The sequence below is a fragment of the Pyxicephalus adspersus genome, chromosome 1, assembly GCF_032062135.1.
Source record: "Pyxicephalus adspersus chromosome 1, UCB_Pads_2.0, whole genome shotgun sequence".
NCBI lineage: Eukaryota > Metazoa > Chordata > Amphibia > Anura > Pyxicephalidae > Pyxicephalus > Pyxicephalus adspersus.
The window spans coordinates 88,587,597-88,659,685 of NC_092858.1; the positions used below are offsets into that span (position 1 = coordinate 88,587,597).

The 72,089-nt window shown below is 37.3% G+C and overlaps 3 protein-coding genes across 8 annotated transcripts; 1 reads left to right on the forward strand and 2 right to left on the reverse strand.

The window, feature by feature from the left end:
* Nucleotides 1-6,383: 6,383 nt before the first annotated feature.
* Nucleotides 6,384-33,144, forward strand: LOC140335125 (CYFIP-related Rac1 interactor A-like). Of its 5 annotated transcripts, none has more exons than XM_072417553.1 (12): nucleotides 6,384-6,465; nucleotides 14,075-14,138; nucleotides 16,006-16,086; nucleotides 23,990-24,111; nucleotides 25,783-25,888; nucleotides 26,136-26,272; nucleotides 27,048-27,125; nucleotides 27,212-27,328; nucleotides 27,491-27,570; nucleotides 28,171-28,297; nucleotides 31,106-31,176; nucleotides 31,263-33,144. In XM_072417553.1, the coding sequence occupies exons 3-12, from the start codon at nucleotides 16,017-16,019 to the stop codon at nucleotides 31,324-31,326; spliced, it is 972 nt and encodes a 323-aa protein (XP_072273654.1). In that variant the 5' UTR covers nucleotides 6,384-6,465; nucleotides 14,075-14,138; nucleotides 16,006-16,016; the 3' UTR covers nucleotides 31,327-33,144. The 5 variants fall into 5 exon arrangements, with proteins under 5 accessions (XP_072273654.1, XP_072273647.1, XP_072273639.1 ...); XM_072417546.1 differs by having other exon boundaries at nucleotides 6,408-6,465; nucleotides 14,075-14,244; XM_072417538.1 differs by lacking the exons at nucleotides 6,384-6,465; nucleotides 14,075-14,138 and adding exons at nucleotides 14,177-14,244; nucleotides 22,196-22,275.
* A 2,649-nt stretch (nucleotides 33,145-35,793) lies between these two features.
* On the reverse strand, nucleotides 35,794-48,775 carry TRIT1 (tRNA isopentenyltransferase 1). Of its 2 annotated transcripts, none has more exons than XM_072417519.1 (11): nucleotides 48,617-48,775; nucleotides 47,329-47,471; nucleotides 45,903-45,996; nucleotides 45,536-45,708; nucleotides 44,029-44,171; nucleotides 43,823-43,934; nucleotides 43,433-43,545; nucleotides 43,238-43,315; nucleotides 39,693-39,784; nucleotides 38,285-38,402; nucleotides 35,794-38,180 (listed from the first exon to the last, which is right to left on the reverse strand). In XM_072417519.1, exons 1-11 carry the CDS (start codon nucleotides 48,749-48,751, stop codon nucleotides 37,933-37,935), a joined length of 1,449 nt encoding a protein of 482 aa, XP_072273620.1. In that variant the 5' UTR covers nucleotides 48,752-48,775; the 3' UTR covers nucleotides 35,794-37,932. The 2 variants fall into 2 exon arrangements, with proteins under 2 accessions (XP_072273620.1, XP_072273609.1); XM_072417508.1 differs by having other exon boundaries at nucleotides 39,675-39,784.
* A 6,815-nt stretch (nucleotides 48,776-55,590) lies between these two features.
* MYCL (MYCL proto-oncogene, bHLH transcription factor) lies at nucleotides 55,591-61,044 on the reverse strand. Its single transcript, XM_072417596.1, has 3 exons — nucleotides 60,959-61,044; nucleotides 59,866-60,341; nucleotides 55,591-57,663 (listed from the first exon to the last, which is right to left on the reverse strand). The coding sequence occupies exons 2-3, from the start codon at nucleotides 60,335-60,337 to the stop codon at nucleotides 57,101-57,103; spliced, it is 1,035 nt and encodes a 344-aa protein (XP_072273697.1). The 5' UTR covers nucleotides 60,338-60,341; nucleotides 60,959-61,044; the 3' UTR covers nucleotides 55,591-57,100.
* Between the last annotated feature and the right edge of the window lie 11,045 nt (nucleotides 61,045-72,089).

Here is a 72,089-nt window from a genome sequence, read left to right on the forward strand (position 1 = left end):
CTGGTCGAATTACAGTGAGAGCTCTTTTATATACATAGTGGAAAACTGTGCAGTTGGCAGCTGCTGGGTACTTAGCAAACTGCTGCTGTGCCTCTGGGTATGGCAATTCGCACCATAGTTAATCACATTTGCACGCAGCTACAGCTGCAGTACACTTTTTACAAACACAAACAGGTGGCCAAAGCGACTTGTAGCTTTTGGAAACCCTGCCACAAGAATTGGGGACTACAGATACCTTTGGGACAGAATGCTGCAGCTCATTGAGGGTGTGAAATGGCTCTTAGTCTTTAACAGCAATCTTAATTCACAGGTTGTCAGAATACATTAGTAGATATAAGTAAACTAGTCATGGTTTGCTCATTCTTCAGTTTGCCTAGATCAACCCCTAAAATGTCCTTGCCTTCAGATATTTACTCCAGAAATTCACCAGAATTTAAAGTGTATGGATGGGCTCCTACAATATATATTATTCTGTACTGAGATCATGTAAGCTGCCATTTCTGAACTAATTGAAAACAATGACAATTGCCTGGATTTAAAGCTGATCTTTTGGCAGCAGTAGATTTTGTCACAGACCTGAAACAGTCATGTGTATGTGTGACATTTAAGTGAACACTTCAGTTTTATACTTATTCTGGCAGTTTTCATAATCTCTCAGTGCAGGTCCAATTAAAATTTGACTGCATCTATTCTCTTAGTCCTGCAAGGTCCCACAAATACTTGTCCACCTGTCCACCAAAGTTTCCATCTTCATGTCGGTCATGCCTGCTTGTATTACAGTTGGAAAAAGAAATGTTGCAGGGAGCATAGCTATCAGCAATGTTCCTGCTGAATGACAAGCTTTCCAGTAAGCAGTTGACCACTCCTGTTGCTGCCTTCTGTCCCTCTGCCCTTTGTTGCCTAAATCTTCTTACAGTGTGATCTGCATTGTCTTGGAGGGAAAATGGATGAGACACATGTAAAGGAACATTCAGTTTAGTCAGGGATAGTGAAAAGGTGTTTTTTTTTTGTTTGTTTGTTTTTTTACTTTTTGAGGCTTGCACATACTGTAGTAACTGGATTTGGTACATGTTAGGATTGACATACATAAGCCTTTAGTTAAAATCCCATCTAGAAGAAAGAGAGTACTCTAAAAATAATTTTAGAATGCTGCAATGAGCTAAAAAACAGCCAGGTTTGATGACCGCATGTCTTTGCATATAGTTCCTTGACTCCCAGCTTTAGTATTTGACAGGATGTAGATCATATACCACACTTTTTTTCAGCAGATTCAAAATTCTAATATTTCATCTGGTATTTATCTATATTAACTGTACTGGTGCTAAATTTTGACCCCAGAGTACAAAGAGGTGATAAGAATCTATCACTTTACAAGACCCAACCATATTTTGCCTAAAGATGCACTTTAAGTCATACCCAGTCTGTATTAACTTGAATGATTGATGTTATAGTTCAGGCACATAAGCATTAATATCACATGAGTATACTATTTGTTATTCAGTTTTTTTAACGTATCTACAATTGAATAGAGGTGGGTAAGAAAAAATATAGGGCCTATCACAGAAGACAAACCAGAGGAGGTCTTACATCTATTACCTAAAGTGTTCCTTTTCAAATCTAGTGACTAGAGACAACTATTTATACCACACTGGCCCTACTGATCATACTTATAAATTACTACACAGTTGACTTGAATAATTTCTGTTGTGTGATCAGATACATGTCTGGAGATACCCAAGCCTAATAAGTATTGCAGCAATGTTGTTGTATATATTGTATAATGTTTTTTTTTTAAAGTAGTTGATCCCATATATATGGAACCAGGAAATTATTAGCCAAAAAATGGGTCTCCCGAATTTCTCCCCGTTCTTAAAGACTGGCTAAAAGAGTTGCACTGGACCCTAAAGTTTAAAAAGCAAACATTTTTAGACTGTGGGACTTACATTTCCTAAAATTTGGGCCAGCGTTATTATCAAGATTGACCAGGATCCGTGTCATGACTTGTAAATGAGTCACATTGGGGTTTATTCCTCCTGCAGTGTCAGGATTCCTAATTTTTCTGTTCTTGGACCATTTGAATACCAAGTCAGCATTTAGTTGCAAAATAATGCTTTATTAGTATTGTGAATTAGCAAGGGTTTACTATCTTGGACTAAAATCAGCTCAATAAGTTACACCCACTGTGATGTCCTAATTTTTGTGTGAACTGCATAGAGGTTATTCTTATGTTGTTTTGGTGGTGCTGGTAACCATAAGTGTATAGAAGATCCCTTCTTGTTTTCTTAAAAAAAATCCTTTGGTTTGTTATACAGACTATCTTGAACATACTTTATTTGTAAATCCAATGTAAATCTCAAAAGGTTGATTGCATGCCTGAAAGTCTTTTATCATTGTTATGCTCTATTTGGTTTGTAAATTCTAAAATGACCAAATAAATAAAACTTGATTAAAAATCCAAATGCTAAAACGTTTTTAGTTAGTGAATTGAGGAGGCAAGGGTTAAAGTCCCTATCTGGTTACTCTTTTGTTGTCTTTGTACTGTAAAAAGACTTCATTTCCTGTCATACAGATCAAATCTCCAAAACTGGGGGTGAGTCCCCAGAGGGACACAGATAGCAATAAAAACCTAACAATGGTTTTAGTACTTCCTTCTTTAGCATTGCTTTTACATATGAAATACTTATTTATAAGCACCTATTTTAAAGATGAACAGATGAGTGGGAGTGAACTTTTACTTCCTGTTCTAACAATGCTTAATGGAGGGCTAGTGATGGAAAATTTCAGAAAAAAAGTTTGTGCATGAAAACAGGCAACTGCTGAATGTAGATGATTAGACCTACTCCAGGCATCATATGAACCAGTGTGGTTGGTGTGTACTGCTTTATTTTTCAATGTGCTCCTCTTTACCACTTCTCCAGAACATACCAACCAAGTGCCTAATTTACTTGGAAACAAGAATAAGAATGAGGATAGTCTTGCTGTTTTTTGCTAGATTTGTCACAGCAGAATGTGAAAAAAGTGGGTATGCTAGAAGAGTTAAGAGACAAAAACTTGAATACCATGTCTTTTATTATTTTTTATTATTATTAAACAGGATTTATATAGCGCCAACATATTACACAGCACTGTACAATAAATAGGGATTGCAAATGACAGACTAATACAGACAGTGATACAGGAGGAGAGGACCCTGCCCCGAAGAGCTTACAATCTAGTAGGTGGGGGAATTTCACACACAATAGGATGGGAATTATGTAGTGGTGGGAAGTAGTGATGGTTTCAAAAGACAGAAGAAGATGGGTAGGCAAGTTTGAAAAAATGGGTTTTGAGCGCTCTTTTAAATGAGCAGAAAGTAGGAGCAAGCCGAATAGGACGAGGAAGACCATTCCAGAGAGTTGGGGCAGCTCTAGAGAAGTCATGTATCCGTGAGTGTGATGAGGTTATGAGTGAGGAAGTCATTAGTAGATCATTGGAGGAGCGGAGGGAGCGGCAGGGGGAGTATTTTTTAACCATGTCAGAGATGTAAGTGGGACAATAACTGTGTAGGGATTTGAAGGCAAAGCACAGGAGCTTGAATTTGATTCTAAGGTGAAATGGAAGCCAATGGAGAGAACTACAAAGAGATGGAGCGGAAGAGGAGCGGAGGGAAGGATGGATGAGTCTGGCTGCAGCATTCATGATAGATTGTAGAGGAGAGAGTCGGGTTAGTGGAATACCAGAAAGGAGGAGGTTACAGTAGTCCAGACGGGAGATAAGATCATGTACAAGGAGTTTGGTGGTCTCAAGGGACAGGTAGGGGCGGATTTTGGAGATGTTGCGTAGGTGAAAGTGACAGGACCTGGAAATGTTCTGAATATGGGGGGTAAATGAGAGGGCCGAGTCAAAGGTGACACCAAGACAACGTGCCTGAGGGGAGGGCCGAATAAGTGATGATAAGTTCATCATGATAAGTTCCAAATAAGTGATAATGATGATAAGTTCTGTTTTATCCAGGTTGAGTTTCAGGAATCGGTCAGACATTTATGATGAGATGGCTGATAGGCAGCATGAGACCTTATCCAGGACTGAGGGAGACAGGTCAGGGATGGACAGATAGATTTGAGTGTCATCAGCATACAGATGGTACTGTAAGCCAAAGGAGGATAAGAGATTACCGAGAGAGGAGGTGTACAGGGAAAAGAGAACCGGTCCAAGAACTGACCCTTGGGGAACACCAACAGGGAGGAGAGTGGGGTGAGGAGTTACCATTGAAAGAAACTTGAAAGGAGCGGTCAGACAGACAGATGTCTTTGCTTGTTGCTGAAGGTAGCAAAGCTTACTTGCACAAATTTACAGAAAAAGTTCTAGACCAAAAAAACTAAAGTATATCTGAACTTTAAATGTCCTTTTTTTCATTTGTTCTCATTTAAAGCATTGTTAACTACATACCTTTACGTGTCTCTGGAAAGTCCCATTCCTTGCTTCCACTTCCTGCCTGTAGACTGGTATCAAGTCTACAAATCTACAAGCACTGTACAAGCAGGGGTGCCCAATAGGTGGATCGCTATCTACCGGTAGATAGCAAAGGCAATGCGAGTAGATTGCGGAGCCCTGCCTTTCAAAATAAACTCCACCACGCACAGGAGTTATTATGTATATATATGTATATAAATATATGTTTAGAATTTTTATTGTTGGTAGATCATTTTGACTTGGTCACTTTAAAAGTAGCTCGCAAGCCAAAAAAAGTTTGGGCACTCCTGATCTATAGGCTCACAATGACCCCTTATAAATGACGGAGAATGAAGATGTCATATATGATTATGACAGTGCTTGCATTGGCTTCTGAAAAAAAACTGGGTGTCCAATTGCAATGAAATGGGAGGCCCAGATCTGTCTGGCTACCCAATGACTTATGCATTTATGCAGGAAATATATGTAATGTTCAGAAACTAATTCCCTTTATCTCTTGAGAAACTGCATTATATATGGAGATCAGGTGAACAAGGGGTCCTCTAATGTTTTGTTGTGGGGTCAATTACAAAAACAAGCCCCCCCTAATTTGTTTTCTTAGAGAATCCTGTAATTTATAGGTAAGGCTGTGGATCAAACATTAGGTGGGCTGCTGGAGACTTTGTGAATGTCAGCCAAAGTCCATAAAATAATAAAAACTATACATGGAGAAAGCTGAAAGTGTTCATCTGTGTTAGGAGATGTAGTATGTAGTAGTTGCACAGATGTAGATGTAGTATCTGCACAAAAAAACAGGGATAATATAAAAGGCAAGATTTTTGTTAACTTAAGCAAGCCAGCTTTCACTTTTTGTGAAAAAAAACCCTGCATGAAATCTTTTGTCAAAGAAAGTATTTTTCTACCTAAAAACCTATGTGTTAACTCATTTGGCAAAGATTGAAAATAGTCTACAAAATACATTACCTACATTTCTGATATTAGAATACCTTGGATTGTATTATGATATGATTTAGCTAATGTGATTTTGCAACAGCTAAACATAGACACAAATACATTTATTAATAAAAAGCTTTTTAACAGATTTTAAATGCAACAAGCTGCACAAACTAAACAAATGTTGACCAATGCAAGCCAAGCTCTGATTGGCTGTCTAGGAGTACTGTAGTTATTGGCCAAATGCACAGATATTAAACTGCTTTTGGATTTAAATGAAGTTCATTATGCTTTATTTATTTTTTATTTAGGAAGCACTATGTAGTAAAAAGTAGTAAAACACAGTAAAGGAAAACTTAATGAATGTTGTATTTTATAAAATGAATATTATATGGAGGCATTAACCCAGCTTCTTCCAACACCTAATATTCATTGGGTTTTATGGGATTCAGTTACTAGGCGTGTGGAGCATGTATTAAAAGTTCATTGGCTGTCTCCATAGTAACCCTTCTTGGTGCTGAGGAGAGCTCATACTCATGTATGATTGACATTTCTTTCAGCAAATCATCATGCTGTATCCTGACTACAGACCAGTGGTCTCTTCATTCATGATTCTGATGGTGGATCCTGCACTGAAGGGACTGCATTACCTGATATAACTGATAATCCAGGATTACCATGTAGTCATGTGTTTGGATGATCTTCCCCAATCATAGAAAAGGTTACTTTTATTAACCTTGGGATAATGAGTCCAGTTGTGATTTGGTTTAATTTACACTCAGCATAATATTTTTACCATCCATGTTGAAAGGGTTAATATTCTGCAGTGCTTAGCTGGGGGTGATCATCCTAGTGTTGATGCTCCATATGGGGGTAACAGGCGAGGGCTCAGCATATAGGAGGTTAATCTGCCCATGTAGACGTCACAGTTGGTCTGGGGGGAGGGTGTCTGCTTTTGTGATGTATTTTGCACAGTTAGCAGCTGCAGGACTCCTTGGTACAGAGACATACACATACACACACAGCCTCACTGTGCTGCTGACTCTCCTATCCTCACATGCTCCTGCTGCTGGCTGTGGGGTGAGTGTGCTGTATGTGTGCTATTAGGAGGCAGCAGGGGACATTGCCCATACTTTATTATATCTATGTTCACTTATATCTATGTTCATTGGACAGGCATTGTTAGACATAGTCCTATTATTATGTGTGCATGTATTTAGTTAGCATTTATTATCACATGTCTGCAGTATGTCTATGCATGCACAATAAAAGCACTCAATGCATGGTTTACATATTGTCATTTAAATATTGGGCAGATGACGGAAAGAAGCAAATTTGATTTAATTATTTGGCGTGTACAAAAATGTTTCAATAACTATCTGGGTAATATATATATATATATATATATATATATATATATTGCTGATGTACCTTGATGTATAATGTTTCAGGTTCACAATAGTGTAGAAAGTGGCATCAGAGTGTGTAGGACATTTGGAAATGTTTAGTTTGGATGCCGCATAGCAAACCTATCAGCTATGAACTGTGTCATACTAATTTCTCCCAATTGTAACCTTCAGCTTCTTTTCTTTCCATCCCTTCTTCTTCCTTTTCCCTCCATTTTTCTCTCCTTCACTTCTCCTGCCGCACTGTGCCTCTCCCCCTCCTTCCAATCTTTGCTCCCTCTAGTGATGCTGGATAATGGATTTGCACTGTGTTAGACACAGCTGATTCAGAGGGAGAGGCAGTGGAGTGGGAAGGTTGGGAGTTGTCTGCAGTGGTACCATGCCTGCACATAGTAAAGTGACCCTCTACTATGGCCAGCATGGAGGAACTTGGAGCATATGTGTCTTTTGCATCTTTCAAAGCTGATGTATATGAAATGTCAAACATTAATTTTATTGTTTAAGTAACGTGCAAGATGCTACATTTTATTATTAACATGTGCCAGATATTTAGTGCAATGCAGTCACCTTAGAGTGGAACTTTAATCTATTTTTTTTTTAAAAACAAACAAAATCTATAATTGTCAATGTGAAATGTTATTAGTGTATACGTTACAAGTAATGCAGCGAGCCATTCCATATGGATGTTCACTTATTAAAAATATTAGTTAACTTAGGTATAAACTCTCCATTTTTCTTTAGCTGGGGCAATATGCGCTTATTTCTGATTGTATGATATAGGATATCGTACATCACGTCTTTTAGTTTTGACAAAAATCTCTAAATGCTTAAAATGGGCAACCATTGGAAAAATAAAAAGATGTTTGGTCAGTCACTTTGTTTACTGCTCTGTGTAGCCAAATAAATTCTTCTTTGTAGAAATATATAGAGAGAATCCTATTCATTAGAGTACATTGTTAAACATTGTTACAAAATGCTAATGAGTTTACTAAAATGAATGCAGTATGGATCATCTGTAAGTTTGTTTCCATTACAAATGTATCTGGTTAAAAAAATGTGGATATTTTCTAGTTGTTTACTGGGTAATAAACGAGGACAAGTAATTGCAATATGGTATTGCCTACAGGAAACCCTCCAAACCTAGGCATGCTGGGGAGGAAATCTGATCAAAATGGACTATCAAATTCTGTTCTTGTATGACCAGTACCAGTGTATGTGATATCACAAAGCCAGCCTAGGCAGGTTATGGCTATGGCTAAGATTCAGAATTCCTTTATTTATCACAAGAGAACATGCTCCAAAATGGTGGTATCACATTTTGTCAGTATGACATGCAGGTGAATAATAAAATATTAATTTTTTCTTCTAAGCAGTAAATGTTTCAGATGCTGCATGCTGTGCTTGTCACAGCAGTAATAGTGGAATAGGGATTTTTTATTCATGTTCTGTTTACACAGATTGAGCGTATTGCCTTTCTTGAACACCAATGTACCCTACTTAGATGAGTAAAGTTGATGTTACTTCTAGGTTAGCTTTGACAACCAAGCTGTGTGTCACTTGTGATGATTAGTTAACAGATAGGAGGGCCCCAATCTTGTTAAAATTAAATCACATTACAATAAATTTTTAAATGTTGTCACACATACAGTATACAGTCCAACAGAAGAAAAAACAAACTCGGTGCAGCATATGACTCAAGCAGGTTTTTAAAGTTTTTAAATGATTTGTAGTCTCTTGTGTTGTATAACAAAAGGGATCAGCAAACCAAAATGCAAATATTACTAATTTTTGGGAAAGTAAAAGGGTTCAGTTAGAAAAGACACTTTTTCTTAACCACACATAAAACCATACCTCAAAGTAATTGACAATGACCTTCTCTTATTTGCTCCCTTTTGTATATATACATATACTAATGCTCCCTTTTATAATATATACATATACTAATAAACCTGGTTTGTTTTATCTCTATGAATTGATGTTGACAGAAATATTGTAAGCTGATAATTTACTCTTGTTACTATTTTTTGTAGCTCTTCTGGTGAACTACAGATCACCTTCCCCTATGTTTTAAAATTAAGAATAGTTATAAAACACTTCCTGTCCTAGGGTGACAATGCTGCTCCTCCACAGATACCGTAATGTAAGTGAACATTTCCCTAGCACAGAAATACTGGCAGGATCACCAGGTTAAAATAAGGATAATAGCCTTAACTAAGAAAATAAATTCAGACACCACGTCTATGGACCAGTAAGCTGCAATTTATTACATGTTTGTTCTTGAGTTTAGATAAGATTTAAAATAATCCTGTAATGTTCTTTTTGTAATGTATGTCATCACAGCCCACGCCAGCTGGGTTTATACATATATGTTTTGCGCCATTTGGTTGTAGGGAGGGAAAGTAAGAAGCCCTGTGTAAGCTTCAAATCACTAGTTGGAGCATACACAGTCAATAAACATATACCTGTCACATGCTATACCAGTAATCACCTACAATAATGTAAGTACAATACTTCATGCTTACTGGCTAGCATTGTGTGTTGCTCACACCCCACAATTCTAGTAATTCACAGTGCAGTGTTTCTTAGACACACAACACTACTTCACCAAGTTACATGGCAGGAGTTAAAAGTCTTGATGAAGGGCTCCAACATGGCATGGAAATGTTACTTTGCAACATGATGTTTCTTGACATAGTAAAGGGAACTATTTCTACAAAATCTCAGAAGGTAGGTTTGTGAGGTCTGTCACTTCAAAAAAGAACATCAGATTTCACATGATATTTTTTACACCTTTTACACCGCAAGCATAATTTAGTATGAGATTTTCAGATTTTTGCATAAGGCTAGTCTGGTTTAATTATATTTTAGCTGAAAGTGGATGGAAGGTTAGGTCAAGGTCATCTGTTAAGAACACTAGTAGCCACAGTTTAAATACCCTTTAAACCATACAGTATGTCCTTCCAATTCACCCCTTATAAAATGAATCGATACAATATCACCATGACCTCACACAGCCATACTTGTATGATAAATGAGTTGGCATGCTGATTAAAATCATGGAGGCTGCCTCTCAATGCTCCAATGATTTTGTTTGGGGAACTCCAAACATGAAAATTAGCTTTTATTCATTCACTGTATACTGTTTGTATTCAGTTGTCAGTAAAACTCAGTGGGCAACGTTAGAATTCTTACACAATAAAAACTTGTTCACGGGGTTTTGCTTCACACTGCTGTCTAGCTGTATATTGTAGTAGAGGCATTACAGCAGTGGTGCTTGTGAGCTTGTGAGCTACTTTTAAAATGACCAAGTCAAAATGATCTACCAACAATAAAAAGTTGGATTTAATAGAGTTTATTTTGAAAGGCAGGGTTCTACTATCTACTCGCGTTGCCTTTGCGATCTACCGGTAGATCGCGATCCACCTGTTGGGCACCCCTGCATTACAGCATAAAAAAGAATGCCAGATAAATCTCACTTTCAGGATATTAGGGAAGAAGGTATTGTTCTGCTTCAAAAGTAATACGCTTCTCTAAAAAGGAATGTAGAAGTGAAAGCTGGTAAATAAGGCCCTGCTTCTTTAAATAGTATGTCAAAGCATTGGGCAAAATTAACCCCTAACCTCCCCCTCCCCATCTAGAGCATTTAGTAGCATGCTTTTTCATTTTACTTTATTACTGTGTGGAAAAAACTGTTTTTACCTCTCCCTTCATTAGCATCATCAGCAGATTCATGCAGGGGCAGCACGTGGAAGCTCAGTTCCTACTAACACCCCTAGAACTACATTTTTAAAGCACCCTGTCCCTACACACAGTGTATAGTAATTGTTTTGTTTGATGGGAAATGACTTTAAACCAATGCACAGATGGACAGAGCGATACAGAAAGGGAGCTGATGTAGGCAAAACAGAAGAGCTGGTAACATCTTTTTGGGATTTCAGTCAGTGAGTAGACTGATGCTGTGGGATTTCTAAATAACTTAACAAACAAAACTCTTGTGACACCAAGTCAAGAGAAATAACTTCTGTTGTACTAAATTTATAAGTACATTTTAGGTATTGATGGTGCTGATCAGATAGTCCAGTACATAAGGTCTCTCTTGTACCCACGTTAAAACATACATCATCAAGGTATCTGTGCCAGGTTAGCACACAGTCCAGACAACCCAGATATAACTTTAACTAGTTTTGTAATATTACAAACATAACTCCTATAACTATTATTCTATTATTATTTCTTTGTTTTAAGAATTATAGGCATCATTATAAATGCCAGTTGTGAGCAAAGCTGCAAGGGGTAATTTTAAATAAGGTCCTAAGTTTAAAAAAAAGAATGATTTTGTCAAAACAAATAAAGCTGCTAGCAGGAACATCTACTATATCTTTTTCTACACCTGGGTGCCAGGCCTTTCTGAATGAGTAAGTCAAATATCTAGCTTGCCTTTTCTATTCCAGCCAAATACATTCCTATTGGCAATTCAGTATAAAGGTCTTTCTTACTGGCCAAAAGAAATGAGATGAAAAAAAAGTAAAGCTCATCATCAGGAAGGCTCATAGCTATGCCTAACAAAAATGTTCTAACATTCAGGTATTCAGGCATAGAAAGGGTAATAAGGGCTACTAGGTGCTCTGCACACTTTACCTGCTACTTGAAATCAAAGGTTTCACTTTTAGCCTGAAACTTGGCACACATCATTTATTTTCTTGGGGGTGTAAAGCCTTGGATCAAATACGACTGCTTAACCAGACGCAATTCCCCAATCTATCACTATAGACTTTACCTATAGATAAATCCCCGCTCAGCCACCGATAAGTCCCCGCTCAGGCTAGTTGCACTGTTCCAGCACTCGGTTGCCCCCAAGACTTAGGTATGCAAGCAATCACCTCTGGTGTTACGTATATTGGCAAATCTGCAATCCCCCTTTTCACTATGCAGTTCAATATAAGCACCATGGGCAAGAATAGAGTCCATGTGGTACTGCAGGTTAAAGCAGAAGGAATATTAGAAAGCCCTAATCTTATGGGAACCTAAGGCTCTGCGTAATATGTTGGCGCTAAATAAATACTGGCTAACAATAATAGCCAGTAAGTCTGCTTGGCAGACAGGTCCACAGTGATGGAAAAAGCTAGCTCAAGTCCAAATTGTTAGGCATGAACAGGTAAAAAAAACTGGGCCAGGGTCATACTTGGAAAAACAACAAGCCAGGAGAGGTATCCAAAGGGCAGAGAAATCTCACATAATTCAGGCAGAGGTCAGTCAAGGTGGCAAACAGGTGAAGGGTCAGGTGAAGCTAGAATCAGCAACAAGTATGAAACAATAACGTACCCACAGCAGTACAAGAATGAATCCCTAATATGAGCAATTAGCAATCAGCAGCATTGAAAGGACAACTACTTGCTGGAGGACTACAGGTAACAGCAAGGCATGCAAAACCCAGGAGTGCACAGATTTTCTTTGCTGCTGTGAGCCCTGTTTGGACCAGTGACTAACATATCGCCAACAGAGGCTAAAGAGAGTATACACACACTTACTGTGTGAGAAGAACCAGAATGCAGAGTGGCTGCTGTCTATTGCCATGTGCGATTGAACCGTGGGGCAAGTACTGACAAGGGGCTCATGGTGAAACAGCAGAGGTTATCAGAGGGTACATATAATAAGTTTCTACATTCCAGAGCAAATTAAATTGATCTAATTAATGCCCACATAATTGCATCAATCCACATTGTTAAAACTCACAAAATATCTGAGGGTACTATTGTAACATGCTAACATTTCTGATGACAACTATTTCCAGAAAGCAAATTCCAAAATTATTTAAAGCATTTTAGACAAAAAGTACTTTACAATAAAATATAGTATAAAACAGTTTTTTGCACCAGAATTTAGGTATATTACAATGTTACACATTTAAATGTAAATTAGCCAAAACTTTGAATTAGGTCAAGCAGGTATAAATGAGGTGTTTTTATAAGCCTTGTGGATGCCATGGGAGTCATGGGTAGATTCCTGGCACTTTAATTGTGCTTACAGACCATAAATAGCAGCCATAGGTGGCCAGATTGGGCTACAAATATTACCATTTACTAGTGCTTGTGGATCAAAGGTTAATAGAACTAATATAAGGTTCTGGGGAGTTCAGCAGTTTAATCTTAGAACAAAATATCCTTTCAACAGCCACCACCAACATTTAAATACTATGTGTGATATGGGAATAACATGATTGGCTATATGGAAGTTTCACAGCTATGTTCTTCAGGAGCCTCTGCGTGCTAAATACCAGTAATTTCACACAAGATAAAGTTTTCTATTACTTACCTATTTTTAAATTTTTTAGCTATGCTAAGCGTTTTTCCTAATTTAACATTTTATGGTTCTGTTTTGTTTGTAAAAAACGTAAGTTATTAGTAGCATTTCAATCTAAGTACAAAGGGTAGAAGATCATAAAGATCATTGTGTTATTTTGAGCTTCACAAACCTCAATCTTTTTTTTCAAGCTTGTCACCATTTGCTAAACTCCTGTCCAGACAGGAAGCAGTGAAAGAGTGACCCCAGTAAAATTAACAACTAAAGAACAAAAAAGGTGCTCTTAACTGCACAAGAAAGTCGGTGGTATGGATTTTAAACAAATAATCTTGCTTTCCAACATCAATGCTTGAATGACATAATACCAACCTAATCACCAACCACTATCTGAACAAATACATAGATGCGGTACTAATAAAGTTCTGTTCCTCTGATGAAGCCTATTGGTGAAACGCGTTAAGGACTGTAAAAGTTAAAGTGTATCATTACAAATCATGTTATTACTGAAATGTCATTTTTTTGCATTTTGCACCCATTTATTGTTTTGTGATACATTTCTATAATATTGTATAATAAATTGCAACAAATTGTTTTTTAACATATATTGTGTTGTTAGTGTTGATATTTGGCACCTTTAAAACCCATGCAAACTTTCCCTGTTGGGGAACGAAAACCCTTTTGCTAAATTCCTGTCCAGGTTATCATCTAGTTAACACAGAAGTGCAATGTTTTATACAGTAAATACATAGCATCCCCCACTTTTGATCCAATGCCAATAAATCATTATATGTATTATATTTGTGTAGAGGCTCCTCCTCGCCTCTTTCTCAAATGCTATTGAGAAACTCTTTCCATGTTATGTGGATTTAGGACTTAAAAAAGGATGGTGTACTGTCATTCGCCATAGGCCACTAAGTAGTAATGAAGTATTACTGAGTGATTGTGGTTATTCACATGTCTGACTTTGGGTACTTTATTTGCAGTTTTCAGTGCTGATGAAGTGACTCCAGGTGACTGCTCCAGCTGCTGGTCAAAGAGCTGTAATTGGTGAGAGAGGGATGGAATCCATGAGAAAATAAGACACTGGCTCATTGGAAACATGTCATTCCATTAACCCTGGCATACCTTAGAGATTCATCACATGCTGAGATCAGTGGGTATCAGTTCCCTTGCAATAAGTTTTTATGCTGAAATGACCTTGTCATTAAATTATTACACAGAGACTTAATCTGTCAGACCTGTAACAGTAACAGAAAACAGGTGTATTAATGTTTCTGTGTAGTTAGAAAAAAAGACACACAAATATTCTGAAATGTATTCTTGTAGCTTTTCATGTGTGTAGTGCTCCCCTATACCTTGTTTGCACTAATATAAATATAACCTAAATACCCAAAACGAATGGTCACAAAAATACATTTAGTATTGTTTTACATGTCATGGTCTTCCCTTGGAAACCATTTACATATTTCTTCAATGCGTATCTAAAATGATCACAAATGCAAAGATAAACTTTGTGTCTTGCTAATGCTGGATCTTGTGCGATCAGACGATTAGGCCATTTCACTAAAGCAATGTTTTTTTTTTTTTTAAGTTTGTGATCCTTATTCATATATAGTAATCTTTGGATCCAGAAACATGAACAGAATTTGACTGTCCTCTAGTAAGGTTTAGCTGCGTGCAGTATGTAAATTTCTCGATCAATATTCTCTGCTCTTCATGCTTTTTTAATTGAAAAACTCTGATACTTTCCATGAGAATCTGGTGAAGCTATGACCAAAAAGACAGACACAGGTTAAAGTGTTAGTCGTTCTCATTGCCTGTAGGCTACCTGTAGTTGATTTTCCCAGTACGGACTTAACATTACTTGTTTAGTCCTGTGTGGAGGCAACTATCTTGGTGGAGATGCAGTGCTTTGCTTCCTCATGACAAAGCTGCCTCATTGGTGAATAGTGATCTAATGACAGCTGGGGTAATATTCAGGAAGTGGCAAAAGAGCAGAAGTTAAAAATGAAGTTGAGTGATCCATGTAATGCAAGTCCTCTGGTAAAATGTCCTCCCTAGCAAGTTTCTAGGAGAACAACGAGCAGCACAAAAGTGACATTTTTAAATCTTAGTCCAAAGGCAGCTTTAGCTATGAGTCTAAAGAACGGGAGTGCCTAGGCACACACACTTACCAGGAGGTGCAATACTGGAAAGAATTCTAGACAAATTAAATCTTTTTGGGACTGCTTTTGGCTACTGCTTGGGTTCTGCTCAGGCACAGTTACCATTTCTAGGTGTTCACTATAAGACCCTCATAGTTTGAGTCCAGGTCTACTTTAGTATACTAATGTCATATTATATTAGATAGATCCACCAACCATTCTCTACCAAAGACAGCCTTCATTCAAATCCTTTCATAATAAATATGTAAATATTTTCAAAAGGTATTATAAATCAGGTATCCTAGTGTTGTTAAAGCTTAGGGCCAGTTGTGGTTTACAGGTTACTGCATGGAGACTGTGACAGCATGTATGTGCCTTGGAAGAAGCCCAGGGTCTCACACGGTCTCTTTATAAGGTGTTTGTATATCAACACAGATATGCACAATGAGCTGATTGCTGTCTGTTACACAGGAAGTGTGAGGAATACAAACTGACTAGCAGCTTCCTTTTGCTGCTCAGAAATAGACAAAAACAGAAGTGGTAACATAAAAAACTGCATTTCCGTGAACAAAGTATAAAAGAATCTTACAACTTTAGAAACATGTAAGATTGGGCGCTATATGCAGTTAATATACTTTATATCTATGCTTTTATTACAGGACAACCAGCCACCTCTCACTCTCCATAACACTGGGGATGTCAGAAATGTATGCAAAATCTATGTATATATTTTTTCTTCTTTCTATAATATTTTTTCTTCTTTCTTTTAGGTCGACGGGTCATGGGAAATCTTATTAAAGTTTTGGGAAAAGATTTAGAGAACTGTCCACATTTTTTTCTGGATTTTGAAAGTAAGTTGTTTGTAATTTGTATGATTTCTGTAAATATCCCAAGTTGACTGACGAAAAAAAGGATTAAGGGAACCAGATTGACCATTGTGGCTAAATAGGTGGTACGTTGCAGGCTTCAAACAGTAGCAATGTCTTTTTAATGCAATACAAACTTGGGTTTTTTAAATCTACCTGCAAAGCTAAGCCAACCATGTAAAGTGCAGTAGGGTGACGTATGAACTGTTATGTGTACTGACAGAACTAGTAACAAATGGAGTGTAAATGAAAGGAATAGAGTATGTAAAGGAAAGGGAGTGCCTGAGGGAAATCATAGAGTTTAATACTGACTGAGATCATGCATAAAATGTGCAGCAGCACCCCTCAGCACTCTATAACACATACAGTAAGAGAACAACAGGGGACTAATCATTATGCAAGCAAGCTAGGCATGTGTTTCCTTTATTTTTTCAATAAGAAATCTTTATTTGTACTTTTATTATTTAGTCTGTATTTTTCTCTTCATGCTGTTTACTAACCAACCATCATTTTCAAAATGTTATAAATTAAATGTATAAATTAAGTTATTGATTTTTTGAAATAAACATGTAGTGTCCCCATTTAATATTATTAGGAAAACCTGCACTGAACTAGTACAATGATGGAAAATGTCCTCTCTGTCTTTTGATCACTTCTAGAATAATGACATACCTAGTAATTGTGACATTTTTACGACCAGTCCTAATTTAATTGTAGAATATATGAACTATACAGTAAGCAGTCATATCCTAAAATAATACCGTATTAATGGTTACATTTACTGTGAAGAAAATATTCCATTACAGTCTTTAATCCCAGCACAGAAGACATTCTGACTACGAGGCTTAATACACCCGTGGTTTTGCTTGTCACAGTCTCTGCTCACATGATTTGAGCACACTGATGAGATAGTTCTGCTGAGTGAGGGAAATCACAAGGTATTTACTTCTTGGTGAAGGGGGAATTTATAAAAGGAACCTGCCTGTGAGAAGGAATTATTATTCAAAACTGTATGTATGAGCAGCACCTTATGTGTATAGTGGAAACCCAATATAGCACATTAATTAGCACATGTATTTTAAAATAGTAGTTGCTCCAGTTCTGAAACTTCAACCAATCAACTTCTCTACTTTGTATGTTTTATATCTGAAGCAATGCTCACCATGTGAAAGTTTCGCACAGATAAGTGTTCGTATGTATGTATCTGTTCTGGATAAATATGTTCAAATATCTATTAACCCCCTTCTCACCGTTTTTATGTTTTTGATTCATTTCTTCTAAGCTTCCCAATTTGAGCTTTTAGTCTTTTTACCAGTTACTATAAAATATCAATCAACAAAAGTCTTCATATAATATATAATTATAATTTGTATAAATAATGCGCATTAAAAGAATATGCACAGTAATTTAATGTTTTAAGAAGAGAAAGTAGTTAATTTTATTAACACATTGTAAGAACAGCTTATAAAGTAGTAGACATGCTATGTTGACACTGGGTATGAGGTTGCAATTTGCCTACTGCTTTCTCATGCCAGAGAACTGCTGCTCCTGGGGAGAGGCTACATGTAGCTTCTCCCAGCAGCAGCCCCATAGAGAATGAATAGGGTGGCAGTAAGCGGTACTGGTAGCAATTACAGATGCCAGCTGTCAAATTTGCAGACGTTGGCTCTTCATGAACCAGTGCTGTGGTGCCAGTGACTGTGTGGATCGCAAAGTGCCAGCTGCAGAGGGCCGCATGGAATCCATTGATCATGAAGCAGGTCTGATCCTGCCCTTAGTGGTCAACAGCCTTAAGATTATAAGAAGTTGTTCTTTTGCAGCAGTTGTTGGATTGTGCCATTTGTATACCGTCCCACAGCATGAAAATGGAATCTAAACTTTTAGTCCCTTTGTTCTATGTATATACTACTCTCTGGTTTTTACAGAAAGACTCTATTACTCCTTTTTCCTGCTTGTAAAGAATGACTACTAATGTACACTCAAGTGTGTCTTAACTTTGGCTGTCATTACTCTTTTTGGTTGTCCTTCCACTTAGCTGAGCCTCCTGATGAAAAAGAAAGTGTAACTTATATCTGTGCTCGTCACAGTAAATAAAAGAAAAATATGGAAAAACTCTATATGTTCCCTGTATGTCCCAACTAAACCCCCAAAAAAGAACATGGCATATTTCTAAAGCTATCAAACTAATTAGTATAAATTCCAAGTATTATGTATAAAAATGAACTTTACAAATTCAAAAACCCAAGCTTTGCACCCACCCACACAGCTGGGACTTCTTGAGCCTTTTAGTTTCCCATTATCAGGGGGAAGTCCTACAATTCCTCAACACCAAATCCTGTGACTACAAGTTCTGTCTTCTTGTGCAAACACATGATCCACTGTAATGCAGGGTTGCTACAAAATGCAGCGTCTCATCTATTGATCTTGCTTCTTTGCTTATAATGTGGTCACGTCTGACTGACCCTCTTAGTGACTGAATTCAGAAAGGAGGAATTGGGTGTAAGTGAGGAGTGCAAACACATTATCCCACTTTGCTTCTACATACTGTTTGTTTTCACTAATGAATTTGATTGCTGGTGTGTTTATCTTTCATTTTGGGTTTAGTTGGACTTTAACTTTCATGGTCTCTAAAATGTTATGTTTTGTGTCTGCTGGAGCATGAAATTTGATTGTTTTTTCTATGTTACAGTCTGTACATGCCATTTACTCTCTGTTTTGCTTCAGTCTTCATGTAACTGTTTATCTTCATAGCACAGCACCAGTTCTCTTCACCCTGGTTGACTAGAATACTCTTTTCCTCACAAACCATGATTTCCTACTCACAAAGTGTCCAAACCTGACGCTATATAATATTAGAAAGTGTTGGAAACAATCAAGTTTTTGGATTTATTCCGTTGTGGCCTCCTATGCGTTTACAAATCTAGGTAGTGATCATATGTTTTAGTTTTGAATTGATGAGATAAATTATAAGTTTGTGCAGTCTATTGCTAGGTTATGCAGATGTCTGCAACCCCTATACTTATTTAGTTATCACAATTAAACAATTTAGTGGCCTGTATGAGTGAACAGACTGAACCCAGGCTTCATCATTCTGTACTTTTATAATTAGTTTTTAAGGCTGTTCTCACACTTGCTTTGTTAACCATTGACTGTTTTTTAGAAATTCAAGAACATTTGAACATAGATTTCCCTTTTCTTGTGGTGTTCCCAATTAGATCATGTAAAATGAAATGAAAAAAGAAGAAGTAGAAACACAGCAACATTCTGAGTTTCAAAGCCACATTCTTGAAGCGGAAATCTTATAGACTGGCAATCAGTGACTCATCAGTCTGAAACATTTCAAATTTAGAATTAGGAATAGATTAAAAAAAAAGAATTGGACTGGGTCAAATAATTTAAGTTACTACAAGTCTTTATAAAACTAAATCTTGAACTTTTTAAATATGTCTGAATACAAACTTACATAGTAATCTGAATTATTTAACCAAGTAATGAATAATTGGTGAAATATTAGCATTTAAATACTTTATATACAAAATTAGCTTAATCAATAGTTTCACTGTGTGTCAAGCACAAAAATTATGATAAAAAATGTAATAAAATCAGCAGTTTCAGTGAATCACAATATTGGATGCAGCACAGTTCCTGCCTGTGAATATCTCCAGTGTGAGGGAAGTCTCCATTTAGACAGTAATCACCGGAACAATGGTTCGAATCCAAAACTTTTTCCCTTTAATTCTGTGTTGTGAGTTTAACTATCTCTTTTAATCTGAATGACAGTAGTGACCACAAGTCTAAAGAGACGTACACACTTCCAATGGTTCTCGCCCAATAATCGGCACAAGGCCGATATCGGACAAGAATCTAAAGTGTGTACAGCGTGTGTCGTTAATTGTCCGAACGTCCGTCCTGGCGGATCCACGGACGATGAACGACGAATAATCCTAATGCAGGGGAAGGGGGGAAGCGGGCAGCAGGGTGCCGCTCCGTCGTTCTCCCCTCTCCTCTGCATAGAGCTAAATGGTGCTGTATGTACGTCGCTCATTCATGCATCATGCAGTGCATAGTCGTTGGAAAGGATGGTGAAAGATCCTTTCCAACGACTATAATTGGAAGTGTGTATGCAAGTTAACAATCAGACAGCAAGAAAAACATCTCTAAAACTAAAGTAAAATACTGTAAATGTGCTGTAAACATAATATAAAAGGAAATTAGCTTGTTTCAGCTACTTGTAAGTATTTGCAGTTTCATGTGGTAACTGGTAGCTGGTTGATTATGGAACAAAAATAATGTCACCTGTGAAAATAGAAATACGAGCTGAGCTCCAGTCAAACATCCTAAAGCACAGGTAACATGAGAGCTGTTTTACAAGCCAAAGGATCCCTGTGTCCATCCAGTGCTAATATTCAGTAGAGGAGACCATTTAACTGAACAGTATAGGTGAGGTAGCAGGCTGATGAGCACATCTGCTTGTGCTTTTCTCCTATCCACATGCTGTTAGCACTGCAGCAGAGTTAATTGGCTCCTTCTGCGGATACTCCTTGTCCCAGTTTATGCAACTGGACTGCAAGTGGCTGCCACTAGGTCAAATTCAGGCTCGTATACTACCTGCATTAAAAATGTCTAAAAGATAAAAATGTAAAAATGTTTATAAAAATAAAAAATGTCATAATTTAAATACAGCTGCATATATTTGCTTTTAGTTCAATGTTTTCCCTTGTTACATATTATGAACCTAATACAAAAATTAATTTCTTCTTTCATTTGTTGTTGATCAAATACTTAATGTACAAATCAAAATGAACCATAGACTAAATGCTGCAGTATGTACAGTATGTTACAAAAGCATCCCAGTGTGATATATAACCTAAAAAATGTTTTGCATCCCTGAAAAGAGTTTGACGTAACCATGGATAATGCATAATAGTACGACAAATGCAGTTTACCTGCATTTGATGAGAGTTTAGAACGCTCATCAAATGTAGGTCAGCAAAATCCCTTTGACTTTTATCAAACATTACACATGGCAATTCGGAGGCTGTATTTAGGTCTGCTTTGTAATGTGCTGCATTTTTGTAGCAATATGACCTATAAAAGTGCACCTGAACTGCTGGCAAGCAAGTCATACACAGTCTGTTGTCAAACACTTCCATTTAAACACAGCTCTATGTGACTAAATGAAAAATACAGCATTTGACTAGGACATGTTTGTAGCTGATTTTTGTTTCAATATTAGATACAGGTTTTAATAAAAGGCTCCATACATATATGAGATAGATGTCAGTTTTTTTATAGCTGAAAATGATCTTTCATGATCGTTTACAGTGATGGATGAACAAATGAGCGCTGTATACACAGCACTGTTCTGTTCCATGAATAGAGGTGGGGGAGGATAAGACACTGGAACCCCGCTGTGCTCCTCTCCATAGAAAACATGGTGGTATCTGATTGGAGCTTCATTAATCTGGCAGGGCAGAGTGATGAATGACTTCTGGGGAATGCTGTTAACGCACCAGATTTTCACACGTGTGACCGTTCATGGGCGACAATCTTCTGATATGTTTATGAAGGTTTAAACAAAGGATAAAAAAAAGGCCCAGCTAAATACAATTATCGGGTCCCATTATCTTATCTCATTAAAATTCATATCAATTGTCTTTCATGGCAGTTTCTCAGTAAGACTTATGGCATGGCACTATGAATGTATTCTGTACAAACTTCAATCATGACTTGATCAGTGTCAGATTCTGCTAACAGCACTGCTATATTTGTTGAGGTTTGCTGATGACCTGAACAAAAACGAATAGGTTGATGCTGTTTTATATATCTCCCTTTGTGCTTCTGAGTTCCATGCCCAATGCAAATCCTGCAAACATGCAAACCTATAGAAATAATTCCTACATATGGACTTTCCATATATGTCTCCTTGATGGCTGCAGCCAGGAATTAAAGTGCTTTCAATGGTCTTGATACTGAACTATCCAAGTGAAATTAAGATAAAGCATTTTGTATTACTCTTTGAAGGCAACATTTTCCCAGGTGATAGTACTTTCCCCCACCCATCATTCCCTCATTTTTGTCTTTCTTTTTCCAGGTATCAGATGGGGAACCTTCTAAAAGTCTTGTCTTATAGCGACCTAGAACAGTGTCCCACTTTTTTCCTTGACTTTGAACGTGAGATCACTTTAATTTTTCCATGTTTCTCTTTTGATTTCATTATACTTTTAAGTTTGTTTTGTTTTATCATATATTAAATTATGTTCTTTTGTATAGATTCATCTCATTGAGTTTAGCTCCATAGAAATTACATTCTACATTTTAGAATACTATTATTTACAGAGAGAATGGGATGTGCCATGATTAGAGCTATTGCATGTTTTATGTGTCTAACATTTCATAAATTTGGTTTTAAAGGTATAATAATTTGAATAATTTGTGTAAAAAAACCTCTTGGCCACTAACAGTGTGTAAAGTTGCTCATACATGGAGAATGATATGAAATTGTTTTCTATAATCTTACTGTGTACGTAGTAAAATGATTGTAGTCAGGAACATTCTTCACCAGTTTACCACTGCTTCTACTAATACAACAAACAATTTACTACTGATTTCCCTGGGTATGTCTATTGATGTATTTACAAAGCTCAGTGCTTGTGCTGGGAACATTGTAAATACATACAGATAATTCTGCTTCCATGTGGCTTCATGTAAGATTTTTTTTTAATTCTACTAATGTTAAATTTCAAAATCAGAAATGGGCACCGTATGGTCAGCTTTAGTCACATTGGCCACTGGTATTTTAAAGATTGCTTTTTAACATTGCAAATGATAAAGAAACCGATGGGCCTTGTCTGGTAAATTTAAAAAATAAGTGCACCTTTGTAAAAAAAAAAAAAAAAAACACAAGCCACCAACCCGAAAATCAGAATTTTTCTATATCACTTGCTAATGCAAATGTCTTTTGAAATGAATAGAAAGTGTCAAAAGGTAAAGAAGAATACATGTTGCAATGTCTTTCAAAGATATGAAAAAGAAGGCATTCCCTGTGAACCTTCATGTTATTTGTTTATGTCTGTCAGTCCAAGCTAGTTTAGGGAGTATGCATATGCAAAATGAGTCTGGGAATGCTTTCTTATATGTATCTTCATATGATGTGAACTATGTGTCTGCAGATATTTGGGAAGATTTTCCCTGGGCTTGCTTGCATAAATGTATCATTTTATAATGATTAAAAAGTGTGCCTATTCTTTAATTTATTTTCATGGCTATAACTGTATGCTGGGGATATCCCTCAGAATGACAGGCATAGTGGACTAATCATTTTATCTCTTCATTAATATATGTGTGTTGTGGTGTGGTAGTGTACTTCTCGTATACCCTGTGCTTACAATATGTAGCAACATCCAAGACCTGCAATTGTACTTACCTAATTACTATGCTCAATGTATGTGTCTGTGTATCTAAAGTGCATTCTTTATAAGATGAAGGTGAAAAAGCATTTGGTTGTATGTATTTTATTTTATTTACAACGCCTTAACGCGAGGTTCTGACAATGCTTCAAAACTAGGCAGAGACAAAACCTGGTAGAAAAAGAAATGATTTGTTAGAAAGAATCATCTCAATGAAGAAAAATGTATTTCACAGAGATTTTATTTGGTACTGGACCCACACTGAATATATATAGGGGTTCCTACAGTATGTTTGCTACTTTCACTCACAGTCGTTAAAAATGTTATGGAAAATGCTAACTATGTTCAATGTTTCTCTTAGAAAAACCTGTATTTTTGTTACCACACTGAATGGGTTGTAATAAAATTGGTTGTAAAAAAAATTGCTAGCTCTGTGGTCATAGGCACGTTCACTCTCTGTTTATGTTTGGGAATTTTAGATGCACAACCCACAGAGGCAGAAACAGTAGTGTGGAATCAAGTCAACTCTGTCCTAGAAGAGGCCCAGAGTATCCTGGCTGAACTACAATCATACCGAGGTGCAGGACAAGAAATAAGACAGGTGAGCTGTGCCCTGCATAACTGATGTTCAATAATGCTTATACACAAGATCAAGTCTATTTAGTAAAACTGCACAAAGAATAATGTTAATGTGCAAAATACAGGAATACAAAACCCATTTAGATGTAGGTTTACCAGAGTCAGACCAGTGTAAATAAACAGTTTAGCAACCATTCTACTTTAATTATTAAAAAATTGCTATACTGTAAACCTTCCATAAGGAACAAAAGCAGTCTCTTTGGCTGCCTTTCCTCATGTAAATGTACATTATAACATTTATGTAAACTTGCCTATTTTACTGTTATTATGTTTTTTATACAAGGGAACAAAGAATGAATAGACATTAATTTTTGATATCAGCCACTATTATTCTACTTAGATTTGTTCATGTTTGTAATTCTTCCTACAAAATAGGCCAGCAGCAAGCCAGATCAGGAGAAAATCCACATTATTATTATGCCTAATTTTACAGCAACAAGGTGCAAGCTACATTTACCCTATGCAATGTAGCAGTGAGGTGCTGAGTGTTAAAACACAGGTATGTGTTCCAGCACTGGGCACCAAAATGACACCTGCAAAAAAATCCTGGGGTTCCACAGACTTTTGGCTGGTCGATAAAAATGAAACGTTACCGATACCACTTTTTTTTATTCACTGGATGAACACAGTAACATATAATTTGCTGTAAACGACATCTACATTTCTGTTCATTTTCTTAGTTTGGAGTTCTATGAATACCTTAAATGTTTACTTAATAGTTCTCACATAATTCTCACATTGTACTTTTCTGCTCAAAATAACTTTGTACTTGCGCTAAATGCCAGATCTGCCCATTGGCATTTGATTTTGGCTTGTGTGTGTTTTTAAAGCCTCCTTTTTGCCCAGATCAACAATGTACTTGCATGCAGAGTACAAAATCAGTGCAGATGACCTATAAAGTTAACTTCTGCTTTTTTTCTGTGCGTGTTTGTAATTTTACCTTTGTCAAACATATCTTTCTAGTGTATTTTTGCAAAGGCTTAAGAGAGTACTAAATGCTAAAGTTTCATATAAACTTGTTTACTTATTTTTTACCTAGTTCCTGCAAGGTTTGTTTTAATATTTGGTGGCTTGTAAAAAGCTACCTAAGGAGGAGATCCTTTTTAGAGATCCTATATGTTATCACCTGGTCTCTTATGTATCCATATACCTCCGTGGAGGGACAAGTGTATACACTATTCAAAGTAGCACTAAATACAGAAAGAGAAATGGTATGTTCTCTGAAAGGGGAGGGGGTGGAAGACCAAGAATTTCAAGGCAATCTGTTTGTCTTGCTTTGCCCTGGCCCCTAAAAATCCTCATCACTATTATGAGTTGTCTCACTGGCCAAAAGGAATGTCAGGGAAGTGGCCAGGCAAACCTCAGCATCAAGAACTGTCTGTGTTGTGAGGGGTTGGTCTCCTTAAACTACCAAATCTGCTCAGAATAAATGTTATTTTAGGGTTATAGCAACCATGTGTCCAATACCTTACTACTTTCTTTTTAACCTCTTGTTCTGACAAACTTCTCAGCACTATTACAGATCAATGTGTAATAATTGTGGAGTAAATTTTTCTAGCTTTTTTATTCCAATTTCATACCTCCAGACACAATCATGTAAAAGTATAGTAAGTATTTCCTGTGTTTTATTCAGGCAATCCAGAACCCACTGGATCTACATCTACAGGAGGAGGCATGGCGCTCAGTGTGTCCCTTAGTAGCCAAACTTAAACGCTTCTATGAATTCTCTCTACGACTTGGTAATTTTTACATGATTTGTTCATACTCTAGACAAGTTCATGTCTAATAAATTCATTATAGTGTCACAACCAAACCTGGCATTCAATGTTATTGTAAATCAATGCAAAGGTTTACTTTGTTATGTACTTTCTACAAAATTATACTGCTGCAATGTAACATTCCTCCTATAAGATTTCCTTAGAAATTACACATATTGATGTCTGCAGTTTGCTAACTTCCTCTACTGGCAATATTTGTTGTCCATAGAAAATGCACTGCACAGCCTGCTGGAAGCACTTACATCACCACCATATGCTCCAACACAGCACCTGGAGAGAGAGCAGGCCCTGGCCAAACAGTTTGCTGAGATCCTGCATTTTACTCTCAGCTTTGATGAGCTCAAGGTATGAAATCACAATTAGGACATTTCTTCCCATGTCTTCAGAAATGTTTTTCCATTATACACTAAATTCTAAATATTCAATTATTGATTTTTTCTGTACATACTATCTTCAGATTGATTGTATTACAAATTGTGCTAGTGGAGGTACAAATGTGATGAAAGAATTAATCTATCAACACCTTTTGGGGTCGAAGTAGCTGAAATCGTTCTATATGTTATCCAAGGAACTGCATAATGTGTCAATGTTTTATTACTACAAAAATATTAATAATGTTGTAGTATACTATACATGTAGTGTCAGTATGGAGATAGGGCACATGACAAATATTTTAAGATTTAACTAATGATCTTGCACAACCTAAGCGCAACCCATTAAAGGGTCCTCTTGCCTCTATGAGTAAGGCAAAGTCAACCAAATGATTCTATGTAGGATCACTTTTTCCTTAAAGCATGTTACTGCATGACAAACAATAAAAAATAACAGGCATGTATTTACCTTGGATCAAACAGTTTTCTAATGGATGATACATATAGCTTCCTCTATCCTGTGCAAGGTAAAAAGGGAAATGTTTACAAATTAGGTCTTGTTCTTGATTCTGTCTTATTTAAGCATGTATACTTTCAATATTGGAAGGAGGAAACATCTTGCAGCATAACAGATTTCATAATCCTGCAAATTTCTTTTATTGTACACATTTAAATGAATATTTCCAAAAGTCAAAACAGTGCTTGTTTAACAGATTTTAATAAACTTTATCCATCTCTATTTTCCTTAGATGACAAATCCAGCAATACAAAATGACTTTAGTTATTACAGACGGACTGTGAGCCGCAACCGACTAAATAATTTCCAGGTAAAGGCTGTGAAATGATGCTTTAAAATTTCTTAAACCCATTTATGTTGATTTTTCAAAGCCCCTATTCTGTTTTACTACCTTAGGTGGATGCGGAGTGTGATGTAAACAACGAGATGGCCAATCGCATGTCTTTGTTCTATGCGGATGCTACACCTATGCTAAAAACGCTGAGCAATGCAACTACCAAGTTCGTCTCTGAGGTACAAATAATAAAATAGAAAAAAACGTTTGAAAAACATTGTATAGTTTCCCCTGTATGTGGTGTGTTACAGCAAAAAAAATAGAAGAATATGGTTGAATGCATGTTGTGTGCGATGATTGGAATACATATATTAACATGGTTTTCTTTTACACTTCTGCAGAACAAGTCCTTGCCGATTGAGGACACAACGGACTGTTTGAGTACTATGGCATGTGTATGTAGGGTTATGCTTGAGAATCCGTAAGTATTTTAACACCATATGTATCCATCCTATGCCTACATCCTTTACTATGTTAATATGTCAATTTTTAGCTACTCAGAAAGGTCATTCTGCTACTACCGTGTTTCCCCGAAAATAAGACACTGTCTTATATTTTTTTTGGCTCCCAAAAACACACTAGGTCTTATTTTCAGGGGATGTCTTATTTTTCCATGAAGAAGACTACAGTACACATTTATTGTTGAAACCAGCATAAAGGACACACGCAGGATCAGATATCTGGAGCTGTCTCGGTGAGTACTTTTTTAATTTACCGGTATGTATGCTTTTATTTTCTTTTTCTCCTAGGTCTTATTTTCGGGGTAGGTCTTATTTTCGGGGAAACACGGTAGTTGTTAGTAGTTCTAAATTAGATTTTATTTTCTGGTTGACCTAAGTTTTAAGTCTGAAATTAGATCCTGGCAGGATTACCCCTGGATATGTGACATGCGAACTATGGCCTTGACGAGTTGCAATGTGCTCTTACTTTAAAAATAAAATAGTATTTTTTTATAGGATTTGATTTACATAATTTTCTTTTGTTTTGAGTTGATTTGTTGTATCATTGCTCCTTTTTCTAGTGGTTACCGTAGCCGTTTCACTAGCAACGAGACCTTGCTGTTCTGTATGCGAGTCATGGTTGGTGTAATCATCTTGTATGATCATGTACATCCTGTTGGAGCATTTGCGAAAACCTCTAAAATTGATGTGAGTATTTGAGTTTAAAACTGTGGTATAAAAATCTGTTATATAAAAGTGCCACAGTACAATGAAGTTGGAAGTATTATCTTTTTAAAAGGCTCAATAGTAGTAATGTCATACTTTTGCAGCTTCTGAACCGCTACTGTTCTGGCCATCATCCTGGCTCTCTAGCAGCAATCACTGACCAGGAACAAGTATACTGATAAAGACTTCTCACTTTACGGCAACTTTTCCTGAATACTTGTTTAGATCAGTGAACTGGATCATCGTGAATACCAGTTAATTACCCTACCTATGATGACCAGCAATGGTAACATTTATCCTTTTTAAAAATGTTTCTCAACACCCTCAAAAAAGCCCTGCACATTTTATCTTATATTCTGTAACTGTAATTTTATGATAATCAGTTACAACAGTAAATTAGGGGTCCAAAATGATGGCTTTTTATGGATGACAAATTCAGGGTTGTCACGCTGATCCTGTCCTTATTGTAAGTCATTGACTTATGAAGTATACGTAATTAGTTTTTAGACATTTCGTACTTTACTGAATGAGTGCTTATTAGTGTCTTAGGTCAAGTCAGGATCAAAGTCAGCTCTGGCAGATATCTAACTTCCACAGGCATTTAGAAAATTTTGTAACTTTGTAAACATATTTGAACAGACATACAAAAGATTTGCATTAAAAACAGTACCTACACCACCATCTGTTGGTCACTGGCTTAATAGGGTTAAAGACATACCGTATATCATATGGAAGGCATGATGTCTACTTATTCTGGGACAGCCGAGAAGTTTAATACTACCTGGTTCTTTTAGATCCAGTTTATCAACACCCCTGTCTTCACCACTCTGTCCTCACAAGATTTGTAGATCCAAGCGGATCAAGTTTTAGTTGACACTTAACTCTTGGCTGTATGTGTCAAGGAATGGTTTGTTGGACAATGCTGCAGTACCTGTGCTACCCCTCCCCCTACCTGTCCCCCTTTCTTCTTCTCATCTTCCCCCTCCCCCATTCTGTTTCACTCCCTTATTTTGACCCTACTATAGTTGTAAAATGTTACTGAGATATCCTGGGTTTCAGGTTTGGAAGTAATTTGTTTTTTATCCACCATTGTACTGTTCTTATGGCTTGCATTGATTGAACTGTTTATTTTTTACTGTGGACAAATATTACACTGGTATATATTCTGTACCTGGTTATGTCTCAATAAAAAGTTATATTTAAAAAAATCAAACAGTACCTACAGATAAAGCTGATTAATTTGAATAAAAACAAAAGAAGACATTACCTTTTAAATCATTTATTGAACACAATATGAATAGATGTAATGGTATTCTGTGGAATACATGTATAATTCATAGGTAATTCAATCACTGCAAGCCAGTCAGGATGTCAGGTGACAAAGCAATCTCAAATGTTAACATTTCTGTTTTTACTGTCATCAAACAACTCTGATTTTTATTTACAAGTCAGTAAATTGTTACAGAAGGCCTGGACTATATTCAATGGCTATTTATACTCCTACTAATTAATATTATCTTTGCATTGTCATGCAGCACTTTAGAAAGTTTAGTCAGCAAGGGCTTTTTTTCCTAGCACGCCGCCCATGCAGGTTAAATTACTGCAATATTGTAGATGTAATTTTGACAAACACTTCTGCAAGAAGTGCTCAATACATGGCCTTTACATGCCAACTTAGTGTGCCCCAGCTTTCAAGTTCGCCCCAAGAATGTTTCGAAAACTGTGTATTGCCCATTGTAATGTGTACACCACCACAGTGGTGCTCTACTATTGTCAGAGTCAGGAAACACTGGAAAAAGAGAATGGGGGGGGGGGGGGGGCTGTTGCACCGTGACCAACACTAGGATCCACAAATGACTGCTGCAACTATGCTGATATATTTATTAATGACTCTATAATGTACTACACAGTATAAAGAATGCAGTCGTTAGGACACTAGCGTATAGAGTATAGCATTCGGAACTATACCAAACAACATAGCACATAGAGTGAGTGATCAGCCCTAAGTAATGTACAACATAGTTTATATAGTATTAATTGTGAAATATAGGAAAATGTATATATTATACAACATTTATTGCTCAGCATCAACCTTACATTGGTGCTCAGTGCTTAATGTACCCCATTACATTAGTGATTATTGTTCGGTGTGCCCCCTTACGTTGGTGTCCACTTTTCTTGGTGGGCAGTTAGTCCCATTACAATTTACTGTCTCTCCCACTACTCACAATCAATAGTAACAAATGATCTTGGTGGTTAGCAGCATGCAGGCGGGTAGTGGAATAGCTGGTCACTGTTCTCCTACTTCTTTTTTTTCTGTCAGATAAGGGAAGAGAGATTAGTCCAGCCACTGAAGCAGCAAATCATATTCGCTCCCAATGATGACCACTGCCCAAACCTGCAGCTTATAGAAGCTGGGGGGAGAAGGGCACAGGAAGTAGTGGTACTTTTTTAACATGACAAATTGGTCAATTTTTTGTATATCACCTTCATTTCTAGGCAAACTTTGAATAAAGATTTAATATTTGCCCATTCAAATATGTTGAAAAAAAATCAACAGTTTTCATGCAGTGCACCTACTGTTTCACAATGCTGTATATTTGCACATTTGTTTCAAGTATCATCACAACAAGCACCAAAACTTTGGAAATAGAATAAATTACATCACCGTTATAAAATCAGTTACACTGAATATCTGTTTCACGTGAAGGTAACACACACACACACACCTTACACTGACCTGTATGCAGTTCTCTATATGCAATTCATGCGTGCCGCCTTTGTTTTCAGATGAAAGGCTGCATCAAGGTGCTGAAAGACCAGCCATCAACAAGCACAGAAGGGCTTCTCAATGCTCTCAGGTACTGTATGTATAAAAAGCACCAGCACAGATGGGTAAGTGAAGACAGTATGTTCAGTAACATCATCTTTTATTCTGTTCTTTCAGATATACAACCCGTCACCTGAATGATGACACCACATCCAAGCAGATCAGAGCTCTTCTCCAATGAGCTATTGTACGTGTCCCTTGCACTACCACTGCTTGAAACAAAAGATGGATCTGTGTCTAAATAAGTGGCTACTTTAGGTCTTCATTTAGGCATCCCTCTGCTGTGCAGAGACTGTGTACATCATGGGTCCTGTACCACTGCCTTATTTTGCTCTGCATTAATTTGCCATAGAGGATTGGCACATCATGCCTGTCCTAACAGGTCTTTTCCTCTTGTTGCTGTAGTCACTGTGGTGCATGTCATTTCTGTCTCTTTTTTTAAATAAGTATAGTTTTACATTATTTCACCTACATCATTTTCTTGTGTATATAGTTTACCTGAGAGTTTTATATAGGCTGTTGTTGCTGACCCCTACTTTCAGAAATGCTTGTACCATAGCTATCAGTACTTTCTGAATCCTATTACTGAAACCGGGGGAAGCCACACAACCTACATTTTTATATGTTCGGCGATAGCAACCTACATATGAAAATATATTTCCTTCAAAATTGCCAGGGAATCCCTTCCTAAAATCAATACCTTAGAACATTTTGACCCTCATAAGTTGGCGACACAGGGTACCAAATTGCCTCACTATGCAGGGATTTTAAAGCAATATCACAGCAATTTTAGGGCATCCATAGCTACTGGCTGGTCCCTGTCAAATAGCAAAGAGAAAATTTGGAAAACGCATATTATCCACTATTGGCCTTCTAGCCACCCTTCACCTTTTCCACCAAGGCAGTACCAGAAACCCTAACTGCACTGCCTGTCTCTTCTCCCTCCTTAGCTCTGTACTGAAAAAAAAATTGTCAGCTTGTAAGAGCAGAACGTTTTTGGAGCATTTTACTATTCTCTTTAGACTTTGTGCCCTGAGGGAGGTCAGATTGCACGTCAAACCAGTTTGTGGCCAACTGAAATTAATATATTTTAGCAAAGTTTTTTTAAAGGGTTAAAACTCCCCTCTGGCTTTCACTGCTGTCTGTGTTGTTAATGGTAAAAAAAAATCATTTTGTTTTAGTAACAATTTTCACTGGGTCAGAAAGGGTTGGAAAATTATGACTATACAGTTGCATAGGGGGGATTTCTATAAATGAGAACACTGGTTCTTTAGGATATCCTCTAACTTCCTAAAATGCCAGCAGTATCTCCAATTTGTAGATTACTGTTGATGTACACAGCCTCGTAATGTTTCATATAGCGCCTCTGTATTCCTCCATTAGGACAGAGTTCTGTGTTTTATCTTCCTTAACATCCTCCCCCTTCCAGAGTCCTGTGTATGTTTCATCTCTGATGAGTTTGATGCATACAGTTCAGTTATACATTTGGTAACTGATCTGTCACTATATACTGCACATCACCACTGCCTATTTGGTCAGATATAAGGACCATGAAATACCTATTCATCAGCCAGACAGGTGACTTACAATGGCTGGACAAATTTCCTCAAGCAGCGCTGTATTAAAAGTTATATGTGGATACTTACAAGCACATCGTGTCCAGGGCTAATGGTGCAATACTGGATGCACAGGAGGGAGACAAGGCTTGTGTACAGACCTGGAGCAAAGATACAACCAAAAACAAAAATATTGCACAAACATCTATCACCAGGTAGTAAAGTAGATTATGCCAGTCCCTCAGCCTGGTATTCCATTTGTAAATGTGGACACTGTATATACAAAAGTCATACAATGTAGTGTACTTGTGTCAGAAATGTTACGTTGTTTTCAGTGCTAAGGGGACATGCATATGGAATCACAAGACCTTTTTATCATCAACTGTCTCTGCAGTGATTCCTCTGATAAACCTGTCTCAATAAAACAAACTCTGTTCTGGTTAGTGCTTGTCTGAATGTTTTACTAGCTGGGAAAAAAAGACCAGCAGGAGGCAGAAAGTGACCTATAATACATGAAATGAGTTTCATTCTTCCGGATTTCAACGTCTGTTCAGGTTTTGCTTTGGTATCTGTGAAGCTAACCACATTTACAATCTGACTGTACATCTTGCTTTGGATTTCTCAATGACTATGTAGCGCAAAAGCCTGCTTAGATAGAAATTGATTGGATAGTTAGGGAGGTTTTCATATAACATGATTTTGCATATCTAAAACACAAAAAATGTATAAAATATGCCATGTTAAAGGCAAACAATAGAGATTAGTTTGATGTGAATATTATCAGTGTATGTTATGTATGCTTTCAAACCTTTTTTTATGCATTGTATGTAGGTATATCAGAACATTATTATACCAGCCAAGCAAGTAGCATTACCAACAATGGCAGGCACCTATTTTCACCAGGAATAGTTGACTTTAGGATGACAAAGCCAGTATTTCCTAAATAAGTACTTTTACATCATGAATAGTCAGAGGAGCATCTCTCAACACATAACACATCAAAACATCAATTAGAATCTAGTTTTACATTTAAAATAAAAAAAAGAACTGAATACTTACCTTAATGTAAGGTCACATGACATCAAGGGTCCTTCCTGCTGCACAGACAGGCATGCACATATTGGCATTTAAGTGCCATTTTTTGCAGCAGAACTGTAACCCCAGCCCTGCATGGTGAAGCACCCCTGTAGTCTAGGCTCCTAAGGTGCAGGCTGGAAGAAGCTGGGTATTATTCAATCCAGAATTGGAGGGGCACCAAACATGGAAGTATTAAGTCTGCAGTGAGGGGGGAATTAGATTGGGGGCAGTACTATCATATAATATGTTGGAAACTTTTGTGGCACACATTAAAGTCCTTATTAAGAAATATTTAGATTATACATGTGTTGACATGCAAATCTGTAAAATTAGGGGTTTTAGGTCACAAACAGAAATTTACAGAAAATAACAAAAAGACTATATGACCATGAAAAAAAAAAGATATATATACTTTACATAAACTTATGTAAATATTACTATTAAATTTGCCCCTTCCTAATTTATGGAAAAAAACAAGATCATTCCATCAGGAGACTTAACCAGTCATAACAATACAGATTGATAACACACCAACCAACTCCTGCCCCTCAAGAGCCTTGTGTAGATATACTGGAGATGTAGCACGCTCAAACTTCTCACTGACACACTAACCCCCTTCTAGTGTCACCTAAAGAAAAAAAGGCTCATTTGCTTCTTCCTTACTAATGATACAACAATATTGTTCATGTGCCTGACCTCATTATTTCTTGATTTGATTACTGTCACACCCTGTTCTGTGGCCTACCTGGGAATCACTTGGCTCTACTCCAATCCATCCTAAACTCAATTGCTTAACTCATCCACCTCTCTACTATCTTCTCAGCTGTCAGTCCCTCCATCAGGTTCACAACTAAGAATACAATTAAAGATTCTATGATGTGGTACCCTTTAAAACAATTGTTTCCCTTCAGATACCATCCTAAATGCAATCACCGTTCTATTAAAGAGATCCTCCTCTCATCTGTTGTCACCGATTCTTTTTCACATACAGAATTTGTTACATGGTTCTCCTCTACCCAATCTGATTGGCACTTACCCACCCTTGCCATCTTTAAATGCAACCACAAAAAAACAGCTCTTTAGACAAGCATATAATATGGCGTAAATCTCTCTAGCCAGTTACCAACCGGCTAGCATGTTGTACACCAAAATTAAGTGACTTCATCTAGGACACAGCTTGCTTATTCCATTACCTCTTATTTTCTTCCTCTTAGCCCATTAAAATGTAAGCTTGATAAGGCAGGGCTCTCTACTAGTGTTTCCTGTATTGTTATGCATACAAACATGTATAATTCACCACTACATACAATTACCTAATGTTAGCTACCTACCTGTGTGCACTGGTATTGTGTATATACATATTTATTCCATCTGTACCAAATATATATTATACAAGTCACTGCCCCTTGGCTTGTTTGTACAGGGCCATGGAAGATGCTGCTGGTTTACAACTAAAAAAAAATTTATATATACACATACATACACACACACACACACACACACAAACCTAATGCAGTAGAATATCCTCTCAAACTATTAAATCAGTTAAAGGATATATTTTTACATGTCAGTAACCCGTTAATGTTTCACACAGTTAAAAGTGTCTGCGTACAAAATGATTTACTCTTTGTCCTTACCTTAGGCTAGCTGCCAGGCAGCAGGGAGTGTCATGCTTTCCCCGCGTATAAAACAAAGGCTTTGCCGCCAAGAAATATGGAGCGCAGAGTGTGGCGGGAGTTCACTATGAGCAATTAAGGTGGGGCGAGAAACAGAACGAGGAAGTGACAGTTAATGTACTACTTAAAAATAATACCTTTTTGTTCACATTGTGGAAAGTTAGGGGAAAATAGAAAGACAAGTTTAACTAGACAGTTTAGGAACAGAGAAAACTAAACTGACGTTTAAAGTTATTGTGAACATTGGACAAACAGAAATTATGAAAGACGTTAAACTGATATGTGTGTACAAGTGGCCGTTTTAGCTGATTTTATTAAAGCACATTCACATTGCCCGGGAAGAATAAAGAATACATTTTTTTATTATATATATATATATATATATACACATATATACACACACACACACAATCTGTAATACCTTAGCAATCCAATCAGCATCAAATTAGACAGGCCTTTATACTACATAGTTGATTGTAGATTTTGTAAAAAGCATGGTAAGCATTAAATACTGTTACTAATTTTTGCCATACTTCATATTTCATAATCCCCCAGAACATGTACATTAAGATTAAGAGAAGGTCTGTAGATTGAGGTGCAACAATGTGATTTGTCTATATAAATGCACATACAATAATTTCATGCCAGTTTATACTGAATTAAGCCATTTAACCCAAACAAAAGCAAGAGCCCTAAGAGACAGCTGATAGCAGTACGTTACTTGCTTGCCTATTTACATTTGTCATGGATCCTTGGTTTAAAGCCTAAGGCCCTCTAGCAGTGCTTTTACTGAATCATGTATGCCATGCAAGGTGGCAAAAGAGGTTTTAAGCACTTATTCACAAAATAAGCAATACTTCCTTTGATGTAGGCCATTCTATAGCTGCCTGCTTGTTTTATGATATTATAATCTGCTCTTCGATTGAAAGATTTGTGTTAATATATGTTCAGGGCCATAGATCCCAGTAGTTCTTAAAAAGTTATTGCATAAAAAAGTCATTGTGCACATAGGTAACTCTCTGCAGATGTCAGACTCTAAATGAGCTACTTATCTACATTAGTCAGGGCTCAGGGATTGGCAAGCAGTAATCAGTGGATAATTAATAAATGTCTCCCTAGCTACAGAGATCCAGTGTATGTGCTGTGTAACTGGAGCACAGGGATTACTGACCAAATCCACCATCTGGGGGGCAGGCTACAGAAGAAACACAGACTTAAGCAAACAGGTTCACTAAAGCTGTACAACATAATAGAAGTGTATCAATAAGAACAAATAAAGACATTTTTGTTTTTTTCAATTATGAGATATTACATTCTTTCTCTATGTGTTCAGGAAAAAAGGCAGAGATAGGCTGATAATAATGGGCTGATAATAATATACATGGAGCTATACAATAGTTTTGCAACAGATAAAAACAAGGGATTAAGGGAGTTATACAGCAATGTTATCCCTAAACAACTAATCAAGAAAACGTGCCACAACTATACGGTATGTCAAGTTTGTAGATTTTTAAAATTTAACTTTACTGAAGTCACTTTAAAAGGATTTTCAATCTTTGTTATGTGAAAAATATCTGCAAAATCAAAACATGGCAAGCTTTCTTGCCATTTTTTACAATTTCAGAAGTGAAGTAAATTCTCCCTCAAACCTAACTTTCAGGGATTTTACCCATTTGCTCTATTTTAAACAAAAAATTCAGGAGCTATCCCCCCTCCCCTCACTGCAGGGGTTAAATGCTCATTTAGGTCTGGGGAGAATAAAGGATGGACTTTTACTTACCCTTTTCTCGTTTCCTTGGCACACTCATCTGGGATATGGGCAGACCGTCAGCATGCTCACTTACAATGCAAGACTACTGGTCCCACACTGTAGGTGATGTTATTAGTGCCTATGACTACCCAGTGGAGGACTTTAGAGGCTGCTGGGGGCAGATGCACAAGAGGAGAAGTTTGTGAGAGTGAAGGAATAAGGTAAGTCCAGTGTTTTTTATATTCTTAAAGACCTAAATGAGCATTTTCACATACAGCACAAATACAGCAAAGTAATTGTTTTTTATTCCCCTAGACATAAGGTTTAGGTGAGCTCATATCCAGTAAGGTCTATAACAAAAAAAAAAACAGGTGACAAACTGAATCTATATCAATGGTATTGATAAAATTGGAGTACCATAGAACAGCTAAATTGTAATATAATATTTTGGGCTTTAAATAACAAATATAGTGAACATTTTGTGTGGTGAAGTGGATTATCTGGAGGGCTTACAGAGTGATGGTCACTGTAGGTAATATTGGTCATTTTGATCAGAGGTGTGCTGAAGTGAATTTTAAATTAAGTTAAAGGGTTAACTATTAAGCTGTAGGGTAGTAACCAAAATAAAGAAAGTCTTATGTATTGGTATATAGTCAAACATGGAATTCCAAAACATTTATTATAATCCTCTTTTTATAGATTTAGCGAAACAAAGAGCAAACAAGCGGTCATGACTCTTTTATAGGACTGATTGTTGTAGCCTGAGAGTTTGTATCGTTATCCCGTGCACACAGTCTCTTCTCTGGTTTGGTATACACACAGTCTGAGTCACTATGGGAAGTCCCATCTGAAGTCCCATGATGGAGGTGCTCTGTATCTGGGTTAAACTTCAGATTCCCCTTCTCTACAGCTCTCTCATCCTCTTCAAGTTTCCTCTTTTTTAAATGATGAAGATGTGCCTTGGATTTATTGTGTGCTGCAGAAAAAAAAAATAAAAGGGAAACAAAAGTGTTCAAGCTGCCATCATTCACTGAAGTTTTTAAATTCGAGAAAGCATTAGACGAAATGGTTTCTCTTTACCTGCCCACTCCCGATCACCAATAATTATCCGATTACACAAATCACAGAATCTACTACTTCTCTTATTGTCACTGTTGTCAGAAGCAATCTTCATAGGCTCAATGGCAGGGGAAAGACCCTATGGGTAATAAATGTAAACATTATTAAAGTAAAACAAGTCTATACACCTATTTTGCATATTTACATATAAACCAGGTGGAAAAATTGGACAAAATAAAAAAATCTAAAAAGCTGAATTCTGCTCTCGGCTCTCAGGGTTTCAAGTTGCCTAAGTGCCCCTTTCCAACTTTGCATTAGATGTAAGGCATTCATTGTGAAGCCACTGCCATTTTTTGAGACGTGTTTGACCAACTCCAGGGGCCAGGTAGGGATGATGTTGCTCCTGCACATGGGCACGGGAGCCACTTCATCTCGACACAGAATTTTTTTTTGTTTCAAGATGATGCCAATGGATTTAGGCACCAAACTGCTTTTTGTAACTGCATGAAACTGGGGTATAGACAACATCAGTGCATTGTGGTGTGCAACAACACAGGTTAGTTGTGGCTAGGGATGTGCATTTGGGTGGCAATCAAAATTACTGAGATTGAAACACCACACAATGATCTGTGTGGTAAAGCAGCTCATTTGTGGCTAACTTCCAACATACCACAACAGATCTAAATACACACCTGCGCCTTTTTTTCCCTAGTGAACCACAATGCACAGCTGGTTTACACCCATGTATTGTAATGCACCTAAACACAGGATAGTTAGCGTGCCAAAAAAATAAATGCAAGAATTTTGTTGCTGCCGCTGGAGACGGCATATCACACTGTTTTGGGCACACAGTGTACGGCTGTACAGAACTAGGCTTCAACATCACAGGATCTTCTATGCAGCACTGAGGACTGCACGCTACTGCTAATGTTTGTCACATGAACATGTGGGAAGACCATTGACAGATTTAAAGTTCATGTTTAATCTGTCTATATTTTTCCTTCTCTAGTTTGGATTTAATGGGAAAGGGGTAAAACCTTTGTCATGTTTCATTGTTCTGTGGGGCTTGGTTAGAGATATTGCCCCCTTACTATCTGCTCTGGGGCAAACCTTTCACTTGAAATAAAATTTTGGATATACATAACCAAATTGTTACTTAGTTGTAGAAAAAAAAAGGATGGAACATCTTTGTTACATTTATGTATGTGAATGGAACATTATTTGCAGAAAATTATCCTGAAAAAAAATCTGTGTTAACATGGCCAATTCATCTTAGTGAATTGAGCTTAATATGTCAGTTTTGTTTACTTGCCATCATAAAACCTTTACCAGTGTGTGAGCCTTAAAAAATTATATGTCCACTACTAGTCTAATTGGAAAGGTTAGAAGTGATTTAGCGAATGAGACAAACCTGTACAAAACTGCTCACAATCTGTATTGCAGGAGAGAGAACATTTTCATCCCAAGTGGAAACATCGGTCACATCCAGTCCATACACACTGGGTACATTAGGTCCCGGTCCTAGGAGATGATACAAAAGTATAGCATAGTGACTACTAAACTTTATTATTACACAGTATTTATATAGCGCTATTATATTACGCAGCGCTGTACAAAGTTGATAGTTGTGTCACTAGCTAACTAATCTAATGTCCCTACCATAGTCATATGTCATTAATGTAGTCTAAGGTCAATTTTAAGGGGAAGCCTTACTGCATGTTTTTGGAATGTGGGAGGAAACCCATGCAAACACGGGGAGAACCTGCAAACTCCATGTAGATAGTGTCTTGGCCAAGATTCGAACCTGGGACCCAGCGCTGCAAAGGCCAGAGTGCTACCTCTAAACCACTGGGCTACCCAACATTATATTATATTCATATCATCTGCCAATTGCCTTAGTACAGTGAACACAAGACATCAGGAATCAATGGGGAAAACCTTAGAACATTAAGGAGAAGCTGCAGTTAATGAGACATTTCCTTTTTTGTACTACTATTTAACCCCTAAATATCCCTTATCCAGCCATAGTTACTTTACAGAGCACAATTATAGAATAAAATGTATACCTTTTATTTACAGTAAAACTACCTTTCCTTAAAACTAAGAAATACACCATTTTCATTGTTTATATTTTCTAAAGTTTACATATAACTTAGAATAGTTTCTACAAATATCATGTTTGCACAAAAAAATCCAATGTATGTATTACATTGTCAATTTTAACATTTGTCATGTGATGAGCATTTACAATGTATCCTACATAATAGTGAAAATACAAATTGGTAAATACTATTTAAATAAACATTAAATCATGTCTTTATGTATTCTCAATATAATGGACATATTCATAGATAAAATGAATAGAAACAAAAAAAGTGGAAAGATTTATTACAAAGTGCAGCAACTGAGCATGACCGGTCTTCCACCTGCTCTTCCTTTAATGTGAAGCAGAGCACAGGCTGAGCACCTGTCTCCTGCCTGGCTTTCTGCTATAGTATTCAAAGAGCAGCTGGTGACACTGGCAGCTATCCAAGAATGAAAGGGGTGGAGAGAAGAGGACCAATACAACAAGATTTTCCTCAGAAAACAAAGGGAGCCATAGGGAGGCCAATTCCAACATTCTTTATTTGGAAAATGTAGGTTTCAGTTTATGTTCTTCCTTCAGGTAGAACTCCTGTTAAATTATTACTTTTTGCATAATGCGAACATGTTATAATCCACAATTGTCAATTTGTAAGTAATATTTTGTCCAGCTACAGCGTTTTTATTAATTGTAGATAATGACTGGTATACATATTTATATCTTTTATAAAGACTCCCAGAATTGGCGAGCAGTAAACTCTTCACTGAGCTAGTTGTTTCCCTGATATCAATTACACTTTAAGCGATTTACCTTTACACCTTCCAAAAACCATTAAAGTAAACACATCTCTTCCTACAACACATTAGGCTCTATTTTTAAAACAGATCCCATTGTGAGAATCTTTTAAGGCCATACAGTAATAACAGTAGTAATCAATTGCAACGAGGAAATGTTTGAGTGAATGTCAGATTCCCCATTTTATATATAGAGCCTATTGAGCCAATATTAAAATTACACCCTATAGAACAAGTTTTATAAAAGAAGACAGAATTTTACAACCACAATACCAGTAGAAAGTCACAAATACTGATTTATATATACACATTCTCGCACAATTACATATTGAATTTTTGGGTTAGCAGGATAGCCAGACAACTGGTAATATCAAAAAGCGAATTTGGCAGAATACAGCCTATATTATAAGGAAATCTGTAAAATAGGAAATATAAAGTGGTCATTGTCCACTTTCTTCACATGCCAGCTTGCATACAGATTCAATGGCTCAGGAACCAGTAGGAAGATCACTTATTTGAAGTTATAAACTAACTTTGTGCATGCTTGATCCGGGTCAGTAACTCACAATGTATTTAGGCCAGAGACAGCCAAGGGATTAGCACATTCAAGAGTCAGCAATGAAAGTCTACATATTTCTCTCAGGACAAGTTTCTTTCAACCCCCTCACATTGAACGTCACAAACACGTAGATGCTCAGAACAAAATTTAGCAGTGTCTATGACGTTAAAGCGTACCTAGACTAAGAATTTTTACTTTATATAAAAGGGTAGACAACCCTTTTATTTAAAGTAAAATATTGTTTGTTAGTATTTTTAAGTGCAACACCCATTTCTGGCATGTGCAGAAAGAGCCCTTTCAAGAATTGCAAAAAAATTGCTGATCTCACGTATGCGCAGTGAGATGGGCAAATTTTCCCCCACGCTACGTCACCCAATTTTGCGCCTGCAAAAGAAGAAGAAAGAAGATGTTGGCGCCCGTCACTCTCTCTATGCCGGGCAGAAGATTTCGGGATGAAGTGGGATTGATGGAAGAAACCTCCTGACGGATAGACTAATCTGAGGGATTAAAGGCAAGTGTGATTTTTTTTTTTTTGGTTTGGTTTTTTTCTGCTTTAAATACATATCACAACGCTTGAAAAAAACTATGACTAATCCGACCAACTTTAATGTAAAATTGTTTTTAATATACCTGCAAAGCTTTTATTTTGGTACAATGTTTTAATATGTTCTCTGTTTGCCAACTTTTATTACAGGTTGTTAGACAGACATGCTAAAACTAATAAACTTTTTTTAAAAAGATTATAAACTTGAAAAAGTGTTTTTGTGTTTGCACAGGGAGTGCACACAGAAAAAATAGGTTTTTACACATGGAGCAAGGTGAGGTTTGTTTACCAACAAGCATCACATGATTACCATGTAATTATATGATCAGGAAAGCACACAAAGTTCTCTTTTTATAGAGGTCTGTGGTGGTCAGCCTCAAAATAGGATATGCAGAATAAAATACCGTGGGTTTGGTGATAATAGTGATGAAAACAATATTCATCAAATTGGGGTTGCCTTCTGTTACAATATTTCCTATTTTTCTTTACCCAACATCCACTAATTAACTCCTTATCTATATTTGTTAAATTTCTCTGTGCCTGTTGAGTTTATGCGACATATATCCAACCTCTGCCTATCTTCTGCACACCTATTATTATTAAACAGGATTTATATAGCGCCAACATGTTACGCATCACTGTACATTAAATAGGGGTTGCAAATGACAAACAAATACAGACAGTGACACTGGAGGAGAGGACCCTGGCCCGAAGAGCTTACAATCTAATCATTTAATTTGCACCATCTGCTGTCAGATCTCTATAAACTCCAGAACTGCTTCCTGCAGTTCATAATGTGAGTAGTGTTGTGGAAAACTGGAATACAATGCGACCGACTCACTCACTCACTCACTCACTCACTCACTCACTCACTCACAGAAGTCCTTTAGCCTACAAACAAAGCTGGCTTTCGAGATGGTAAACTCTACATAGAAGAGCAAATTCACTATTTGAAATTGTCAATTAAGAGGATAGGGTGAATGTACATACATACTTTTCAAGAATCTGTTCTGTACCCATTTATTTTGTTTTTTCGCATACTTCTGAGTTCTCTGCTTCAGAGCTTCTATTCCTAGAAAAAAAAATGTATTGTTACTCTCACATCTGTAAAAAGTATCTTTATGTACACTTTTGCAGATGGACTTTTATTAAACATGTAAAGACTGACATCAACAAGTACACTACTCACCTTTCTGTAGTAGAACCTCTTTTTGTTTTGGATTACTGTTATCCATAGTGACCAAATATTCATGGAATTCCTTAAAACCAATTGACTGGAAAATACCACGCTGGTAATCCTGACTTAAAAAAAAAAAGAAAATGGATATTATAGAAAATGCATATTAAAAAATAAAGCTCAATTATAAATGTGTGTCCACTCAATTTTGACAGATAATTGGCAGCTGCTCTTTGCAATATTAATAATAATAATATTTAGGTCTTACCAATAAAATACTACCTTCCGACATGATTCTATGCTTGCATAATATAAACATTTCTATATGTGTTATCTATAAAAAACACATAGTTGAGCATTCATAATTTTCAAGTGTTTGCCATTTCCTGCTGCCACACCTACCCAGATTGTGCAACAAGCTGTGCATTGTAGCATTTGTGAAAGTCTTGTAGCTCCTTTATCAGTCCCATCTGCAGCATCTCATCAACCCTGGCACTCAGCCTGGTATTGAGTACTGTAACAAAAAAATGGTGATGAGAAACTCTTTACATTCATTTTCAACAAGCAGCCCAAATTATTTTTAGAAAGCCTTAGAAATACAGACTTACCTTCCTGATCTGAATGTAGCCACAGGATGCAATGGTTTGAATACCTTAATGCCCCACCTAAAGGGCCACCTCCATCACCTTCTTGCTGCCGTCGAAGGTGTTCTGTATGGGGGATGCCAGACTCCTCAAACACCTGCAGGCTCCTGCATGGCAGACACACCATCACTCGATCATCATCATTAGGTATTGTTTTGTAAGGCAGGCCAGTGCTCTTTCCCCCCTACTGACAGAGCTCAGCATCAATTGAAATAAGCTACAGAAATCTTGCAGCAGCCCTAGGAAAGGGAGAAGTACAAGTACACACTACAAAGATTTCCTAAATAGATATAAACAAGTCAGCTCCTGCTAGAAAGTATGTTACCAGACTTGCTTTTCTACTATTTCTCTTCAATGGCACACCAGTGAGAATTACACAAAGCACATTTGTAAATGAAAGCTTTTAGGAAAGCCTTGGTTTATGCAGTATGATCATGCTTTGAGGAATAAGAATACACTTTACGTTCAGCATGTATACTGTGCATCCCTATATCTAAGCCACTCATAGGACTTCCCTAACATATATTTACCACACTTGGTGCAGATAAATTGCTTCTTTTCAGATGTTATTTGGAATGCAAACTAAAAATACATCTACATTTTTAAAGCTAGAACAAACCGAGGGACTTATGATGATGCGCAAGTAAGAGGAAAAAACATACAGAAATGCTGGTGGGGAAGGTAACAATTACATAAAGGTAAAGTTTACTTTATCAATAGGAAATGATTCTCAATAGGCGTGAGCAATACAACTAGTACAAAACTATTGTGCAGAAAAGGCAACTGTGTAATTATTATTCATGTTTTGTAGCTTTGTTAAAAGAAAAAAAAAAAAAAAAAACGAACAAGGCCTTATGTTTTCACTGGTATTCAGAGCTTTGTTAAATGTTGTCCTGCCGACAACCTTTACCAGACAGGAACACTCCAACAGAAACATGGTAAAGGTATGGAACACAGGATAGACTTACAGACTTATTTTTGTAGTGTTCAAGACTTTCCTTACTTCCTGTCTGGTAAAACTGTTATCAGCAACACAGGAAGTAGGTTCACATTTTTAATGTACGGATAGCCGTTCTAATCCTTCCCTAAGTTATGCACAATTTGACATACTTTGGGAGAATGTGATTGTGAAATAGTTAATTGGTCATCATGGACACAGGAAACTGGAAGCATCTCCTGCCAACCCAGATAATCACGTCCACACCAGAGCAACAATAAGAAACAACAGTCTATTCTGCTACCATGCTGCTCTTTCCTGGTTATGCCTAAAATGTTTCAAACGCTTAAAGGTTTGCTAGGTCACTTTAAAGGAATTGGAATGCATGCCATAAAAATGTCATACATGATAAATGCACATCTCACTTAGCCATAGCCTAATAATGCCCCATAAATATATCACTGCCATCCTGAAAGCACAGAGCAGTTACACCAATCACTATCCCAAAGGATAAATTATGTTTTGTGTACCTACCTTGCAACTTTCCGTTTATCATGCGGATGCAGCATTGCTGCCATCTCAGGGTCCACCTCTTTCAAGCGTGCATGGAGTTCATCGCCATCTAGTTTCTCCAGTTCTGACTTTCTGTCCGTTGGAATATTCACTCCATCAATATTATTGCTTGTTGTTCTTGCAGATGGAGATCCCTGTAAATATAAACCATGTAATGTCATATCACAGAAGCATGACAATAAGAAAACCTTAATATTGGAAAAAAATATGTTTTCCATAGCATCCAGTTTAGTGGTAATAATCACTTTGATTATGGTTATCTGAAATCTGATTGCACTCTCCCTTTTCCCAGTTCCTTTATGGCAAGCTCAAAGGAGCAGGTACTTACCACATCAACCAAGACTTTCCACAGCAGTGACTCTATGTAATAGTTTGTTCCTCCCACAACAATCGGGATTTTGTCTTTGGAAAATATATCCTCAATGTTTGCATGGAATTAAGGAGTTTAATTACTAGTTATGAACAGTTGTGAAAAAGTATGTAAACTCTGAATTTACTCAATAGTTGCTGCTAAAATGTGATCTTTACTTTACACTTAAAAAAAAGAAAAAAAAATATATAAAAAAAAAAACAAAGTTTTAAAATGGTTCCCTGCACTTCTTGCTATAATGTGCAAGTATGCACAGCACCTGCCTCCAGTGATATGATGTCTGTGCTTTTCCTTATTGCTCCATTGCCACTGCAAAGCAACATTCTCCCAATATTATTCTGGTTCTGGCATCTTTTGTTTTTAGCCATTGGTCGACCCACACAGTAACTAGAGTTACATCACCCTAAATATTACTCCTAGTAACCCACAGGTGTCTGGGTTGTACACTGCATTACAAATGAGCAACAATCTTTGCACAATTAAGTAGTAATTGTAAGCAAGAAGGAAAAAAATTATGGCAGAAAAGATTTTTAAAAACGGATTGACTTTAGGCAAATATTTAAATGAAAAAAAAACGTTCATACAGTCATTAAAGGTATCTTTTGAAATGCAACTCCTTTAAAATACCAGTATATGACTATATATTACAGTGCTCAACCCAGAAATTTTTGTGGGCTGGGTGGGAAGAAATTCTAGGTGGGTGGAAGCCCCTGAATTGTGACCCAACTCACCAGTAACCACCCAAAAATAGCCGGGTGGTTGCCGAAAAGTGCCGGGCAGTGCGCCCAGCTAAAAGGGTCTGGGGAGAACACTGTATTAGCTTCTGTAATTGCCTACACAGCAGTATTCTAGACAGGTAGAAGACATTATCTGAGGGTTGGCAATCTTTTCTTTTATTTACAATCCCAGCATTGATGGCTGCCATGAAATAAAGAACTCTCACATGCATGAACAGGAGTTATGTCATTCCGACGTGGGCAAAAAAGGCAGAAGATCCTAAATCCCAAAGTGGACTGGTGAAAATGCTGGTGGCAAAGATAGATAGCAGGTAGGCTCATTTTATATAGCCTGTTGCTTCTGTAATAACAAAAACTTGCCTGATTGCAGTTTTTAACTATAGTTCCGCCTTAGGTTCTAGAAGTCAATCATTTGTAGATTTCTGAAGACTTGAATCCTGTCATTCCACATATAGTTTACAAATAGAAGACGTTTAACACCTATGATAACTTCCTAAAGAGTAAGTATACTTAGACTATTAGGAAAGTAATTAGATTTCTCCTCATTATTTTACAGAATTTCAATGTTAACAAACTTTATCTCATAACTGTATGTTATGCTACATGCCAACATGGAAGAGTCTGCAGTCTGTGAAAATAAAAAGGATATCAGAGAAATAGCTTTGTTCCGGAAATCGACAACTGTAAAATTAGTGACAAGTGGATCCACAAAGCTGATCATGTGATGTTTGCAGAGTTGCTGTTCCTCAGGGGTGACTTTATTTGTGATAATATCCAAGCCCTCATACACCTGAAAGGATAAAGAAATATTACAAAACTGACTACATCTGTTTTTTTCCTTGCCCTCGCTCTACATGCCAATAAACACCCCATGGGAATCATGGTACATTAACAGGCAGCATTGGCTTTATGCCATCTCCAATATATGGAGGAAATATTGGTATATCATAAAGGCTTCTTATAATTGAATGTTCATAAAGATTTGCACAGTGGAAAATGTTATGGGGGTTGGACACTCTCAGGTCTACATTGTAAACGGTATTCAATATTGGTTACAGAACGTGATGTATCTTTCCTTACCAGATTCCTATATATTGCAGTGAATTTTGTGATTCAGTCCCAGTTAATATGTACTACCTTTTATATTGTTCCTTCCCCTTTTGTGCATTAAATGTGATATTGTATGATGTTTAAAACAAAAAAAAACGCTAAAAATAAATGGTACAGAAAATTGAGAACAAATTGTCATCATTGCTCCATAAAGAATTATTACACATCAGCCACATTGAGCAGTGATGGGGGTCGTGCCTCATAGCAGGTAAGTCTTGTTAGAGTTAGTGAACACATGGAGATCAGCAGATTCACCTCCAATCCAATAAAAGGAAGGAAATTCTGCAGCCAACTGATTATAAGGGAACTTATGAGGCTTGATTCAATGGGACATATTGGTAAATAATGAACTTACATAAGCTGTAGGAGAGATAGAAGCAAATAAGTACATCTGATCACTTTCTATCCAGGGATAATACTTAGCAGATCAGAATCTTGTTTGGGTTTTGGAATTGCTGATTAGAAAATATGTGGGATTGTTTGATCAACTGGTGTGTGTTGGGCTTACTGATCCTGTTTCTGAATTGCCATCTTAGAATCACCATGTTGCTGTGGCCCTAATGACTGTATTATCCAAGTGAGGGAATTATAGGAGCACCATATAAACACTGGCATGTCAGGGTGTGTATGTGTACGTATATATTAGTATAGTATTAGTACTATGTAATATAGGAGGACAGACAGCGAGCAGCTATGTACATATAGAAGGAACACAGACGACCTTCATTAGTTTATATTTAGATATTTACTCAGCCATGTGAAAGGTGCACATAGGTCACTTATGAGCCTCCTAATGCATGCCCTCTCCTCCTCACACCTCCTTACCTGCATGGAGTCCGCGCTGATAATTTCCCCTCCCAATCTCCGGCCCAATTGTACAGCCAGCTTAGATTTGCCGGTCCCGGTGGCCCCGAGAATAACCACAAGAGGTAGAGAACGTCTCAAGCTGTGGGCCGCCATCTTGGCTACGTCACAGCCCTGTCCGGGAGCAGGAAGAGGCGGCTCTGCATCACAACAACACGTGGCTGCCAGATACACGGGATGAAAACATTCATGTAGGATGAAAGTGAGGTGTATGAAAGTGAGGTGTATGTGGGCAGTTCAGGCTCACATAATATATAGGTCCTTACTATTCCTAATCAACAGGACCCTCCGTCCCTATATCATTCTAAAATAAGATGTCAGCAAGAACAAAGCTATCCCCCTGACCTGAGAATGGCAGCAGGAGGGGTGACTGGATCATTTGTCCTGAATGTCAAATTATGTAATAAAGCGAACTTATCATCAAAATAGACACTGTGCCTCTCTTTCCGTTTGAAATGATTTATAAGCATGTTTTGTTTGATTTCTATGTGTGCACATTCCTTTTATTATTATTACACAGTATTTCAATAGCAATAACATACTATGCAGCGCTGTACAAAGTCCATAGTCATGTCACTAGCTGTCCCTACCATAGTCATACGTCTTTAACACAGTCTAAGGTCAATTTACCCTGTCAAGTTTAATGCCAAAGACTGGGGGCGGGTTCAGATCTGGTTTGCAATCAAGTTATCCTGCGTGGCTCCCCATGGCTGGCACCTTGCCAGCTGCTCGGTCACTTCTATCACAGCACTTGTACTTAAAGAACCAGCATCAGCGCATTTCACAGCTGGCATTAGTGGTACTGCTTACGGCCACCCCCCATTTGTTCTCTATGGGGGTGCTGAGGCATGTAGCGTCTCCCCAGAGGCAGCGGTTCCCTGGCATTGGGAAGTGGTATACACACTACAACCTCCTAGCCAGTGTTAACATAGCCAAAGGTTGATACCACAATCTTCTGGCATGCCTACGTCACAGAGAATTTTCCCCACAATACATGTCCTCATTGAAGGTTTTTATTCACTTATTGCTCAGATGACAACTTAAAATGTAGGATTTCCTCCAACTTAGGATAAGTTCAGATGGATAGTGAGGTTTCAATGTGGCTACATCTTCCTCATGCCCATGAACCGAACCCACAGTTGAGATGTTACATGTGGCACCTTACCCACCCAAAGTATTTCATTAATACCTGATAACAAAGATGAAACCCTGGTATATTAGGAATCAGCTCTGCGTTTGGAGTACATAAGCAGCTGACAAGGAGCTGTCCAGGAACGCTTGTTCTTATTGCCATTAAGAGGATAATTAAAGACACTAAATCTCACCGGGGGTGGGGACACAGAAAAAAAAAAGTTTGCCTTTACTTACACTTTAATCTTCTTTGGGGCATGAAGTGGGTATGCTTTACCAACATTCATTGTGCTAAAATATTTCCCTCTATCTCCAAACAAAACATTGTGAGGTATACTTATATACAGTTTTAAATGTTTTAAATGGAAATTAAGTATTTTTAATGTTTACGTTATACACATGAAATTGATGTATTATGAACCTTGTATTGTAATGGGAAATAACACATGTCTTATAGCTTAGTGAACTGAGCATTTACTTACCCTATACAGAGAACAAGTTCAGTCAATGGGGTCCTTTCTCTCTAGGGTTCAGAGAGTAGGTAGAAACAGCAGATTCTTTGCACCTTGCCAACCATTCAACAGCCTCAAATACTGTGCTAGTTCTTAATGAACCAACATTTCAACACTTGGGTGGTACTCATCTGCCCCCATTAATCCCCTCTGTGAGACACCATAATTACAAAAAATGATACGGCACTCTACAAATCCTATATTATTAATTCAACCACATCCAGATTCATAAAAAATTGAAAAAACTTGAAGATCCTTATCTTAAATTATTCCAGAAATGCCTATATTGCACTAATTCAACTAAATACTAAATGTTCCAAATTCATTTATAAAATGTGATGCCGGGTTTGGAATGAAGCTAATGGCATCCCACGGAGTGTAAATACCAGCATTAAGAATGTGCGTAATAAAAGCCCCCCCAAGCATTATTGAACATTCACCCTTCCAGGACGGGAGCCCTCAGCTGTAAATGGACAAAGGAAAATTTAGGGAGGCTTAGGTTATGAAGTACATTTAGGTGTTAATACATTTTAGCGTTGGTATAATTCCCATATACTTCCATAAAGTTTTAGCATGTATATGAAAGTTTGAAATTGAGCAAATAGTATGGATTTTATTATATCTATATTATGAATGAATTACATTATCATTTACAGAAAGATGGAGTCCTCAGCCTATGTACTAGATGTGCATTTAAAAATCAACATGAGACCAAATGAATGCATTAAACGGAACACATTTCTTTATTTTGATCCTGGGACACGGTTACATGTGTAAGATTGTTATTCTTTTCCTTCTCCACTACAGTAACAGACTGGAGGTAAGCACTGAGTATTTCCAGACAGATGGAGGCTGTACCCATGGTAACAATGGTGAATAGCCCTGTATCAGCACTGGGTCCCATAGCAACAAGATGATAGGACTACCAGGATTCTACAGAAAAAGAGAACCACTAGCTATCCAATAGCAACCAGGACGAGAAGCTATGACATTCATCAGCAACAGCTACCATAGAAACAAGAGGAAAATTCAGAATTTATACAGTTAATGGTTTGATAGGTTTGTCTGTGGAATTACATTGGGTGTGTAAGCAGATCTGTGTCTTGGCCGGGTGCTGAAGCCAGACAGTAAAGAACAAAGACAAAGGAGACAGCGATGCAGCACACACAGGAGCGTGCATATCAGACACAATGATCCTTTTTATTGCTTTCACAGATATCATGCCAGAAACATTCTTCTATGTTTTTCAGATATGGATTGTACGCCTAAAAGCAAATCTTAAACCACAGCAATTTGACATAAATAGCATAATAAATTCCTATATACAAAATAGCTACTGGTGGTCTCTGATAGCTCTGAACCAACATATGGTACAACAATGGTTAATTACCATTTCAATCAACCATTCTTGATGTTCTTATTACTAAAGACTTGTGTGCATTATCTATCTATCTATCTATCTATCTATCTATCTATCTATCTATCATTTTTTAACCTAATTTGAACTCTATACTTATTTTTTATTAAACATGATAATGGTATTTCTTTCATAATAAATGTCCGAATATTTTTTAAAATTTATATTATTACAATGGCACAATAATTGTAAGCTAATAAACAAATATTAACGAAGTCTAATAACAGTTTAAGTTAAATGCAGTAAATCCCATTTGAGGCTTGCATGTACAAAGAGGTGCAGAATGCACAGTAAACAAATAAATGGTTTAGTTTTAAGCTACACAGGCGATTTGATGTCACATGGTAGAGAAACTTAAATCCATCCAATCAACACCTAAATGTTAAAACAACAAACCCTGTATGGTGCAATCAATAAAAACACAGGCTTAGCATGGTGACTGTTTCGGCTTATCACTGGGGAGTTTTTTGGATTGACTATTTTGAACTCCTAAAGATGAAATACACAATATCACATGCTCTTATAGTCTTTTAGAAAGCAGATCAAGCATATTATTTCATATGACCCACCCTGGTAACCATAGCTAGTCCTAGTAGCAAGCACTGCATGGTCCTAAATACATCTAGGGATACATACTTACCCAGTGAATGATTAAAGTTACACTCCTATTCAACTGCTTAGATTTATGTGTATTAATAAACATCAGCCTAAATATGATTCTAATGTTAAAGTAAAAAAGGTTCCACAAGGTATTTTGATACATACTTTATAAAAATCATTATTTATTTGCTTGCACATGATTGGATAGCTTATGTCATCTGAGCTTCACCTCATTCACCAAATTTATACCTAGCAGAGTAAAAATTCACTGTCCAGTAAACAGCCTTTATTAAACCAGCTCAATATAGTTTACACACAGTAAAAAATATTCAAGGATAAGATGATTTAAAAAAAAACATTTAATAAAGGTTTAATGAAAGTGTGAAGATTACAATATGCACTTGCATTTAAGGACAAGTCAAGCAAAAAGTGATAAAAAATAACTTCTCTGTTTTGCTCTTTTGGTCTATTAAATAATAGATTTTTTTATTCATTAGAAAATCATTTTCTTTGTGATTCATGTTTAAGGTCGTCGCCTGGTTATTGGGCCACCTACGGTAATAGGATGCAAAGAACACTCAAAAAAATAATAAAAGAAAGTATAGCAAGTGACCTCAAGCTGGTAAACCCACAAGCTCTTACGCAGGGTGGGTAAAGGGCTCTGCAAACAACAGGTCTTGTTGAAGCAGTAGACACCAGAGCTTGTTAACTACCAGACGAGTGATATTCGTATATATATATATATATATATATATATTATTAAACCAGAGCCACCAGGATCCCCTGATTTCTAGTCGGTGTAGTAGCATCAACCAACAGGTAAGAATAAATCAGATCTAGTTCTACCGGTCTGCCTTTGCAATAAAACTGTCCACCTTTTAAAGACATCAGGGGTTGCCCATTACTGGCAGATTTGTTGAAAGATTTCCAGGGCTCAGTCTCTATGATCTATTGGACTTACTTAGTCAATTTCTACTCTTGGAATGTGTACTGTAGACACAGCCAACACAGACTCTCTGTCTAAGGATGGGGGCACTTTTAAGGCTGCCACTGCATCCACACCCTCCCTGATATATACCTGCCACAGCAAAAAATTGTCAAAATGTGTGGTAGGAAAAAGGAGGTGTTTTCTTGATGGGCATTATTAGCAATGACACCAACTGGTTCTCCTGGAATAAAGTTTATATGGATGCTTTGTTATCTCCTACCATTCAATACATCTCTAAGAGAAAACTTGTTTCTGGTCATAGAAACTGGTGTTTCTTACTCATCTGTGGCCGAGAAAAAGATTGTCTGACATAAAATCTCCCAAAATGAAGACTAGAGAGTCAAGGAATGAGAATGATCCTGAATACCTAAAGCTATTGTGAAGCGATTGGAGAACCAAAGAATAGGATACTAACAGAATTCTGGACCCTCTATAGCAGAATACCCCTTTTGAAACATGATGCCCCTGGAAACCACCACACCTGAGTGTGACAGTTTAGTAGTTTAGAGTAGTAACCAACAATAAAGGTGTACTTACTGCCCCTACCCCTAATGTGTCAATGGGGCTGGCCCATATAGTCTATGCTACTGAAATACTCTTCTCTATAACCTTGTGGAAAGTTGTCCTTTCTAACCAGTGGTCTCACAATATGCCCTAATAAACCAAAATGCCCTACAGTACCATGGCAGGGGAAGAACTTACTCAGCGGTCCCCCTAGCACAGGGCTGCCTTTGCTATAGCCACCCCCATGTGGCCCATCAGGGACCACAGCTTTATGACACACATCCTTGTAATCTGAAACAGAGTTGTGTCCCCCAAAAAACAAAAAAACAATACAATACCAATACAAGATAATACCTATTGGTCCAGCATGAAATCTTCAGAGCTGGTAACTTCCTTTCTGCTGTCCATCAGTAACATTGCTCCCAGACTGTACTGTCCCAGAATGTACTGGAGAAGAGAATGAGGGTGTGTTCTATTATCCACTCCAAGGCTGACAATGTTGGAATGTTATATCTACAGATATATTACAGTGACTGAATGCTGTCACTCTAGAGAAAAAAAAGGAAACTATTGTAAAGCAATAAAATACAGGAATTACATTCAAGAATTGGAAAACTGGAATATAGTACAATAAATATATTACAGATTTGCTGTACACAAATGTTTGCACGCCAGTTCAAACTAAAGCTAGAAGAGAATATAAAAATTAGGTGCCTGATGCACCCCTCTTTCCAGTCACTGCATTGCCTATACTGAACAGTGTGTCTCTGAAGGATACATGAGCAATATTTCAGCTGAGCATGGGGTTCTAGAGCTACATTGTGCAAACCTAAGCATCAGATACACTCAGGAATGTCAGATGCAGGAGCATCTTGTTCTGCAACTTAGAACTAGGCAGCAATGCTATAACCCCTTTTTTATGCTGTATTTATTCTGCCAAGTAGTGTCCAATAATTTGTAAGATTGACCAACATTCTTACTAACACACATTGTCCATGTTCTCATGGACCATTTAAACACAGGTTTATAAAGGGGTGGGTAGAGAACGAATACACACCTTTATCCAATGCAGTAGATTGGATTCTTTTGATTAGAATCACTTGGTTTAGGCTAACCCTGGATAACCCAGTTATGTAGTGGTAACCTTTACCAACATTGCAGCCTGCAGACAGCCTTTTCTGAGAAGTGAATGCTGTGGCACATATGCCAACAGTTTCTAGAGCCAAAAAATTTAATCGTAGGCAAGAAGTTTTTTTTATTTATGAAAGAGTTGGGTATAGAATGGAAGAGTAGGAAATGGACTTCTGCAAAAGCATACAACACAGATATAGGCAGAGCCTCCTAGAAACACAGGGTGAACAATCATGCCGGCAGCTTTAGGGTAATGTGTTAAAATGACCAATAAAACATGCATGTGTGAATGGCCACAATTAGCATAAAATGCATCTTCTGTCCTGCTAGGACAAATTTATGGGAGCACCATTCCAGTAGAGATTTGCAGAGAACTTTGTTACATTTTTCAGCATAAGGACACCAAGAAGTCCATCCTATGCAAGCTTTTAAAGAAAAAAACCCTACACATTTCCACACTCTTATTACAAAGCAGGCACAGTGAGCTCTTGAAAAGCGTTCCAAAAAAAGAAAAATATATATTGTAATAAAAAAAGCTACTTAAGTGTAAATGGCCAACAGCCCGAAACCTTTTATTTGTTCAGACCCTTCATTTATTTTATGCAGCCTAAACCAATGAAACCCCAACAATGCTACAAAATAAAGCAGCCCATTTGCAGGTTGAACTTTACTTTATTAGTGTGTGGTTTGTATATTTTACACCACAAAAGAACATTATGAGCACTGTCCGCTTTAGATACTACAGCAGCATCCATGTTCTTTTAAAAGATAAGAGGTGTCATTATACCCATCATATGCAAATCCATGCATCTTTGCTACATGTTGTGCTTCAATACAGATATTCATCTGCCAAGAGAAAGGTGCTATACAAAAAACACATACCATCAACAGGTCAAATATGGGACATTCACGATTGAGTCAAGGCATTAAAAACTGATCAATCAAGAATGTCCAAGCACATTTAGTCAATATGAATCTGTGGATCCATGGTTTGTCATTGCACAGGATGGGCAGTTTCCAAGAGACAACATTACATAACAGAGGTCATTGATTTTTAAATTGCCAGCACATCAGGATTTTCTTTTAATAAATCTGAAATTTTGCTCAAAAAGGTATACAAAAATACAGTATAAATTTTCCATTCAATACAAAATCCAGCAAGCAGCAGGTACAAAGAAAAATACAAAACAATCACAAAAAACAGACAAACCAGTGTAAAGTGACAAGAGTGAGGTATACAGTGGTTCACACCAGACAGTCCAAATGCTCCCTCCAGGATAATGTGGCAGTCTTCTGATCTACAAGTAGTCAAATAGCTTTATATGAGCAGATGTATAGTAGCATTTTATCACTAACAGCAAAAGGGATTATTACCAGGAAGGTACTTACAAATAATCCCTTTTGTTAACGTGACATTTAAACTGTTTTACAAGAGGAAAATAAAGGCCCCATACAAGATCTGGCAATGCCAAGTGCATAAAGTGCATTACAGAAATATTTAGGTAAAGGATTATGCATACATAAATTGGTGCCCACCTCTAGCTTCTCTATAGTTTAGCTCTAGAAATTCAAAGTTTGACTTTCTTGCTGTCCAGCCATTGCAGGTGAAAAATTAGAATATGTGCTTGGATTGGTAAACACAGGCAGTTATTCTGCTGTGAGGGTAAAAGCCATTACTAGAAGGGATTTTATGGTCCTTTTCCTTAGTGAAGAATCTTACTAGTTCCTATCTAGAACAGCAATCACAGTGAATCTCCCCAAACGGACACTGCAATGTAAACCTGCAATATGAATTCTGTGTCCAAAACTAAGAAATGACAGCTAGAGATGGGCTTTTACATTACAGAACCTCAATTTACATACATCTAAGGTGTAACCTCACATTCAGTGAGGTCTCATCCTAATAAGAATTACAGTTGTATGCAAAGTCTTTGTGTGGGGGATAGAAAACAGTGTACTTTTGCGAACTAGAGGGAACAAATAAATCATTTGTAAAACCTGAGGACCCAGGAAAATTCACCTGAAATAGGACAAGCCCTTTCTCCTGTTGTGCTCTATGGAGCACACCAACTCTGGGGTTAAAGTCTCACTTCTGTGCAATCCCAATACATAACGCCTCAAATGTGCAAATGTGCCAGGCCGACAATTGACAAGTGTCCCAATCAGCGACCTTTCAGTTGGGAGAGTCTTTTCAAAAGTTGTTGGTGACGCGATCGAAGCCTCAGTTTTTCTGCCACAAGCCGTTTGTCCTCACAGATCAGGCCTTGCAAATATTCTGTTGCTTTGCTCAGCACTACTACTTTAGGGGTTTTGGAAGAATGAGCAAGTCCGGGCACTTCCTCTCTTAATGCCAAGAATCGAGAACGCAAATCATTTCTCCTTTTACGTTCCATGTAGTTGTGATTCTTTCTTTTAACAATATCCTCACTGTCTGATCCACCAGATGGTGGAGGGGAGTTCGATTCAGATGGACTGCAGGGTTGTATTGAGGAACAACTTATTTCTCCAGGCTCTTCTTCAGTGGGAGATGGACAATGTTCGGGAGAGGTAGGGCTGGGCTCAGGAGGAAGACGTGCAGCGTAGTTATGTTGCTGTTGGTGAATAGATATATGGAAGAGCTTGGTGGTAGGATCCAGAGGGTCAGCTCGAATTGTGATGGTTACTGGTTGACTGCCACGATAAGACTTTCTCTTTTCCACAGACACCACATCAATCTCGTCATCCTCTGAAAACAGAATTAGGAATTTTATAAAATCAGACCCAAAACAAACAAGACAACACATGAATTTGGTATGTTTTTCCAAATTTTGTTGAGTGTCCTAAATTGATTTATAGGTTTTCCTTTCAGAGTGATTTGTGTAAATAACTGCACATCAAAGACAGTCTAACATGTCCAAGTAGATGAAAACCAGAGAACTATTAGACAAATGTTCAATTCTACATTGACTCGCTAAAACCTGCATCAAACAATAGAGATTTCTCAGTTTACTGGTTGAGGATTAAAGGAAATCTGTGTTTGAAAAAGCCAGTCAGCATATTGTGTTTTAAGGAATAGGAGTAATTACACTGTATATAAATACTGGGTGTAATAAGACTTGCCTACATTTCCCTTTCATGGTTTAGACCATTGTGTGTAATTAATATATGGTAGACTGGATTGTTACAGTTTACAAGATAGAACAAGAAACCACAACCAATGTGTATGAGCATGTATGAATGATAAAATGTCTTTGAATTACACTGCACATGTGCTGGGCGAGTAGTGTTGCCAAACAAAGGGCTGTACTGCACAGCAATGAACAAGGGGAGTGTTAGAAGTCTGGCAGCATGTGCAGGAGGCTGCATGAATGGGTGAGGTGTAGGGGGGATGGGTGTCTCCAGTTCCAATACAAAAGACACTACAAAGGATTGCATTATGTAAATAGGCTCGGCTTCCCATTAATAAATCCTAGTCACATGTCTAAGGACTCCAATTGGTTTAGTACTCTCAGTTCAAATGCTGGGTGCATGCTCATTGGCTGGAGATAGTGTCTGACCCCTGCCGACTGCAAGCTGTTGCTTTTTGTCTGGCCATGTGGCTCCCTCATTCAGCTGAAAGCATATTGTGTAACTGTTGAGTGGAGGGGGCACAGCTACAATGCCCATCCATTGAACCATACCCAGATCTGCTACAATAAAACCTCTATTGTAATTAGCCACCCAACCTCCAATATAACAAAACATTTGCCACTTTCCAAGCAAAGACATCAAAACTTTTCCCTAAACTCAGAAACGTTACAAAGTTGGCATATAAATACAACTGTTCTAAGGAAAAATTGTAAACTTCAATTGGTATGCAAGCTATTACAATGACAAAACATGTAATACTAAACGTAATCTATGCAGGTAATCCAGCTCCAGATAGGCAACTTTGCTTGTTTACCATTATAACAAAGTGGTATCAGGATAAATTGCAACATAAATACAGCTAAACCAATAGAGTTTCAATGTAAACCATGAATATACATATGGCAGCCTGCTTCACACTTCATCCTAAAATCTTATTGAAAAGATTAAGATTTTATCCATACACTTGAGTGTTCCCCCCAGCCCTTTTCACTCGGGTGTACCAACCAGCATGTTTCAGTAATTACCCAGCTGTTTACTGAAGAGTTGGGTCACAATTGAGGCCACCCGCCTCAAAAAAAAAAATCTGAGTTGAACACTGACTGCAGTTAATTTTTTTTGCTTCACTATGTCAAATAGAAAATTCCCATTGAACAAGGAAATGACAGCACCAATTTAACAATTTCCTAGCAGATTCATTACAGCAGGGGGGGGTCATTAGAGCAGCTTTGAACATAGCAATTCTTTTCAAGCCCATGTGCTCCAGAGACCAAATCACAGCATATTATGAAATGCCAGGTAATGAAGCTGCTTTACCCGTTTTGCACCTGCTATCAGTACTAGGTGTGTACAAAATGCAGGCAGCAGCTTGTTAGAAGGAAGTAGCATTTTGATATTACAACTCCACCCCTAATATGAACACTGCAGGTGTATATAAACAAAATGCTTCCATGGGAGATTTATAGTCAGATGTGCCAGAAGGTAATATCCACCCTCTACAAAACGTACATGTATCCAAGCTATTAAATTAGCAGGGACACAATCCATTGGATGCAAAAATCTTTTCATCTCAATATTTGCAGATCCACAAACAGGCAATTTTATTGCTTGTCTGAACTCTCAAACTGGGACCCATGTAAGATTTAATGAGTTCAAAGCATATTGTCAAACTTTAAAGCTTGGGAAGCCAAAGAGGCATGTTATGGGTAACAGCTTGGCAAATACTACAGTATGTAGTACAAAGTATCCCATGGAGGTGTGTATTAGGCAGCACAATACAATCACCATCCACTGAAGGTAGGTTATCATTGGTTTCTCTTACCAGAGTCACTGGTATCATCAGATCCTGATGAATTGGGAATCTTTTCAGGGTGAGCGGGTGGTACAATAACGCCCGGTGGTGCTTGTTCCACAGGGCCACTCCCAGTTTCTGGCATTTCAGCATCCGAAACAGTTTTTGGAGTACTTGCTGGCTTTGAAGGACTACTTGTAATGCGTTCATTGATGACTTTTTCCAGGTGTTCACGAGATGAGAATCCACTCCACATACAATCTCTCAAAAGAACAACAGAGCTGATCCCAGGGAGCTTCATGGGGGACTCCCATCCCAAATCCATGATCTCTGATCCCCAGTTAGTACCACTGGCTCCCAGGCATCCAGCATTCGATGGAGAGCAACCAGGTACAAGCTCAAACTTCTTCCAGATATCTTCGCTGGGTGCGATATAACGATAAAAGTCCTCTTTAAGATCCTCATCATAGAAATAGTGTGTGTTGTAACAGCCAAGATCCATTGTCCTACAAAACAAAACAAAGACCGGTTATTTACTTGGACACAGGCAAGGGTCAGGAAACACACAGCATTTATTTGATTTGGTTGGAGCAAAACAAGGAGATAGCAGGCAAACTTTTCTTTGACAAAGCAAAGAGGCAAATATTGACAGGTCATTTAATTAAGTGGCAGGATTAAACACTGGCAGTATTGCTGTGCTAATAAAGCCAACAAATGCCTTTTAGGAATCTCAGAACAATGCAAGAAGGAGGTAGCAGACAAACATATGCATGGGACATGCATTGGCACCCCCAACCAAATCCTAAACAATGCAACATGTGCAAGTGCAGCAGTGCTGGGATGTCCCAGACAGGTTCTCTTGATAAACAATAACAGAGGTAAGCACAGAGGACTCAATAGGCTGAGCATTGTTTTTATACTTCCAGACAGAAAACAAATCATGTGCTGGGCTGCAGGAGCTACATTTAAAGTCCTGAGCAGAACTACACAAGGACAATGCTTACACCAGAAAGCGCCTATTGGAACACAAGGCTGACCTGTAAATGCCTAACCTGCTGAAAACAAAAGTCCAATTTCTCCTGGGGGTCCACATGCCACCCCGGGTCCCAGCCCGCACACTTACCCCCGGTGTCCCCACACGGTCTCTCGGACACGCTGAGTCTGACCGGGCTCATTGTTCCCTCACATCATTATATGGGCTTGGTTGGCCCCTCCCCCGCTGGGCGTGGCTTGGGGAAGCCGGCTGCACTGGGAGGTGGCTGTATAGAGCCGCCTGGCACATTGTTTAGTCAGACTGTTATTGTGTTCACTGACAGGAAGCTCAGAGACAAAGCTCTGCTGACTGCCAATGTTTCTAAAACACTGCCATGCCAGGGGAAGGGCACGACTGCTTTTATCCCATGGCCAGGGCACTGTAATATTCACTTTATAGTTGTCTGTGGCAACTGGCACAGTAAAAACATTATTATCATATGGAAACATGGGTTCACGTCATAGCATGGCAGACTGCATGAGCATGCAGTCCTCAAGTATCTATTGTATGTCAAAATGATAAATAAAAGATGCCCAATTCCAGCTTTGCATGCCATGACTGAATGTTGGCACTGCCAGGTCCATGGTGCTCATAGGAGCAGGCAGCATCAGAATCCATAGCTTGGTATAGAAGGTGACAACTTCTTTATAACCTTTATATAAACATAGAATTAGGGTTGTCTTCAGTTATGTGTGGTCAGTAAATTCAAGGGGATAATTGAGGGGAGTTTCTTGTGGAAAAACATGGCCTGCCATTACTAACTTATTCAGAACTGATTTTCTGTCTCACAAGGTTGGGAAAATGCAGCAAGTGGCATTGAAGTAAGCGCAGAACCTTTGTTATAGAATATTGACCTACAAACATCAACATGACAGCCAGACCTATTAACTTTGACAAGGGAATCTGCAGTGGTAGCACCAACATCTTAGCTTATTAATAGGGACTTCCATTGTCTCATTCACTATCAGTATCTGATGGGCCTTACTGCAATCCATAATTGCATTGCTGGTAGCATGCACCTTTTAAGACAATGGCAGCTTCCAGCAGACAGCAATTTAACTTAATAAAGAATTCCCTTTATTACAGAAGCAGCAGCTGTGGGAGTGTTAAGCACAGGGTACCTATAGGAGTAACAGCTGCCGCATAAGACTTGTGCCAGGTTCACTTTAAAATATGACAAAGTATGATATCATTGAAAACTATAAGAAAACCCTATCATCTATCTTAATCATCATGTCTGACACTTGTAGAACTATGAGAGTGTCCATGTATAGATTCAAAATTAATAGCTCTGGGTTCCCGACTCTATGTATTTAAACATCGGATAATTGTCATAATTTTCCATTAAGTTCAAAAAAATATGTTCTTCACAGGTATATACTTGTGTTTCCCATGCATACAGTATAGATTTACTCAATGGACTATATAGTATATTTAGTCACCTGGTACATCTTCTCTTTCATTGTTCTGTAAACTCTTTGTTAGGGTTTCATTATCTGCAGCCACTATCACACACAGATAGCCATAGATGGAACTGTTTCATTATGGTATATGTAATCCATACTAATGCATTGTGAGTGGCAGATTATTATATGGGGTGAATGTTTTATTAAGGTGTCTGGGAATACCAGATTTATTGGCTAGATGTTACAAAGCTGTCCTTGGATGAATAGGAGAGATTCCTGTGCTGGATCAGGACAGCTGGTTAATCCCATCCCCCTACTCTCCCAGATGATCCCCATTGCATTCATCCTACTATACAACAAAGAGGTAATGTCCCTTTTCACATAAAATCTTGGACTGACCCTTGGGGTGTTTAGAGGGGGAGGGAAGAAGGTACTTTTCACTTACATTGGAACATTTGCATAGATTGTTACTAACTGTTTGAAAGGTGCAGCCCACTGCTGACTTTAACTCCTGACCACAGTCAAATACCAATAAATGCATCAATTTAAACCACAAAGAAGAAAATCAATTCTACTGCAAAGAAAACATAGTATTAGTATATCAGACTTTTATATTTTAAATTGTGATAGTTTTGGGGATAGTATTTAGTAAATTGGGTCCAGTTGCATTATCAATATATCTTAAAATAGTAAAATATAAACCATTGCTTCAGTAAAAAAATGTATTCATATAGGCAAAACCAGAACTGGTGTTTTTGTTTTCTATTAAACTATTTGCATTTGACTTCTTTACCTTTTGTTTGCAGATAAACTGGACAGAATCATCTGAAAGACTTCTTCATTTACATAAGAAGTGAATTCACATCTACAGTCAATTGTAAATTATAGGGTGTGTTTCATTTGCATTATTTTAATGTTATTTTCATCCTCACATCCTCATGTATTTTGTCTTTCTATTTACAAAGCTAACCTTGGGCCGTAGAATAATTTGTCCAGACTATTGCACAGCAGTGGTAAGTGAAACCCAGACTGTATTTTGGTTTATAATCCAAAGTAGCAGAAAAGGTGAAAAACAAATTCTAATTATTTGGATACTCACATATTATTGAAATCACATTTGCACCTATATATGTTCTAACATTCTGTAAACACATGTTTTTACTGCAAATTCTGCAACCATCTATGTGTGGTACGTTTATTTTATATAGCATGCCTATGTACCTCATGCTTTGTGCAGCATTCCCACATTATAATGCTTAAACGGCAAAGCATGGTGGGATTCCTTTCACAGCAAGCTTGTTAGTAACGTGTTTAACAGGCTAAATCAGATGAGAACTCATCTGATCTCACATTTTGCAGTTTGCTGGTGTGTACTAGGACAGCGGTCGCCAACCAGTGGGCTGTGAAAAAAGTTGTGTGAATCAAGCATAGTGCATTGTGATGATACACACTTACTTCACCACATGTTAACGCACATTACATGCATTGCTTTTCTTTAAGTCACATTAATGCACCAGTGCAATGAAGCTCCAATGCAGATTCTCTGCATCCTTCCAACAGTAAATAATTTCCAGTATATCATGATTAACTGCATCAGAAAAAATGATGGACACCCTCTTTATGTCTATTCTTGTCTTTTGGCAGGCCATTCAACATGACTTAACATGCGTTTGTTCGTGAAACTCATAGAAATGCTAAAGTGTTAATCGGTCCTAAAAGGAAAGAACAGTTGTAAGATTTTGCAGAGATGGGGTTCCCTAAAGCTGTATACAGTCAAACACATCTATTTTTATTTTATAGTTGTATAATGGATAAAACAAAGATACACAGATGAAACCATTACTTTGCATATAATGGCTTTTGCCCTCTGGCTACAGTGGACCATTGTTTTTTTAGATGAGCTACAGTGTAACACAATCAACAACATTTCTTGCAAGCTGGAAGATAGATTCATCTAATGTTACCTTATTCCATTTTGTGTGAAAGTTTAGTCCCTAACCCATACGCTGTTACTGCATTTGATTACTATTTGCATACAGTCAGTATTATAGTTGTTTTTGTAATGATATACAAGTAGGTTATTCAGATTATGAAACAGTACAGCTTCTGTTCCCCTTATCTGTAAGCTACATTACCCTAGACCACAGCTTATGTTAGCTATGTGGAAATCTGGCCCTCATACCACAAGGCTCTCCTAAAGTCCAAATATACTTAGGGATAATATAAAGCAGCCTTTGCTAAATTTATTTTAAATTGCCTGGATGAAAAATTGATCTTTCAGCTTTAGTAGTTACAGTGACATGTCATAAACAAACATTCAGTTCTGCTGCATTTAGCTGAACACCTGAGCCGCATACATATTCTCCATCAGTGATTCAGAAAGTAATACAGGCAAATATTAAGAACCCCAAGCAAGGAAGTTGTTTTCTAGAACCAGGTCAGATATGGCAGTTTACATAACCTTTTAGTTTAGGTTCACTTTAAACTAACCATACAAGTGGCCACTTAGCATTTCACCCACTTTTATTCACTCACAAAGCAAAATCAGCTAAATGAAGAAAACATAGTTTTAATCAACTGCAGTCAGATTTACAAAAACTTTGTCCTATTTAAACTTGATTGAAAAAATCTGATCACATTTGGTAGTTTTCTTGGTTCCAGTTTTTTTTTCTTTCAATAAACTGTTTGAAGATGCTTAAGCCAAAATGCATCTTGGGTAGATTGCTTGGTTTAAAGGCAACTGCTTTCTGTTTTATGTTTGATTCCTAGTTTTTTGAGGCAGCTACAGAATTACTTCTTTGTATTACGAGGAAAAAAATTGAAACATTAAATGCTCTGTGCATTTGAAGCTAGGAACAGAATCACCATCTTCAGTAGCTACTTGTATTATCCCATACAATATCTGATAGCCATGGCCCACCAGTGACTTGTAGCTTTATAGATAGATTGGCTGTAGCCAACTTCAACAGCAACTGGCTAGCTACAAATCCCGGAATTAAAAAAAAGCAGCGATTTGTAGCTGCTACTAACTGGATGCTCAGCCATGTAGCAGGAGTTTTTCCATTGCCTGTAGAACCTCCCAGTCCATGTCCCTGTCATTGTGACAGGAATAATGTTATCTACTGTTATTTTACCCACCAGGCTGGGAAATTGTGTGAAGAAGCTGATACCAGTAAACTATAACTGTCAGCTTCCCATAGAGTGGTCATTCCTGCCATTCTTCCCTTTCATGACAAAAATAGATGCAGGAGATTCTACTGTCATATCACCAATATATAGATACATTATTCAGTACTAAAATTTAGCTGAACCCTGGGTCTTAGATGTAGAGAATGCATTACTTTACTGTTTGTAACATTTTTTTCTTAATTTAGTCCAAGGCTTAATAACATTGCTTAGATCTTTACTCACTCACTGGTCAAGTGCTCAGTGGATTTCTGGTATTTTGCTAATTTTTGATAATTTCCACTAGATCAAAACTTCAATCTGATTAATAAATAAATGTAGAATGTAAATCAAACATTGATCAAGCAATTTTTTTTTTTGTGGATTAGTAAACTAGTTTATCTTTATATTTTAATCAGATAAAATGGTAAAAAAATATCATAGTTCAGATCAATTATAGAACAAGTGGATGATACATAAAATACTTGTATGTAGAAGTAACAGAAATTGTAAAAATATTAGAAAATAATATTGAGAGAAAGTCGTATGGTGTAGCCACCTAGAAGACATGCATTACTTTAGGTGCAGCAGCATTCACTTTCTCCCTACAATCACATCTGTCCATCCAACCCTGTGTCAGCACAACTAGACATCAGTGACTTAGCAGAGCTGATTCTAGTTGTAGAGGCTGAGCTGCATGTTCTGTTGCAACATGTTTCTCACAGGCTCCATAGACAACAAATGACAATTGGGAATTGTGCACACCCTAATTTACATACTTTTTCTGGTTATAATATATTAAGAATAAACCTGATATATAAAGACAAGTATGTGGTAATATGGTAGAATCTTGTGCCTGCACAGACAGAATAGATTCTACAAGTAAAAGTGCAAATATTTCAATCAGTGGCAAAAGTTCAAGCAAATCTAAGTGGCTGTTTTTTTTTTTTTTTTTGTTTTGTTTTTTTTAGAGAAGTGACAACCCTTAGAGGCAGGGAGTGAACTGGGAATGACAAAAGGCAGGGCTGATGAGGGGGTGGATAATGTAGCATGGGCAATTTATTCAACTAAAGTTTGCCTACAGTTTAACCACAGGATAGGATGCATTTGTAACTCACAGGACAAGGAAGTATGCATAAAAAGAATCACTGGAAAGAAGCAGCCCCTTCATGGTCTTATATAAGAGGGAATAAAGCAATGATAGCTGCGCTTTTTTAAAACCCTTTAGTATTGTGTAGCAGCTTATGGTTAAAAAAATGTACTTCAAACACTTAGCAAGATATTTTGAACAGTGAAATAAAAGTGATTAACATGCGGAAAAAAAAACAAGTTACCTGTGGATAAGTCTTAGGCTAAGGACACAAGTGCAATAATTGGAAAGGTTCTTTCACGATCCTTTCCAATGACAAATGACTGCGCGATGTATGAACGAGTGCTGTACATACAGCACCGTCCTGCTTTATACAGAGGAAAGGAGGAGAACGACGGATCGGCACCCCACTGCGCTCTCTCCGCTTCACTTCCATTACGATCGTTAGTCGTCCATCGACCGTGCATCCACCAGGATAGTCATTCCGATGATGGACAACGAGCACTGTACACACGCAAGATTCTCGTACGATATCAGCTCTGAGAGGATTGTTTGACGGAACCATTGCACATATGTACGTAGCCTTAATATCACTGGTTTATTCACAGTCCCATACATAGGTGTAGGATTCAGTTTTGTAAAAACTTTTGAAAAAAAAGAACATACCGTGAAGAACACCAATTTTTGTAACAGGATTTTAACAACATATTTTGTTCTTCTTTGTAAAAACTTTTGTTTAAAAGTCTTTTTTTTAGTTTCTAAAAAATGCTAGGAGAGATTTTTCCTTCTTAAAAATCAAGAAATTTGTGGTAAATATCTTGATAAAGATGACATCGACAGGACCTTTTTGAGAACAGTGATGTCACTAGTTTAAACTGTCTGGGACCATTAGCACTTCTGCATATATTAAACTGTAAAAAAAACTTGTATTATGTTATGTAGATTTTGTTTTTTTGTTACATTTTTAAATATTGTATTAAAGGAAGAATTCTTGATTGCTTTTACTTGTTTGAGGCAGAAAGATGATAAAAAAAAAAAAAAAACAACAGGTGTTAGTACTATTTATCTTTTTATTAGTATTTATTAGTACTATTTGATTATTTGATATGCAATGTCTCTTTTGTCAAGTAACTAACTCCCTGGCGCCTGGTGGCTTTTTGTCAAGTAACTAACTCCCATGCGCAGTATAGCTTAGAGTTTGGTTCTGTGCAGCATTGACACACACATAGGTAGCCAATGGTGATCATTTTAACTGTTCCATCTCCTTATCTAGTAATTTATTTCTTGATGTTACTGTTTGCTTACTTTATTTTCCCCTATTTATATTGTCCTTTTTATAGTAATGTATATGCCAGATAAAACCTGTTCGGAAGCATTGAAGTAGATCCTATCGCTTCTTGCCACAATACTTATAGATCTAGGTTCCAGGAGAAGTCTTTAAAATACTATAATACAAAGGTCACTGTGAAGCCACAGGGAGTACAACGCATGGTACACACCACATAATAGAAAAATTGCAGGTGAACCATCAATGTAAAAATAATGGTGTGTGGTAGTCTATGCTTTACAGGCTTGTAGCCCCATTTTATTGTATCTCCCAACATGGTGCCTAAGATAGTCAGCTCAACCTGCAGTAAAGTAAAAAGCTCATTCTGTAGAAAAGTAAAGAGTCAACGCTAAACTGCAGAATATAAATACTTTTAAGGTTCTGGTTAAGCAAGAGCTTTCCTTAAAGCTGAATCCTAAATCTTTGTGGGTTTAATAATATGTTATTTTGAAATCCAGAAAACAGTTTAAAGTGATATATGCATTAAACTAGAAGGCACGTGAATCCACAAATAGAAACACAGCATGGTCCCTCCATTATTGACATTCTTGGGCTGAATATTTAATCATATAAAATGAACCTCAGAGAAATATCAAATATAAATGACTATCACAAGCACTTCTGTAAATGCAATTCAGGCCATGCATGATGACAAAAGATCCTTTAACTGTCCATTTTCTAAAACTGGATAGAGCTCTTAGCACCTGTAATTTCTGCCTCTTGATCTGAACATATTCTGAACAAATTTTTCCCAAATGTCAGAAATTTCATAATATTTTACCATTCTCATAAATTTAGGGTGGTCTAATTTCTACATGGACTATGTTACCAAATGCTACATTTAACTATGATCACCTAGAATATGTAGATGTAGGCATGACCTAAAACTAGCAAGACAAATGTTCCTATGTAATATTGCAAAGTATTTTTTGCCAAAAGAGTAGATTGCTTAAGCAAAGTGCATGAATGTCTTTTAGTGAAATTTGAGGTACTACTCTTTCCTTGAGATCTTGACAGAAAGAATTGCCTAGGTACCACAGGTGGAGGCCATAGGTAAGAAGTTTACTCACTGGAGACTTTTTTTCTTCAAGTGCACAGATTTGGATTGATAGTGGTAATGGTAGCGGTAACATAAAAATATAAGTAGACCTTGCTTATTGGTGCAAGGTTTACTTTATATATTCCTGTTAATAAAATGTCTACCCCTGGACAACAATTGACTACTTGGTCATTTTCTATCTTCAGTGTTCTATGTTTTTTTTCTTTCTTGTATTGCACAATAATTATGATTCACTACTCTTATCGGTATAGTTTACTTAACTTCTCACACTCCCTGATAAACTGACAAGCACTACAGCAATTACAAATCTGTATATTACACTGAAAAATAAGAAGTTAAAGTTTAACAATCATATCACATAGTACTTTTAGGATAATTTAATAAAAATAGATATTTGAAATATAATTAAATAAAAAAAATTGATTTTTTGAATAGCAAATGTACTTGTCATGCACACTTTTGCAAAGCACAGCCACCTGCATTGCTGTCTATTGTAAAGCTGTCTCCAAAAAATACAATACCAAACCTAGAGAGCAGTCAGTATTGTATGGATCATTGGGGAAATAAAAGGTAACATCTACTCCAATGCAGCACTGATAGTGATAATTTCTGTAACTGAATAAAGGGTCATATAGCAAGAGCCTTTCATACATACAGTTAAGATTCTTTGAGCAGTCTGTTTGATCAGGCCATGTACAGGTAGTTATGGAAGACTGTGCCAGAGTATGGCTCAAAAAAAAACAGGGCCTGCAAATAGGGGTACCCTAAAGTGTGCATATATGACAAGTCTGGCAAAAAAAGCAATACACTTGCAATAATTGTCATTGGAAACGATCGATTGACGACCGATCGGCCGATAATCTTTAACGAAAAAATACACAACGACTTGCTAATGACGCCAACGAACGAGGAAGTCGCTGGAAACGAACTACCGTTCCGGCGGATCTGATTGGGCGACTGCAACCGCATTAAAACATATTACCTGTGGTACAGTTTGCTGCTTCTGGGTGCATATCAGCAGTTTGCTATGTGCCTGTCATTAGCCTGCCATGAGTGGCTAATCATGTGGTTTTCCACTGCAAGTATGAAATGGGCCTTAAAGTCTGAATTCACATGGAGTGCCTACAGACTATTTAGCTGGAGGATACTCCACCCCCTTATCCCTTGCTATCCTTAGCAGCAGGGGCCCTAATTTTTTCAGTGGACAAATGCTTGCTGCTTGGAATAGTAGAGGTTAGGAGGATGGCATGCTCTGTGTGAATTCAGCCTGAGGCTACTTACAGACTTGCAAAAGTTCTCGTCCGATAACCGGCTCAGGGCCGATATCGGACGAGAATCTTGAGTATGTACAGCGTCCGTCATCGATTGATGGCCGAAGAACGATCGTAATGGAATTGAAAGGGAAGCGTGCTCAGCAGGGTGCCGCTCCATCGTTCTTCCCTCCCTTCTCCATAGAGCACAACCGTGCTGTATGTACAGCACTCATTCATGCATCGTGCAGTCCTTAGTTGTTGGAAAGGATTGTGAAAGATCCTTTCCAATGACAATATTTGCACATGTGTATGCAGCCTAAGGCAACCACTGGGCATTGTGTGAAAAATATTTATGTATTTTTAATCTTGTCCTCCTCTGCATAAAGTAACCCTGTCTTTTCTGCATGGTATTTTCTAGTTAAAATTCACCTTTTTCATTGTTTCACATGACGGTGTGTGATAACCCATGTTTTTTTTATAGAATTTTGCCTATTAGCTCTAAAATAAATTGAAAAATGTGGCTCCTATAGACTTTATTGGGAGTTCAGCCCTCCCAATAAAGTTTAGGCTTTCTAGATTTTATTTACACATTTAGCGAACTCACCATGAACCCAGACTCCAGGCCAGATCATCCAGGCTGATCCCTAATTGTTGCTGGCAGTATGTATCTTTTTCCACATTTGTTATTGACAAAAACTTGCAATTGTTTTTTTTTTGGTGGCTAGTAGGTAATTGTGCTGAGAAACTTTTGTATTTTGCTTTTCTTTAGACTGTTTTCAAGAAATCGTGTGTTTGACCAGCGTGGTTGCATTCTGAGCTTTCTTTGTAAATTTACTAGACGTTCAGATTTTCACATGAGCCCTCTAGTGGCTAACGTTTTTTTTTTTTTATGATGTATTCAGATTCACATCAAATCTATATTAAAACATATTTATAAAACAGAGAATCTGACATTCTCTTATGGGAATCTTCCAGGGCCATGTGTTTCAATGGCAGTAATTGATTCCCACCAGGTAATGTTTAAGGGATGTCAGATGTCAGATTTACAGTTTTATAAATGATATGCTCATGAAATTATATGAAGCCCATAAGGGTCAATGTACAAATCTTTCACCTAACTTTCACTTAAAATATACATGTGTTTCACATTGGATTCAATTAGAAAAAGTGAGAATCAACTTTTACAAAAAGACAGTAAACAGTAAGATATAGCAATTTACCAATCCTTAAATGCTTTTTTCCTTTATTTTCCCCTAATAATTATTTTTCATTTGACACTTTCGGTTCGTGGATAGCTACAATAACCTACACACTGTATGTATAAAGGAAGCAATGGTTAGATTTCAATTATGTCTTCTTCTATTTGTCTTCAGTACACAGGGTGTATTGGGATTATTAGTTTATAGAAGTATGATAACCTTCAAATACTTTCATTCCAGCATACAGCAAGTGACAATGGCACTGCATATATGGCAGGCACAAGTACCCAAAAAACTGGGAGAAAAGCCTATAAAATAAAATGAATAGACTAGTAAGCTGCAACATATGCAATATGTTATAGATATCCAGATACCCTTTAAGTTCAATAGACTAACCGACCTGCAGGGGAAGATGAATAGTAAAGCTCTCTAGGGAGAAAGACAGAATATACAAACATCATAAACAATAAGCAAATATGCCTGACCTACTGTACTGATCTATATGCTTGGAAAGATTAGCATATTATATACTTATAAAAACTAATTGAAAGCTAATTTAGCTTACTGAATATTGTAATATGTTCATGTAAGAACATAACTTTGCTATCTCTTCTGCTTTAGCAATTAATATCCATATGACTTCAATATTGGTGAATACACCTGGGAGAAGCAGTGAGACAATCATAAGAACAAGGAATCCCCTGATATGGTTACCATAGGT

Bases quoted from the DNA above. Each gene is read 5' to 3' on its own strand.
- TRIT1 (XM_072417508.1), bottom strand. From the start codon at position 48,751: ATGGCGGCCCACAGCTTGAGACGTTCTCTACCTCTTGTGGTTATTCTC. The intron at 44,172-45,535 runs GTAGGTACACAA...TCTGCCATGCAG, and splicing joins GATAAACGGAAAGTTGCAAG to GAGCCTGCAGGTGTTTGAGG. The intron at 43,316-43,432 runs GTGAGTAGTGTA...TTTTTTTTCTAG, and splicing joins AGAGGTTCTACTACAGAAAG to GAATAGAAGCTCTGAAGCAG.
- MYCL (XM_072417596.1), bottom strand. From the start codon at position 60,337: ATGGATCTTGGCTGTTACAACACACACTATTTCTATGATGAGGATCTT. The intron at 57,664-59,865 runs GTAAGAGAAACC...TTCTGTTTTCAG, and splicing joins TGATGATACCAGTGACTCTG to AGGATGACGAGATTGATGTG.
- LOC140335125 (XM_072417538.1), top strand. From the start codon at position 22,203: ATGGGGAACCTTCTAAAAGTCTTGTCTTATAGCGACCTAGAACAGTGT. The intron at 24,112-25,782 runs GTGAGCTGTGCC...TGTTTTATTCAG, and splicing joins CAGGACAAGAAATAAGACAG to GCAATCCAGAACCCACTGGA. The intron at 25,889-26,135 runs GTAATTTTTACA...TGTTGTCCATAG, and splicing joins TGAATTCTCTCTACGACTTG to AAAATGCACTGCACAGCCTG.